The sequence below is a fragment of the Arachis stenosperma genome, chromosome 10 (assembly GCF_014773155.1).
Source record: "Arachis stenosperma cultivar V10309 chromosome 10, arast.V10309.gnm1.PFL2, whole genome shotgun sequence".
Taxonomy (NCBI): Eukaryota; Viridiplantae; Streptophyta; class Magnoliopsida; order Fabales; family Fabaceae; genus Arachis; species Arachis stenosperma.
Window position 1 is genome coordinate 56,070,556 of NC_080386.1, and position 72,089 is coordinate 56,142,644.

The 72,089-nt window shown below is 34.1% G+C and overlaps 2 protein-coding genes, 1 non-coding gene and 1 pseudogene across 4 annotated transcripts; 3 read left to right on the forward strand and 1 right to left on the reverse strand.

Annotated features, from left to right (window-relative positions):
- The first annotated feature begins 19,738 nt into the window (after nt 1-19,738).
- LOC130956338 (PHD finger-like domain-containing protein 5A) lies at nt 19,739-21,755 on the forward strand. 2 transcript variants are annotated; one of them, XM_057883375.1, is made up of 3 exons: nt 19,739-20,068; nt 20,316-20,367; nt 21,179-21,755. In XM_057883375.1, exon 3 carries the CDS (start codon nt 21,229-21,231, stop codon nt 21,559-21,561), a length of 333 nt encoding a protein of 110 aa, XP_057739358.1. In that variant the 5' UTR covers nt 19,739-20,068; nt 20,316-20,367; nt 21,179-21,228; the 3' UTR covers nt 21,562-21,755. The 2 variants fall into 2 exon arrangements, with proteins under 2 accessions (XP_057739358.1, XP_057739357.1); XM_057883374.1 differs by lacking the exon at nt 20,316-20,367.
- A 313-nt stretch (nt 21,756-22,068) lies between these two features.
- LOC130957116 (uncharacterized) lies at nt 22,069-29,701 on the reverse strand (annotated as a pseudogene).
- LOC130954437 (phosphatidylserine decarboxylase proenzyme 1, mitochondrial) lies at nt 29,591-34,361 on the forward strand. Its single transcript, XM_057881174.1, has 12 exons — nt 29,591-29,890; nt 29,987-30,075; nt 30,197-30,250; nt 30,370-30,435; nt 30,767-30,827; nt 30,993-31,102; nt 31,195-31,445; nt 32,074-32,180; nt 32,681-32,748; nt 33,172-33,249; nt 33,405-33,533; nt 33,744-34,361. The coding sequence occupies exons 1-12, from the start codon at nt 29,740-29,742 to the stop codon at nt 33,903-33,905; spliced, it is 1,326 nt and encodes a 441-aa protein (XP_057737157.1). The 5' UTR covers nt 29,591-29,739; the 3' UTR covers nt 33,906-34,361.
- A 25,983-nt stretch (nt 34,362-60,344) lies between these two features.
- LOC130959704 (small nucleolar RNA R71) lies at nt 60,345-60,452 on the forward strand. The gene has a single exon (XR_009078773.1). It is a non-coding gene; the product is annotated as a small nucleolar RNA R71 (small nucleolar RNA).
- Nucleotides 60,453-72,089: the final 11,637 nt, after the last annotated feature.

Here is a 72,089-nt window from a genome sequence, read left to right on the forward strand (position 1 = left end):
CCAGCACTACAAAGTCAGTAGGGAAGGCAAATGGCCCAACCTTGATAATCATATCCTCAATTATGCCTGATGGGTATTTAATGGAGCCATCAGCAAGTTGAAGACAGATCCTGATTGGTTTGACCTCTTCAGTTAAGCCAAGCTTTCTGATAGTGGATGCAGGGATTAGGTTGATACTTGTCCCAAGATCACATAGAGCTGTCTTGGTACAAGTACCCTCTAATGTGCATGGTATCATAAAGCTCCCAGGATCCTTAAGCTTTTCTGGTAAGCTCTTTAAAATGACTGCACTGCACTCTTCAATGAGGAAAACTTTTTCAGTTTCCCTCCAATCCTTCTTATGACTTAAGATCTCTTTCATGAACTTAGCATAAGAGGGTATTTGCTCAAGTGTCTCTGCAAACGAAATCTTGATTTCAAGAGTCCTGAGATAGTCTATAAAGTGGGCAAATTGTTTATCCTGTTCTGCTTGGCAGAGTTTCTGAGGATAAAGCATTTTGGCTTTATATTCTTCAACCTTAGTTGCTGCAGGTTTATTTCCTACAGAGGCAAGTTGAAAAGCTTTCTTGAGGGAGTTATTATCAACACTTACATGTGTCTGATCCCTCACTGGCGTTTGAACGCCAGAACTGGACATGGATTGGGCGTTTAACGCCAGTTTTTCACCCTTGTCTGGCGTTTGAACGCCAGACTTATTTCTCTCTGGGCTCTTACTATCCTCAGAGGGATTTTGGGTAGTAGGTTGCTCATCCTCTGTCAGCTATTCTTTTCTTGGCTTTCTACTGCTTTGAGTTGAGGTATTTAATATTTTTCCACTTCTTAATTGAACTGCTTGGCACTCCTCTGTTATCTGTTTTGATAACTGTTGTTTTGTCTGATTCAATTGTGATTTCATATCCTTGTTAGCATTTTTGGTTTCTTGTAGCATCTCCTTAAATTCTGCTAACTGCCTTGTTATAGAAGATAGTTACTGATTGAGTTCAGCAACTTGTTCCTGAGGACTAAAGTCAGTTGATACTGCCTTAGCTTCTTCTTTCATGGAGGACTCATTACTTATGTACAGATGCTGATTTCTAGCAACTATATCGATAAGCTCTTGAGCCTCTTCAATAGTCTTTCTTATGTGTATAGATCCACCAGCTGAGTGGTCTAAAGATACCTGAACTTTTTCTGTAAGCCCGTAGTAGAAGATGTCTAACTGCACCCACTCAGAAAATATTTCAGAGGGGTATTTCCTTAGCATCCCTCTGTACCTCTCCCAGGCGTTATAAAGGGATTCATCATCCTCTTGTTTAAAGCCTTGGATGTCCAACCTTAGCTGTGTCATCTTTTTTAGAGGGAAATATTGATTCAGAAATTTGTCTGATAACTGTTTTCATGTTCTTATGCTTGTTGTGGGTTGGTTATTTAACCACCTCTTAGCTTGATCTTTTACAGCAAATGAAAACAGTAATAATCTGTAGACATCCTGATCTACTTCCTTGTCACGTACTGTGTCAGCAATTTGCAAGAACTGTACCAGAAACTCAGTAGGTTCTTCCTGTGGAAGACCAGAATACTGGCAATTTGCTGCACCATGACAATAAGCTGAGAATTTAGCTCAAAACTGCTTGCTTTGATAGGAGGTATATAGATACTACTCATGTATGCAGTAGTAATGGGGTTAGCATATGACCCCAGAGTCCTTCTAGACTGTTCATTTCCACTTTTGTCCATGATGGAGAAAGGGAGATGATGTGGATTGTAAAATTTTTTTTTGAAACCGAAAATAAAATAAAATAAAATAAAATAAGTGAAAATTCGAATATAAGTTCAAAAATTAAAAGGAAATTGAAAACTAAAATAATTAATTAATTAAAAAGATTTGAAAAATCAAGGGTAAGGATTTTCGAAAAATAAAGAGAGAGAAAGTGGTTAGGAAGTTTTAAAATTTAAATTTAAATTTTGAAAATTAAATTTTAAATTTTAAATTTTTGAAATTTGAAATTTGAATTTTGAAATTTGAAATTTTGAATTTTGAATTTTGAATTTTGAAAAAGTCAACAATATAAGATAAGGATTTGAAAAAGATTTAAATTTTGAAAAGATTTGATTTTTTAAGTTTGAGAATTAAATTTTGAAATTTAAATTTTGAAATTTAAAATTTGAATTTTTGAATTTTGGAATTTAATTTGAAGTTTGAAATTTGAATTTGAAATAAGATAAGATGAGATTTTGAAAAAGATATGATTTTTGAAAAAAATTTAAATTTTGAAATTTTAAACTAAGACAAGATAAAATAAAAATTTTAAAATAAAATCTGAATTTTTAAAAGAAAAATTCGAAAAATCAATTAAAATAAAGGGAAAATATATTTTTGAATTTAATGAGGAAAGAGAAAAACAATAAACTGACACCAAACTTAGAATTTTTAGATCAAAATAAAGAAAACGAATAAAAAAAGTTTGAATGTCAAGATGAACACCAAGAACACTTTGAAGATCAAGATGAACACCAAGAACAATTTTTGAAAATTTTTAAGAAAATAAAAACACAAAGAATACCAAACTTCAAAAATTTTGATACTTTGAAAACTAATAATTCAAAAATATATAAGATAAACAGCAACAATTTGAAGATCAAGAAAGAACTAAGAACATGTAATGAAAAATATGAAGAAAAATAACAACATGCAATTAACACCAAACTTAAAACATGAAACTAAACTCAAACAAAGGACTAAATTATGAGGTTATTGGTTTTAAAAATTTTCAAAAATTAAAGAAAAATAACAAGAGAACACCAAACTTAAAAATTGACACAAGATTTAATCGAAGAAAAATTATTTTTGAAAAGTTTTGAAAGGAAGATACCAAAAAAGATTGAAAATTATTGTAATTAATAAACATTAAAACTCAAAGAAGCAATAGTTACCAAGAACATAAGCACAACGCTCTAACCAACTGAGTTATGAAAGAAAAAAAAATATTTTCTTGAAAAACCTTTTTGAAATTTTCGAAAAAATAGAGAGGGAAAATAAAGTTAAGAGACTCAAAGACTAATCACAGATTAATAAAGAAAAATAAAAAATTTTTGAAAGATTTTTGAAAAGAAAATAAAAGACTCAAATTTAGTGACTCTAAATCAACAAGACAAATTTTTCCTAATCTAAGCAACAAAATAAACCGTCAGTTGTCCAAACTTGAACAATTTCCAGCAACGGCGCCAAAAACTTGGTGCACGAAATTGTAAATCACACTTTTCACAACTCGTACCACTAACCAGCAAGTGCACTGGGTCGTCCAAGTAATACCTTACGTGAGTAAGGATCGATCCCACGGAGATTGTTGGCTTGAAGCAAGCTATGGTTATTTTGTAATTCCTAGTTAGGAAATTAGTAATAAAAATGATTGGGTTTATGAAGAGTAAATAGCATAAATTAAATAATACTTGTTATGCAGTAATGGAGAACAGATTGAGGATTTGGAGATGCTCTGTCTTCCGAATCTCTGCTTTCCTACTGTCTTCTTCTTCACGCACGCAAGGCTCCTTCCATGGCAAGCTGTATGTTGGTGGATCACCGTTGTCAATGGCTACCATCCGTCCTCTCAGTGAAAATGGTCCAAATGCGCTGTCACCGTACGGCTAATCATCTGTCGGTTCTCACTCATGTTGGAATAGGATCCATTGATCCTTTTGTGTCTGTCACTACGTCCAGCACTCGTGAGTTTGAAGCTCGTCACAGTCATCCCATCCCAGATCCTACTCGGAATACCACAAACAGGGTTTAGACTTTCCGAATCTCAGGAATGGTCACCAATAGTCCTAGCCTATACCACGAAGACTTTGATCATGAACCAAGAGGCTAAGAGATATACACTCAATCTAAGGTAGAATGGAAGTGGTTGTCAGGCACACATTCATAGGTTAAGAATGGTGATGAGTGTCACGGATCATCACATCCATAACGATTAAGTACGAGCAGGTATCTTAGAACAGAAACAGGCGTGATTGAATAAAAAACAGAAGTAATTGCATTAATTCATCGAGACACAGCAGAGCTCCTCACCCCCAACCATGGGGTTTAGAGACTCATGCTGTAGAGGACACAAAATTCAGATGTAAAATGTCATGAGATACAGAGCAAGTCTCTAAAAGTTATTTTTATACTAAACTAGTAGCTAGGGTTACAGAAAATAAGTAACTAAGTGCAGATAGTGTAGAAATCCACTTCCGGGGCCCACATCGTGTGTGCTTGGGCTGAGCATTGAGCTTTACACGTGTAGAGGCTTCTCTTGGAGTTAAACGCTAGGTTGTAGCCTGTTTCTGGCATTTAACTCTGGTTTGCAACCTGTTTCTGGCGTTTAACGCCAGAATGGGGTAAAGACTTGGCGTTAAACGCCGATTTGCGTCGTCAAAACTTGGGCAAAGTATGGACTATTATATATTGCTGAAAAGTCCTGGATGTCTACTTTTCAACGCAATTGAGAGCGCACCAATTGGGCTTCTGTAGCTCCAGAAAATTAATTTCGAGTGCAGGAAGGTCAGAATCCAACAGCATCTGCAGTCCTTTTTCAGCCTCTGAATTAGATTTTTGCTCAGGTCCCTCAATTTCAGCCAGAAAATATATGAAATCACAGAAAAACACACAAACTCATAGTAAAGTCCAGAAATGTGAATTTTCAATAAAAACTAATAAAAATATACTAAAAAGTAATTAAAACATGCTGAAAACTACTTAAAAACAATGCCAAAATGCGTATAAATTATCCGCTCATCACACTTCCAAAGATAGGTCAACTTTTACTTGTGGTTTTATCGCTTCTGCAATTATGTCTGAGTCTAGTTTGCAGTGGTCCTAAGAAATAGTAGATCTGGTGCAAGTGTGGCTACCGTTATAACGTTTTAATTCCCAACAATATTTCTTTTGAATCAAACTAGCCCTAATAAGCCAATCACAGTTATTTTCATATTGTATATATTAAAATGTTGTTGGCTCAGACTCGTATACCCGGTAGTCAACTTCTCTACGAATCGTATAGTCTTTGATGGCCGTGATCACAATCTCTCTATAACTTAATTCCATCCCAATAATAAATTTGTCGTCTGCAACAATAGGTGGGTCTGCAACAATACCACAAAAATCAATTATGCATTACAATTAGCAACCATGATAGAATCATCATCTTATAGTACAGCAAAATATAGATATACTCTACTAATATCATATTCAGATACCAGCATTCGCATACTGAGAAAACTCCGATGCATTCAAAGTCGCAAGGTCCAAAGTGCGCATAAAAGATGGCTCCCCAAACGGATGTTGACTTGCTAGTACATTTGCCGCTTTTTCTACATCTGTCTCATTAGTGCAATCAACATCGTTGTCATCTACATTTGAATCATCTATTTCATAGTTGCCTTCAAATTCATCTTTGCTTTCACTATTGTGGCCTTCCCAATCTATGTTTCCATCGGTGTCTTCAGCCCAATAAGCCAAGTGTTTGAACTCAACATATAGCTCAATGACAAAATCTTGTGACCGACTTTCGTGATATATTGAAAATATTTCTTACATCTCTACTTCATCAGTGACATACTTCGTCTCGAATTGTATGAATCCTCCAAATACTATTACAAGATACATGTACACAACACTAGTAACTCTTTTTAATATTTACGGATCTATCTTTTCACAAATTATACCTTTTAGTTCTTCAAATAATATGGTGAAAGGAAAAACAATATCACATAGATTCTCACACATAAATCTTACACATTTAGATGTATGAAATAAAATTTAATCATTATAATACACTCTAAAACTAACTTTATCACCCATTTTTTCATTAATTTTTTAAAATTAAATACAAGAACAACAAATATATCATAAAACAAAAATAGATAGGAGAAGAAGAGGAGTAAGGCGAAGAACAACAAAATGAATGCCAAGCCTCAACTGAGTCCTTATTTATAGTCGCTGCGATTCAAATTTTTTATTTTTCCCTGACAAATCGCCCCACTATATATCAATTCGTCTCCACCATACATCAAGTCGTGTCTACCATCTGACAAGTTGCCCCACCATTTTTTCCTTTTCGCAATTTTTTTCTTTACATCCCTGTAATAATCGCCCCCTTCATTTTTTGCCTTTTTCTTTTGTCTTCAACAAATTATAGGCAACGATTTCTGGTTTTTTCAATATGCAAATAAAACACCATTAGTATTACTATTAAACCAGCTGCCTATACATCGCTGGAAGTAACAAATATACCAGCTCAATTATTTATAGGCACCACAGTATACAACTTTGTAATTTAATCATTAGATTAATATCACAACATATGAAGTGCGAGGAGTCGAAACTAATGTCTCAGGCCTAGCAAGCTGAGAGCCTGAGAAGCATTAATACCAAAGCTTATGAACTACTTAGTTTTGTTTTACAATAAAATATTTATGCAAAACAATGGCTTATTATTAAACCATATATATAACACAGGTCAAATCCTACATGAAACAAAGGTAGAATCAGAATAATGATGGATACAGCATTAAGTAGTTCAATCTATGGTTTGAATTTGATATCATAATAGTAACTAGGGGTGGCAACATGCACCCTACCCGCGGGCACCCAACCCGACCGGGTAGGGTTGCCAACCTGATCCTCAGCGAGTAGGGTTCTCGTGCAAGTCGGGTAGAATGCGGGTTGAACCTCAACCCTATCCGACCAACCCGCAACCTATATATATATTAACAATCATAACAATAACAATGATTTTATTAAATCATCCTTATACTTTAATAACAATGATTTTATTAAATCATCCTTATACTTTAATAAAAATAAAAATAAATTTTATTTAATTTTTATAAAAAAATTTAAATATCTTTTTTTGTATTGGACAAAAACAATCCTAACTCTTTAATTTAATCAAAATTTAATTAACTTTAATTTTATAATTTTAAATCTAAATCAATTTAAAAATCAAAACTAAAATACATTTCATTATTCATATCCACTATAAAATTATTTTAAATCTAAATCAATTTAAAAATCAAAACCAAAATTTTGATTTTGATTTTTAAATTAATTTAGATTTAAAATTATAAAATTAAAGTTAATTGAATTTTGATTAAATTAAAGAATTAGGATTTTTTTGTCCAATACAAAAAAGATATTTAAGTTTTTTTATAAAAATTAAATAAAATTTATTTTTATTTTTATTTTTATTTTTAGTATAAGGGTGATTTAGTAAAATCATTGTTATGATATGTATTTAAAAAAAGAAAAATTAATTATTAACGTGGAAACATAATCCACATGTCATGTTTTAATTTGTCCATATTTTTATTGTACTGGTACGTATAAATTTATTGTCGTACCGAAACAAACACCAACAAATATATATACATATATAAAACTTTCATTTTATCTAGCTGACATCCCGAAAAAGTAAAGTGATAGGTCAAGTATCCATGACCATTGGTATTACTATTAAACGAGTTGCTTGTACATCGTTGGAAGTAACAAATATATCAGCTGAATTAGTTATAAGCACCACAGTATACAACTTTGCAACTTAATTATTAGATTAATATTACAATAACATATGAAGTGCGAGGAGTCATAACTAATGTCTCAGGCCTAGCAAGCTGAGAGCCTGAGAAGCATTAATACTAAAGCTTATGAACTATTTAATTTTGTTTCACAATAAAATATTTATGCAAAACAATGACTTATTATTAAACTATATATATAACACAGGTTAAATCATACATGAAACAAAGGTAGAATCAGAATAATGATGGATACAACATTAAATAGTTCAATTTATGGTTTGAATTTGACATCATAATAGTAATTAGGGGTGGCAACATGCACCTTACCCGCGGACACCCAACCCGACCGGGTAGGGTTGCCAAATCGATTCTCGGCGAGTAGGGTTCTCGTGTAGGTCAGGTAGAATGCGGGTTGAACCTCAAACCTACCCGACCAACCCACAACCTATATATGTTTTAAGTGTATGTTAAACCAAAGACCTCTCACTAAATGTAAAAGATCCTTAGTTACTGAGAAAAGATCATTAATTGATAATTTAATACTCTTTTTCTTTTTATAAAAGTCAGTTCTATTTTAAATTATCATCAAGTTATATAATAATATTACATCTTTTTGGTAACCCGCAGATAGGATCGAGTACCCACAGATTAAGAGCAAGTAGAATTAGGGTTGAGATATTCTTAACCTGCGGATAGAGTAGAGTTGAGTTTATACAAAAATCTCAAGTTATGAGTAGGGTTAGGGTTGGATCCAAACTCTATCATACCCTATCCATTACCACCCCTAATAATAACCCGAAGAGCGGTGGGGACTGGCCAGCTCCGAAAATGCTATATCAAAAAAGCAGATAGTAGGATGACCTCTATTTCAACAAATATAGATTAAATATTATCATTTTAGACACCGCATATACAAATTTTGGGAGAGAAAGAACATCATCCATGATCAAACACATTCAATTAAATTGAAAATAATGGACATAGTCTACACTCTGACCTTTACTGTCCAAAGGCTAAACATGTGTCACAATAAATTAAATTGATAAATAACATCATTAAAGTAAAAGTTAAAAAGCAATGCTATATGACCAACAAGATTTTATCATGTTTGCCTGATTGTTTGGTCACCATTCTAAATCCTAAGTCCTAAATTCTAAGCCTTAAACTCTAAATCTTAAATTTTAATAATATAAAAATAAAGTGTTGGCCAAATGCTAGCTAATATTAATAAAAAGTGTTGGTCCCTAACATTTCTCAAATTTAAATATCAACATAAAAAGATTAAGCAAAAATAAACAAAATCGCATTGAACTTATGTTCTCTACAACCCAAATCTAAAATATTCAAATTCATAAATCCGGATCATCATCTATCATTATTGTGATTGAAATGATGACGTCGCTATGGTTGATATTGTAAACTGAATAAATTCCCTAAGCAATGAGCCCATGACAAGAAAAAAAGAAAACCCAACCATATTTTCAAAAATAAGCCCTAATGTTATGGAAGATCTGGCTATTACTACTACAGTTGGTATGGATGGTATTCCGCTTGCCACTAGAGAGGCTGCAGTTGCCAGGATGCCATCAATGATTGAGAGGCAAGTGGTTGCAGCTGTTGAAGAATCATCTGTTATTATTTTCGTCGTTGATGGTTAGGTATTTTGATGCTTGCATAAAATATTTTATTTTTTTCACATTGAGTCTATTGTGAGTCATTACTGATAACATCTGGATTTTACTGATAACTCTATTTTGCAGTGGCTTTTAAGCCTCCTCCTAGGACACGAGTTGGTAAAAGAGGGCGTGTTTACTATTGTACACAGGTATGTCCATGTAATGATGCTTGTAATAGTTGCTATTGTATGCCTTTAGCTTAGATGTTTGTATGAATCCCTGTTTGTTGTCCTGTTGCCTTTATTTTTAATGCCGGAGTATTGCCCTTTGCATTTGTTAAGATGTTATGAATGATATATTTTACTGGTGAAAACTTTTACCAATGAGAACATGAATTATATGATTAATGCCAACTGGATCAATCGTGAGGTGGGTTGTTTCTGCTTGACATACTCACAAGTCATATGCAATTTAATTACTTGTTATCAAATAAACTCTTGCTGGGTGTTGTTCCCTTGCAGGCTGCTATACGGCCCCCTAAATTTGTGTTCTTTGTCAATGATGCAAAACTTTTTCCTCAGACTTACCGCCGCTATATGGAGAGGCAACTGCATGCTGATGCTGGTTTTTCTGGTACACCCATTCGGCTTTTGTGGCATAGCAGGAGAGTGGGAAAAGATGAAGGTCAGTGTTTGAGGATTTCATTGACATCTTGGTTATGGTATACTAAGTCGGTTTTTTTCGGTCATGATATACTAAGTTCTTTTATCTGGAGAAACGATATTTTCATTATTTTGTTTTTATAATCTGCGGGTGGTGCACAAATTTGTGATCCGCACAACTATCCAGCAAGTGCACTGGGTCGTCCAAGTAATACCTTACGTGAGTAAGGGTCGATCCCACGGAGATTATTGGTTTGAAGCAAGCTATGTTTATCTTATTATTCTTAGTCAGGATATTAATTAAAATTATCAGTTGGAATTATTAGATTGGAAAAATAAAAGAATAATAACGTTACTTGTTGTGCAGTAATGAGAAATATGTTGGAGTTTTGGAGATGCTTTGTCTCTGAACTTCAACTCTTCCTTAAAATCCTTCTCCACACGCATAGTCCCTTCCATGGCAAGCTCTATGTAGGGTGTCACCGTTGTCAATGGCTACTTCACATCCTCTCAGTGAAAACGTTCCTATGCTCTGTCACAGCACGGCTAATCATCTGTCGGTTCTCAATCAGGTTGGAATAGAATCCATTGATTCTTTTGCGTCTGTCACTAACGCCTAGCCTTCAGGAGTTTGAAGCTCGTCACAGTTATTCAATCCCAGAATCCTACTCGGAATACCACGGACAAGGTTTAGACTTTCCGGATTCTCATGAATGCCGCCATCAATCCGGCTTATACCACGAAGATTCTGATTAGGGAATCTAAGAGATACTCATTCAATCTGTTGTAGAATGGAGGTGGTTGTCAGGCACACGTTCATGGATTGAGGAAGGTGATGAGTGTCACGGATCATCACCTTCTCCATAATTAAGCGCGAATGAACATCTCAGAAAAGAACAAGCTTGTTTGAATGGAAAATAAAGGAATTGTATTAATTCATCGAGACGCTGCAGAGCTCCTCACCCCCAACAATGGAGTTTAGAGACTCATGCCGTCACAAAGTATGTAATTCAGATCTGAAAATGTCATGAGGTACAAAATAATTCTCTAAAAGTTGTTTAAATAATAAACTAGTAATCTAGGTTTACAGAATATGAGTAAACTAAGATAATTGGTACAGAAATCCACTTCTGGGGCCCACTTGGTGTGTGCTGGGGCTGAGACTAAAGCTATCCACGAGTAGAGGCTTTTCTTGGAGTTGAACTCCAAGTTATGACGTGTTTTGGGCGTTCAACTCCGGATCATGACGTGTTTCTGGCGTTTAACTCCAGACAGCAGCATGTACTTGGCTTTCAACGCCAAGTTACGTCATCTATCTTCGCGCAAAGTATGGACTATTATATATTGCTGGAAAGCCCTGGATGTCTACTTTCCAACGCCGTTGAGAGCGCGCCAATTGGACTTCTGTAGCTCCAGAAAATCCATTTCGAGTGCAGGGAGGTCAGGATCCAACAGCATCAGCAGTCCTTTTTCAGCCTAAGTCAGATTTTTGCTCAGCTTCCTCAATTTCAGCCAGAAAATACCTGAAATCACAGAAAAATACACACACTCATAGTAAAGTCCAGAAATATGATTTTTGCCTAAAAACTAATAATATTTAACTAAAAACTAATTAAAACATACTAAAATCTACATGAAATTACCCCCAAAAAGCGTATAAAATATCCGCTCATCAGCGGGCCTCAAACATATTTGTTAGCCAACATACTAAGAATAAAACTTGATTTAATACAACAAACCGAAACCTAAACCCAAAATATTTGACAATATCCATTTGGAGCTAACAAATTAATTAATAAACTACCATAAGCATTAAGTATAGTATGATTTTCTAATGTATCCAAGCACTTCTTCCTCTTTATAATCGATAACGACTATATTTTCATACACTTGTAGTTGTAGGAACTTCAATTTTGTTTACTTACTAGGCATTAAACTTATGTGAGGGAATCTTAGAACAACGTTTGAATAACTAGAGTTGATTCCGTATCACCCAAAACTACGGATTCAAATTGCGGAATTAGTGATATAATTCTCATGTTAGACTACCTATATTATACTCTAAGTTCGGCCTTTTTTCCCAATTCTGCAATAATGCGAAATACTTGAGATAAATTACCTTTTGATGCGCACTAAACTTATAATGCTAAACTTCCAATAAATTACCTTTAGGGTTCATAATAAACAAAGCAACTTTTTAGTGTATATGCATAATAAAATGTATTTTGGTTTGGATTTTTAAATTGATTTAAATTTAAAATTATAAAATTAAAGTTAATTAAATTTTGATTAAATTAAAGAAGAGTACTGCTAGGGAGCCAATGTCCTAAGCGTACAATATGTACAATGGGCTAAATCTTTGGTGCATGAATAAAATGAACATCACCCATACTATCCAGAATAACTTGACCTTTCGGATCTAGAACTCTAATACCATGTCATGAAACCACTCATCCCAAAAGCGTAACCTAATAGAACAATATAACACTAATGGTCATATCTCTGATACTTTCTAAACCTCCATTGTACACATTGTACGCTTAGGCCATTGGCTCCCTATACTTTCTCATTAAAGAATTAGTGTTGTTTTTGTACAATACAAAAAAAAAAGATATTTAAGTCTTTTTATAAAAATTAAATAAAATTTATTTTTATTTTTATTTTTATTTTTATTAAAGTATAAGGGTGATTTAGTAAAATCATTGTTATGATATGTATTTAAAAAAGAAAAATTAATTATTAACGTGGAAACATAATACACATGTCGTGTTTTAATTTGTCCATATTTTTATTGTACTGGTACGTATAAATTTATCATCGTACCGAAACAAACACCAACAAATATATATTCATATATAAAACTTCCATTTTATCTAGCTGACATCCCGGAAAAATAAAGTGACAGGTCAAGTATTCATGACCATTGGTATTACTATTAAACGAGTTGCCTGTACATCGCTGGAAGTAACAAATATACCAGCTCAATTATTTATAGGCACCACAGTATATAACTTTGCAACTTAATCATTAGATTAATATCACAAGAACATATGAAGTGCGAGGAGTCAGAACTAATGTCTCAGGCCAAGCAAGCTGAGAGCTTGAGAAGCATTAATACCAAAGCTTATGAACTACTTAGTTTTGTTTCACAATAAAACATTTATGCAAAACAATGGCTTATTATTAAACTATATATATAACAAAGGTTCCTACATAAAACAAAGGTAGAATCAAAATAATGATGGATACAACATTAAGTAGTTCAATCTATGGTTTGAATTTGACATCATAATAGTAATTAGGGGTGGCAACATGCACTCTATCTGTGGCAACCTAACCCGACTGGGTAGGGTTGCCAACTCGATCCTCAGCGAGTAGGGTTCTCGTGCAGGTCGGGTAGAATGCGGGTTGAACCTCATCCCTACCCGACCAACCCGCAACATATATATATATATATATATATATATATATATATATATATATATATATATATATATATATATATATATATATATATATGTTTTAAGTGTATATTAAACCAAAGATCTCTCACTAAATGTAAAAGATCCTTAGCCACTGAAAAAAGATCATTAATTGATAATTTAATACTCTTTTTCTTTTTATAAAAATCAGTTTTATTTTAAATTATCATCAAGTTATATAATAATGTTACATCTTTTTGGTAACCCGCGAATAGGATCGGGTACCCACAGATTAAGAGCAAGTAGGGTTAAGGTTGAGATAGTCTTAACCTGCGGATAGGGTACGGTTGAGTTTATACAAAAATCTCAACTTATGAGTAGGGTTAGGGTTGGATCCAAACTCTATCCTACCCTATTCATTGCCACCCCTAATAGTAACCCGAAGAGCGGTGGAGACTGGCCAGCCCCGAAAATGCTATATTAAGAAGCAGATAATAGGATGGCTTCTGTTTCAACAAATATTGATTAAATATTATCATTTTAGACACGACATATACAAATTATGGGAGAGAAAGAACATCATCCATAATCAAACACATTCAATTAAATTGAAAATAATGGACATAGTCTACACTCTAACCTCTACTGTCCAAAGGCTAAACATGTGTCACAATCAATTAAATTGATAAATAACATTATTAAAGTAAAAGTTAAAAAGCAATGCTATATGACCAACAAGATTTTATCATGTTTGCCTGATTGTTTGGTCACCATTTTAAATTCTAAATCCTAAATTCTAAGCCTTAAACTCTAAATCTTAAATTTTAATAATATAAAAATAAAGTGTTGGCCAAATACTAGCTAATATTAATAAAAAGTGTTGGTCCCTAACATTTCTCAAATTTAAATATCAACATAAGAGGATTAAGCAAAAATAAACAAAATCGCATTGAAGTTATGTTCTCTACAACCCAAATCTAAAACATTCAAATTCATAAATCTGGATCATCATCTATCATTATTGTGATTGAAATGATGATGTTGCCATGGTTGATATTGTAAACTAAATAAATTCCCTAAGCCATGAGCCCATGACAAGAAAAAAAGAAAACCCAACCATATTTTCAAAAATAAGCCCTAATTAAAGCCCCTTAATACTGAAAATCACCGTTAAACCAGTACACACCACTAACAGTTGCAACACCGAAAAAATCTGAATCTATACAATTTTCACTTTTGTTTCAATGATATCCATTCTGTAAAAGTATCAAATTCGAATTTTCTTTCTTTATTCATTTAAATTAATAAAAAAATTAAATAAAAAAAATGCTAACAACATACATGACGAACTGCGTAATCCATAATCATAGAGATCAAGCTTGAACAAAAATCACTATGCTAAAACAAATATAGTAAATGAACACGAACATGAAAAATTGAAAATTTTGCCGTGCAACACATAAGAATAAGCGGTGTTGAGCTAACCTGTGCTGAGAACTAAGAAGTGAAGGCTTGAAAACGGTGTCGCTTAACATGAATGGAGAAAAGAATTGTGTAACGAAAAAGAGAATGGTGAGAACAAAAATAGTGTGCGAAAAAAAAAGGGAAAATGCGAGAAAAATTGAGACCTGTCTATGAGATGGGCCACGCCTGAAAATGTTGAATTGGGCAAAGCCCACTATCTTTTAAATTTTTTTTATTATTATTTGAATGATTTTCTAACAATTACCTCGAAAGGACAACGAGGTCCTTGAAAAAAAATATTCAATCCGGTTCCTGATCTTTATTTTTTGAGACTGATTAGTCCTTGTGAAAAAAATCAACATTAACTTTTTTTTGGCACATAACCTAATCAATTCCATAAAAATAAAGCTCAAACACCGCCAGACTGGCTTGAGTATTTTTTTTTTGTCAAAGACCAAAGTAATTGTTAAGGACTAAATAATACAGAGCATGACAAAAAATAAACCTAAATAATACAGAGGGGCGTGGACGAACTTTCCAAACATGGGAAGCGGCGAGGAGAACTTGGAACCACCGTGGATTACGCCTAGGCCGGAGGTAGACTGCGCACCGGCTCAACAGAATTCGATACAACATAGAATCGGAGAGAGCAGAAGCAAATCGAAGCTCGAGATGGCCATGGAGAGGGGATGGTCTTGTCGGAGATGCGCGACAGAGCTTCAGTAGGAATATGAAAGACTTTCCGGCGGAGTTTGCACCGAACTGGAACGGGATTAAGTTGTATGTAGGCAATAGACGTGGGTGGCCAGGGTTCGAGCTTGAATCGGTAGCAAAGGAGGATCGGCGGGCTACTAGAACTAATTGCGAATGATATCCGGGTCGGGTGGCTTGTAATCAAAACGATAGATTGTTTTCTGAACACTACAATGAAAAAATTGATTGGACCTTTGCTGATACTGTGAAGATCAATTAATTATGAACAAATATTGGATATTAAATAGACGGTTAAAAAATGAAGAAAAATTGAAAATTAAGTAGATGGATATCCGAAAGAAAAACAATGAAATTTTTTATAATAAAAGAGATTAATACACGATTCCAATGGTGGGATTGAATAATTGGTGATAGATTATTCATCAATTTATAATGTTAATATTAAGGAAAAGATAAGATTAGAGTATCTAAATCAAAATAAAGCCTTAAAAATCGGACCACCCAGCACCCACCCGACCCGGATATCATTCGCAATTAGTTCCAGTAGCCCGCCGTTCATCCTTTGCTGCCGATTCAAGCTCGAACCCTGGCCACCCACGTCTATTGCCTACATACAACTTAATCCCGTTCCGGTTCGGTGCAAACTCCTCCGGAAAGTCTCTCCTATTCCTACTGAAGCTCTGCCGCGCATCTCTGACAAGACCGTCCCCTCTCCATGGCCATCTCGAGCTTCGGTTTGCTTCTGCTCTCTCCGATTCTATGTTGTATCGAATTCTGTTGAGCCGGTGCGCAGTCCACCTCCAGCATAGGCGTAATCCATGGTGGTTCCAGGTTCTCCTTGCCAAAGTAGAGAAAATCGAGATTTTACGTGAAATCGAAAAAGTAAATAAAAAATGTAAAACGTAAAATCTTAATAAGATTTAAATCGTAAAATTGTCAGACTTAGTACAAATTCGATAAAATCGATAAACTCATTTAAAATCGTAATATCGAAAGATTTTAAGAGTTAAATCGAGATTCTAGCTACTATGCTCCTTGCCGCTTCCCACGTTTGGAAAGTTTGTCCATGCCCTTCTGTATTATTTACGTTTTTTTTGTCATGCTCTGTATTATTTAGTCCTTAACAATTACCTTGGTCTTTGACAAAAAAAATACTCAACCCAGTCTTTAGGGATGTCCATGGATCGGATCGTATCCGCAGATCTGCGGTAAATATCCGCATCCGATTAGCAAATTGTGGATACGATCCGATCCGCAAATTGATCGGATCGGATCGGATTGGATCCGATCTGCACCATTTGCGGATCGGATTGCAGATATCTGGTCTACATCCGCAGATCCGCACCATAATAATTAATAAATAAATATATGTTTGGTATTATATTTAATTATTTGTATGTTTTAGTTAGTAATTATTATTCATATATTATATTATTTTATTTTTATTATTTAGAAAGAGTTTGATTAAAAATATTTTAGGAATAAATAAATTTAAAAGTATGAAAGAAATATTTTTATCGAATTTTTTTACATAGAAATATGATTAAAAAAAGGTTTAATTATGCGGATATATTCGATATCTGATCCGATCTGATCCGCAAATGTGCGGATCGGATCGGATCCGGCACTATAAAGCGCGGATATCATATCCGATCCGATCTGCGGACACCCCCTACCGGTGTTTGAGCTTTACTTTTATGGAACTGATTAGGTTATGTGCCAAAAAAAGTTAATGTTGATTTTTTTTCACAAGGACTAATCAGTCCCAAAAAATAAAGATCAAGAAATGGATTGAGTATTTTTTTTTGTCAAGGACCTCATTGTCCTTTCGAGGTAATTGTTAGAAAATCACTCAAATAATAATAAAAAAGTTTAAAAGATAGTGGGCTTAGCCCAATTCAACATTTTCAGGCCTAGCCCATCTCATGGACAGGTCTCGATTTTTCTCGCATTTTCCCTTTCTTTTTCGCACACTATTTTTGTTCTCACCATTCTCTTTTTTGCTACACAATTCTTTTCTCTATTCCTGTTAAGCGACACCGTTTTCAAGGCTTCACTTCTCAGTTCTCAGCATAGGTTAGCTCAACACCGCTTATTCTTATGTGTTGCACGGCAAAATTTTTAATTTTTCATGTTCGTGTTCATTTACTATATTTGTTTCAGCATAATGATTTTTGTTCAAGCTTGATCTCTATGATTCTGGATTAAGCAGTTCATCATGTATGTTGTTAGCATTTCTTTTATTTAATTTTTTTGTTTAATTTAAATAAATAAAGAAAGAAAATTCGGATTTGATGCTTTTACAGAATGGATATCGGTGAAACAAAAGTGAAAATTGTATAGGTTCGGATTTTTTCAGTATTGCAGCTGTTAGTGGTGTGTACTGGTTTAACGGTGATTTTCAGTATTAAGGGGGCTTTAGAGTAATTACGCTGTCTTAGGGCTTATTTTTGAAAATATGGTTGGATTTTCTTTTTTTTTTTTTTGTCATAGGCTCATGGCTTAGGAAATTTATTCAGTTTACAATATCAACCATGGCAACATCATCATTTCAATCACAATGATGATAGATGATGATCCGGATTTATCAATTTGAATGTTTTAGATTTGGGTTGTAGAGAACATAAGTTCAATGCGATTTTGTTTATTTTTGCTTAATCCTCTTATGTTGATATTTAAATTTAAGAAATGTTAGGGACCAACACTTTTTATTAATATTAGCTAGCATTTGGCCACTACTTTATTTTTATATTATTAAAATTTAAGATTTAGAATTTAAGGCTTAGAATTTAGGACTTAGGATTTAGAATGGTGACCAAACAATTAGGCAAACATGATAAAATCTTGTTGGTCATATAGCATTACTTTTTAACTTTTACTTTAATGATGTTATTTATCAATTTAATTGATTGTGACACATGTTTAGCCTTTGGACAGTAGAGGTTAGAGTGTAGACTAGTCCATTATTTTCAATTTAATTGAATGTGTTTGATCATGGATGATGTTCTTTCTCTCCCAGAATTTGTATGCGGTGTTTAAAATGATAATATTTAATCTATATTTGTTGAAATAGAGGCCATCCTACTATCTGCTTTCTTGATATAGCATTTTCGGGGCTGGCCAGTCCCCACCGCTCTTCGAGTTACTATTAGGGGTGACAATGGATAGGGTAAGATAGAGTTTGGATCTAACCCTAACCCTACTCATAAGTTAAAATTTTTGTATAAACTCAACCCTACCCTATTCGCAGGTTAAGAATATCTCAACCCTAACCCTACTTGCTCTTAATCTGCGGGTATCCGATCCTATTCGCGGGTTGCCAAAAAGATGTAAAATTATTATATAACTTGATGATAATTTAAAATAGAACTGACTTTTATGAAAAGAAAAAGAGTATTAAATTATCAATTAATGATCTTTTCTCAATGGCTAAAAATCTTTTACATTTAGTGAGAGGTCTTTGGTTTAACATACACTTAAAACATATATATATATATATATATATATATATATATATATATATATATATATATATATATATATATATATATATGTTGCGGGTTGGTCGGGTAGTGTAGAGGTTCAATCTGCATTCTACCCGCTCTGCACGAGAACCCTACTCACTGAGGATCGGGTTGGCAACCCTACCCGGTCGGATTGGGTGCCCGCGAGTAAGGTGCATGTTGCCACCCCTAATTACTATTATGATATTAAATTCAAACCATAGATTAAACTACTTAATGCTGTATCCATCATTATTCTGATTCTACCTTTGTTTCATGTAGGATTTGACCTGTGTTATATATATGGTTTAATAATAAGCCATAGTTTTGCATAAATATTTTATTGTAAAACAAAACTAAGTAGTTCATAAGCTTTGGTATTAATGCTTCTCAGGCTCTCAGCTTGCTAGGCCTGGGACATTAGTTCTGACTCCTCGCACTTCATATGTTCTTGTGATATTAATCTAATGATTAAGTTGCAAAGTTGTATACTGTGGTTCCTATAAATAATTGAGTTAGTATATTTGTTACTTTCAAGATGTATAAACAACTCGTTTAATAGTAATACTAATGGTAGGGGTGTTTAAAACGGATCCGGACCAAATAAAACCGATCAACCGAACCAACAAAACTGAGAACCGAAACAATCAAAAACAAAAAAACCGAAAAAATAATGTTTTACTGTTTTTATGCGGTTCAGTTCGATTTTCGGTTCTAACACTAAAAACCTTAACCGAATCAAACCGAACCGATAACTAAAAAATCATTAAAAAAACCATTAGTTAACCGAACCCATTAAGCAGCCCATTACCCCATGGCGCACGTCCCCACCCCCCATCAGATAACCTAGCGTCCCCATTACCCCACTCCCACATCCCCCGGCAGCCAAAACTCTCAAAGAAACCCCATTACCCTAACCTCCCAGCCTCGCCGAATAGCTCCTCCCAGCCTCGCCGAATAGAGCCTCCCAGCCCCGCCAAATAGCGCCTCCCATCCCCTCTCATCCCCGCCGAACAGCGCCTCCCAGCAGCCCTTCCCAGCCACACCGAACAGCGCCTCCCAGCCCCTCCCAGCAGCCCCTCTCAGCCCCGTCGAACCAGCGTCTCCCAACCCCTACCATCCCCGCCGAACTAGCGCCTCCCAGTCAGGTATTAATTTGAATAATTTCTATTCTACGTATTATGTATTTGTTGCTGATTGTTGTTGATTTTAATTGTTGTTGATTGTTCAGGTATTAATTGTTGTTGATGGTTCATTTATTTGTTGTTGATTTTTTTAAATTGTTAATAATTTTATTTTGTTTGAATTTTTGCTTCTATTTGAATAATTTTTGTTCTATGCTTAGTGTATTTTAAAATTGCTGGTTGTTGTTGATTGTGGTATTTGTTTATGCAGTTTGTTCACAGCTTCGCCACCGTCTCTGTCTCTGGCCTGCCTCTGTTTCGGCGTTGTCACAGATTTTAATATATGTTTTTATTATTTATTGATGAAATTGCTATGGTTTGAATTCTGTTAATGTGAAATTAGGATTAGGTTTAGGGTTTGAATTCTGTAATTGATAAATTTGGATTGAGTTATATTCTTACTCTGAAATTGAGGTTAGGGTTTGTGAAATTGGGACATTTTAGGGTTTGGTCTCTGTTAAATGTAAATTTTTTTTTTCATTTTTTTGTTTATTTAAATCATTTTGAATAATAAAAAATCGAACCAAATCAAATCGATATTAATGGGTTTGGTTTGGTTCGACAAAAAAATCGAACCAAATCGAACTGCAGTCTTAATAAACGATCAGATCGGATGACTTTTTTCTAATTAATCGAACCAAACCGCACCGTGAACACCCCTACTAATGGATACTTGACCTGTCACTTTATTTTTATACTTGACCTGTCACTTTATTTTTTCGGGATGTCAGCTAGATAAAATGGAAGTTTTATATATGTATATATATTCGTTTCTGGTAATTAGTTATCTATTGTGATTATTGACTATTCTCATTATGCATTTTCCACTTACAAGACCTTGTTGTATCCAATCTAAGGAAGAAACCATTTGAGCCTATGATTTGAATAGGTTCACGATTTTATTGCCTAATGCATTTTGCATACATTGTTGGCATTTGATCAGAAATTGCTAATTTACTCATCTCAACAATGAAGCTATCCCAATATTTTGCTTGTAGATTTGGTATTTTTACCTTGTTTTGCAAGTGATAATAGTATTTTACTGAGCTCCTTTTCATGTTATTCAAATTGCAGTTTGGTTAGAGGTTATCTATATACTCGCCATCTAGTAGGGTGTTGAGAATATGGCCAAGCATCATCCTGATTTGATTATGTGCCGAAAGCAGCCAGGAATTGCCATTGGACGACTTTGTGAGAAATGCGATGGCAAGTGTGTGATTTGCGACTCTTACGTGCGTCCTTGTACACTTGTCCGGGTTTGTGACGAATGCAACTATGGCTCATTTCAGGGCCGCTGCGTCATATGTGGAGGGGTGGGAATATCTGATGCTTACTACTGCAAGGAATGCACACAGCAGGAGAAAGATAGGGATGGCTGCCCCAAAATTGTTAATTTAGGGAGTGCCAAAACCGATTTATTCTATGAACGCAAGAAGTATGGTTTTAAGAAACGATGATGGTGTAAGAGTGAGATATTTTAATCTGTCTAAAACTGTTTTGTATGTACTTCCTGAGATATCATATTAGAACCGTTGGAGTTGAGACTTTGAGCAAAGAACCATATTTTCTTATGCAATTGTTGGTGATGTAAGTGCATAACTTGTTTACTTGGATCATGCAATTAATGGAATGATTTGAACAACTTCAGGTACTATGCGGTGAATTGTGTGCAATTTTGAGGGAAAGATGATTTGGTAAATGGATTAAGAAAAATAGTATTCATGCTGTTAAGAACACTATTTATTGCTTAATTTCTTAGTAATAGTAGTATGCTTTTTAATATTGCAGTGTTATTGTGTCATCATGTGATTGATACTCGAAGAAAGAAGGTCAAAATTAAGTACTCGCAATGAATCCTCAAGAAATTTTAAGAACAAATTCTTTGTTTTGAGATTTGAAAATTCTCGAGTTATGTTTTTACTAATTCTCGCATTAGTAGTATTAGTGTATGTTCCGTGCGGGATAATAAACATAAAATTATATAAAATTTTGTATTGATTAATTTGTTTTGTATTGATTAATTTGGATTGATTGAGTGGTCATCTCCTTCGTTTGAGTAAGTCACTTGGCTGTGTTGCACTCCCAAGTGCCAAAGTACGATGTAGCCTAGCTTATTATATGGCATAAAGGTAACAATTACTTGGTAACAATTTGCTTAACCATCACTAATTGCATGTTCAGCATTAAGAAGATTGAATACTTAGTAATTGAATAACATATTTGATGTAACAACTAACAACTTCTATACATAAATTTACATTGTATTTGTGACGATTGAATATGCTTAAGGATTACAGAAACATCCTGATCACTGTAAATAATAAGTTAGTATCATCCACATTTCAGGCGCATTTCCCATCATTTTGGAGCTTTCAATAGTCTTGATAGATTTCAGCTTGCACGTATTGGGCAATCTTGGTATTGCTGATTCTAAGACCCCTTCTTTTTTACCAACACAAACAGAACCAGAACCACTTTTTCCATGATAAAATGTCTGATCTTTATAGTGTACTTGATGCCAAATTTTAATCAACTGATGAAAGATTCATTTGGATTCTTGTGCTTTGCCTGTGAGAAAATCAATTAGCAAGTTCATATATTCATGTCCATAGCATTCTTAACGTCAACCATTTTAGGGGATGAGACAAAAGAAAATGAGAAAATGATCGAAAGCAGGAAAACAGAAAACAAATTAGAAGAAAATATATAATTGATATCACAAGCACCTCAAACACTGACCTTCATCTTTTCCCACTCTCCTGCTACGCCACAAAAGCCGAATGGGTGTACCAGAAAAACCAGCATCAGCACGCAGTTGCCTCTCCATATAGCGGCGGTAAGTCTGAGGAAAAAGTTTTGCATCATTGACAAAGAACACAAATTTAGGGGGCCGTATAGCAGCCTGCAAGGGAACAACACCCAGCAAGAGTTTATTTGATAACAAGTAATTAAATTGCATATGACTTGTGAGTATGTCAAGCAGAAACAACCCATCTCACGATTGATCCAGTTGGCATTAATCATATAATTCATGTTCTCATTGGTAAAAGTTTTCACCAGTAAAATATATCATTCATAACATCTTAACAAATGCAAAGGGCAATACTCCGGCATTAAAAATAAAGGCAACAGGACAACAAACAGGGATTCATACAAACATCTAAGCTAAAGGCATACAATAGCAACTATTTCAAGCATCATTACATGGACATACCTGTGTACAATAGTAAACACGCCCTCTTTTACCAACTCATGTCCTAGGAGGAGGCTTAAAAGCCACTGCTTCCAGCACTACTTGATTTAATATAGAAGTTCTGAGTCTTCTTGATCTCTCCTTTTCAACTTCACTAGCAGCATCAATAATCCTTTGTTCAAAAAAGCAATATGGAATCAGCAATTCTCTTAGAGGATCAACTCCAATAAAAGATTTCAATCCTGAGTAAGTCATAATATCATGACAAATATGGCACTAAATTATTGTCTACCTCCAAGAAACCTATCCACCATTATAATTGATCTAAAGCATTAAGTACACTCTATAGTAAGGGGGAGAAGAAAGCCTGTAAGGCTGTAACTGAAATAGAGAATTTGCTTGAAATAGCTGAGTCCATTTCCATGAGCATAACTCAAGCCCTATAAATAATTTATGAAATCGTTTTGGTAGCACTAGTCTAGTATAGACAAGTTATGCAATGGAGATGATGTAACTACCACCATCCCTATATAGCAAACCCTAAATTTCAACAAAATATAAAAAGTTGGGCTCATTCACAGTGTCAATTTCAAGCTGATATTTATTTATAAAGATGAACTCCGCAGAAGGGTGAACCTGTTTTTAAGGAAAAGATGGAGTAAGTCACAGAATGAATACAGCTCCTCTTTTCCTGATTTCGGCAGTATCAATAAGCTGGAATTTCTACAGAAAGAATACCAGAAGTCAATTATCATGTTGACCCAAAATTCAAAAAGCTCATACAAATATAATTATGGTCCAAGTAAATTAGCCATATGAACCAAGTGGGAAAACCTTATAACTAACAAATCCTTCCTAGTTTTCATTCTCACAGCATAAATTCATAAAACATGTTATTGAGTAGTCATTAGCTTCACAAAAATTGAATTACTGGATAGTCACCAAAAGAATCAAACCTGGCCATCTGGTCCAGTAAATTCAGTATCAATGGCATCACATGTAGCTATTATCAATGATATATACAGAAGAAAATTCAATCTTCATAGAAACCAACCTCAACTTTTTGTAACCCTGAACAAACAAGATCAAGAAGATCTCCAGTTCCAGTGCCTGATATAGCTGATAATGGAATTGGTTCAAACCTGATATAGTAGCAAGTAATATATGTCAGATTCAAAACTACTCATTTTCTCATAACCAGTGGCTTAAGCTTTTGGAAGAGATAGTTTTTAACACGGTATCAGAGTCTGCATTATTAAATGTTGGCAAAATTAATCAGTTCCATCTCAGACCTCAACTGGATCTTCAAACCAATCCACAAACAATTCATGCTCATTAAGGCAAATTCAAAACCACATTTAAAAAATGACATCAAAAGCAAACATAACATATTGTATATCTAGTCCACGATATCCATGCCAAGAGACCATAAAAATAAGAGTGTATCATGATCATGTTGAATTGTGTCTAATCATGCCTCAAGCATGTAACTTTCCCACCCAATGACTCACCCATGGAAGGGAATCCTCACAGATATAACTTACTCAAGGGACCAAAATTCATATGCCTGCAAAATTCCTTTGCGTGGAGATTCACACTTGTTAACTGCAGGAATGACACATTTATCTGAGTAGTTTCTACGAAGCCAATCCGCAATCTCCTCATCGGCAGCCAATGGACCTGCCTGTTTAGCATAATCAACTATGATCTTCGGGTGATGATCAGGAGTAGTTTAATAAAACAAGATCATATGACACACTTAATATACATAAAACCCAGATGTTATCAGTAATGACTCACAATAGACTCAATGTGAAAAAAAATAAAATATTTTATGCAAGCATCAAAATACCTGACCATTAACGACGAAAACAATAACAGATGATTCTTCAACAGCTGCAACCACTTGCCTCTCAATCATTGATGGCATCCTGGCAACTGCAGCCTCTCTAGTGGCAAGCGGAATACCATCCATACCAACTGTAGTAGTAATAGCCAGATCTTCCATAACATTAGCTTGTGATTTTGAAAGAGTAAGAACCCCGCCTGTGTCCACCACCATGAATTCACGGTCTCCCCAGTAGGACCTACCATACAAGCGATCCCTAGTCACCCCAGGTTCGTCCACCACAATTGCCCTGTTTCCCTAACAATGTAAGCAGCAAGAAGACAACTTTAAAAACACAGACGAACAGTAATTCCCAATTTAAAGCTTAAAGAAAGATCAAATACCCCAACAAGACGGTTGAACAAGGCTGATTTGCCAACATTTGGCCTCCCTACAATTGCAACTCTTGGAGAAGGTTGTCAGGGATCTGCCATTCAAATCAGTAACCTCTTTCAAAACCTATTTTATTTCAATGTCTTAAAGATATTGATCTCATAACTACATACAATCATGCAACTGCTCCTGTATTCTCAGATTCCTCCAGAATATAAAGAGTTCCATAATTCAGAAAACAAAGCTGAATGTTACCCTGACATTGTTAGCTCCCGTTTTACCCCTCTTGTGTCTTTTAGCTGTTTGCTTAATATCATTTTTCTCGTCATCTGAAATCACCAAACAAAAAAAAAAAAAAAACACAAAGAAAAATAAAAATAGAGTTACTGAGGAGTTTCGTGAATAAGAAAAATGAAAAGGAGAGTTTAAAAATGTAGAGTGACCAATGGTGAGAATGCGAGAGAGAGAGGTAGAGTAAGCTTCGACAGCGTCCTTGGCTTCTTGCTCTAGCGCGTTGACATCAAGCTCCTCGTTTTCATCTTCATTGTCAGTGTCGGAAAATTCGAGGTGGTCGAGTTTGTGGGACGGTTCGTGGCGATCGTGGGTGGTGCGTAGGGCGGAGCAGGGGAGTGTCCGACGGGAGATGGAAATAGTGGAAAGGAAGGGAGGGGAGAAAGGGAATGAGAAAATCGAGATCAGGGTTTTAGGGATGGAAGTGGGAGCTTGCGGTGGCTGCGGGGGGCTGGGGGTGGTAGAGCTCTTTGCTGGCAAGGGATTCGATGGTCCATAACTTTTGGATTATAAAAAAAAAAGATTTTATAATTTATTTTAGTCCCTGAGTATTCTTTAATTTAGTATATTTTGGATTATAAATTTTTATTATTTATGACTCTTTTGTTACTTATAATTACTATATAATAAAAATAAATAAAGTACAATAAAAATAAAAATAAAAACAAAAAAATCATACAAACATAATATATAATAATTACAACCAATAATATATATTATATGAACAAAAAAAATTATAATAAAATTTATATGAATATAATCAAATAAAAAAATAAAAAAATTTATACATAACAAAAAATAATAAAAATTAATAAAAATAAAATTTATATCAACAATAGTTGTCATATAAATAAAAAAATATAATAAAAATATAACAATAAAAAATTAAAAAAATAACATCAGAATACTAAAAAAATAATATGAAAAATATTTATCATATAAATAAAAAATACAATAAAAAATATAAAAATTAAAATATGAAAGAAAGAACTAAAAAAATGTTAAAAAGAAAATTAAAATCTTTACCTTGGCAGTAATGAAAACAAATCTAAAAGAGTTTGAAAAAAAAATTTTGTAACGAAAAATATAGAGAGAACTACTCTGTGAAGAGATGAAGAATATGGTTATGGCATCCTTTTTATAGAAGAGATGAAGGGTACAGTTGGTAGATATGAAATAAATTTTTCACCTAACTCCTCCAACGGTCATTAATCTTTCCAACGTGAACGCAGAAGCTTGAATTTTTAGCTTCACGTACGTACGTTCAAAGGTGAAAGCACTTCTGGGTTAGATATTCCAAAAAATTGCCAAACGTAACAATGTAGCGTTCAAGACGTTCAAACGAGCTTTTTTGTTCTCCAACGTGAACCCCAAACACACCCTTAGTAGTCCCATAACAAAATATGTTTTTTTAAATTTTTAATAATTGCTAAATAATTCTTTTTTAATTTTAATTATAAATTAATTTTATATATTTTAATTAATTATAAAAATTATTTTTTAATTTATAAATTATTATTTTATTATTCATCTATTAAGTTTATTAACAATCAAAAACAAAAATAATAACGAATTAGATCTTCCATTGATCATAATAAAATTTTTTGCCATTTTGACCGATTAAAGTTTATATTTGATCCGTGACATTCGTCAAGGGTTGTGAAATCGTGTTTTATTTCGAATCAATCGATTGGAATAACAAAATAATCAATTGAATTTCAGGTTTCCCATAACTTAGTCGATTGGACTACAAGTTGTTATCACAAAACAATCGATTGAATGATTTTAATAATTCAATCAATTGCTTATACACCCAATCGATTGAATGCTTGAGATATGGATTTGCCAAATTCAATCGATTGGTTGTGCTACCCAATCGAGTGAATTGTGTAATACGCCGTTTTAAATTTTCTTATCGTTAAAAAAATTATTATCTTATTATTCATCTATCTTATTTTTAAAATTCTATCTTCAATTTTTAAGGCTTTATTTTGATTTAGATACTCTAATCATATCTTTTCCTTAATATTAATATTATAAATTGATGAATAATCTATTACCAATTATTCAATCCCACCATTGAAATCCTGTATCAATCTCTTTGATTATAAAAATTTCATTGTTTTTTTTCGGATATCCATCTACTTAATTTCTAATTTTTCTTCATTTTTTATCCGTCTATTTAATATCCAATATTTGTTCATCATTAATTGATCTTCACAGAATCAGCAAAGGTCCAATCAATTTTTTCATTGTAGTGTTCAGAAAACAATCCATCGTTTTGATTACAAATTTTTTTTATTTTTTAAACACAAATCTTATATATAAGTATAATTTCTTAAAATTTTGGGGGGTCCAGGCCAGTACTCGCCCCCTCTGGATCCGTCTCTGATTGCTAGCTAATTAATATTAAAAAATATTAAAATTTATTTACTTTTTAGTATTTTTTCATGTTTGTGAATTAATAAAAGATAAAAAAATACTTTTTCATTACACAATCAATTTCACGAATAAAGTATCGAAACAAAGAATTGCAAAATTAGAGATTCTATTCATTGACCTCGATTTTGTAATCAAAACGATAGATTATTTTCTGAACACTACAATAAAAAAATTGATTGGACCTTTGCTGATACTGTGAAGATCAATTAATGATGAACAAATATTGGATATTAAATAGACAGATAAAAAATGAAGAAAAATTGGAAATTAAGTAGATGGATATCCGAAAGAAAAATAATGAAATTTTTTATAATAAAAGAGATTGATACACGATTCCAATGGTGGGATTGAATAATTGGTGATAGATTATTCATCAATTTATAATGTTAATATTAAGAAAAAGATAAGATTAGAGTATCTAAATCAAAATAAAGCCTTAAAAATTGAAGATAGAATTTTAAAGATAAAATAGATGAATAATAAGATAATAATTTTTTTTAACGATAAGAAACGGCGTAGTACACAATTCAATCGATTGGGTAGCACAACCAATCGATTGAATTTGGCAAATCCATATTGTTTTGATGACTAATAGATTGAATTGTGAGACCTCCGGTTGTTTTCAAGCATTCAATCGATTAGGTGTATATGCAATCAATTGAATTATTAAAAGCCCACATTTTAGTCGTCGTCCAATCGATTGGGTAATATGACCAATCGATTGATTTTTGCGAAAACCATGCTGCCTTGTGATAATAACCTATAGTCCAATCGATTGAGTTATGGGAAACCTGAAATTCAATCGATTGTTTTACTAATCCAATCGATTGATTTGGAAAGAAACACGATTTCACAACTTTGGACGAACGTCACGGATCAAATATAAATTTTAATCGATCGGAATGACCAAAAATTTTATTACGATCAGTAGAAGATCTAATTCGTTATTGTTTTTGTTTTTTATTGTTAATAAACATAATAGATAAATAATAAAATAATAATTTATAAATTAAAAAATAGTTTTTATAATTAAATAAAATATATGAATTTAATTTATAATTAAAATTAAAAAATGACTATTTAACAGTTGTTAAAAAAATTTAAAAAATATATTTTATTATGAGACCATTAAATAATTCAAACGTTGTAAAACTATCAAATTCAAATTCAAATCACATTAATTCAATTTAATAAAAACTAAATTAAGTTTTGATTTGAGACTGTCGTATAATATTAAAACACACTTGATTTATTAATGTTATTTACCCCTTAATTATCGTGGTTAATAGAAAAATTACACGCAATTCCAGTGTGAATATGGATAACCATCAAATTTTTGAGATAATGATGTCTCTTCTGTTCTGCCGCGGTATTGACTCTTAAAGAGCATTAGAGCAATGAGCGCCGCCAACTTAGCATTTCCCTCCTCTGCGTTCCGTCGTTGAAGCATAAACAGACCATCACAGCTCAGCTCAACTCACCGCAAATATGAAATATAGGGTTTCGCACAGGTTCCCTGTGCTTCCTCGCCATACTCGATTCCTTAACCACACTCGTTCGTCCTTCACTTCCTTCGCAAAAAGGTTTCAAACTACTCAAACTCGAGCTTCCATCAATGGGGGAAGTGGAAATTCTCAAGGTTAGTTATTGCTTCTTCAACTATCTGAATTTTATTGTGATTTGTTACGAAGTGTAAGCTCCTAAGCTTTGAGCTTATTGCTGTGAGAATGTGCAGGGGATTCTTATCTTGTACCTGGTGCAACAGTAGCTACCATTCTCATGCTTGGTGTTCTCCATGGCCGTAGAATGTATGATGACAAGAAGGTTCACACTTATTCACAAGTTTAGCTTCACTTTTGGATTCTACATTTGTGTTATCTTCTTGCTCGATTAAATACTCCTATTATCTGATTTGTGGATTATGGTTTTCATACCCTTGTGCCAGACTGAAGAGATGCGTGATAAAGGAATTGAGATTGAATTCCAACCTGATGTAAAGGTAAGGTAGAATTTTTCGCTTTCTGGCTGTTGTCCATCTTCCTAGAAAGGGAAAATAAATGTGTATCAAGGCATTTATTTAATTTTGGTTATTTTACATGTGCGCTATGTCATCAATAGGCGACATTTTTGAGATTATTGCCTCTGCGTTCAATTTCTAGATGTTGGGGATTCCTGACAAGCTTGGTAAGAACTCAACTTTTATGCCTTCGGTATCTTATTTCTTAATTATATATATTCAATGAGTTGTGAGCTGTATTTTTACAATTATGTGCACAATTTTGTTTCTGTGCTATTGCTTCTGCTAGTAAGGGTGGGAAGAAACAACTTTCTGAGTAATTACAAGTGTAATAAAATAAATCTTTAAAAAAAATACAAGAACATAAATTATGTTGCGTGTCTTTTCATAGCCTTTATTGAATTTAAATGATTTAAGTTCTGCATATTGTAGACAGTCTTGTATATACTGTGTATTATATCATTATATGATCTTTACATATTCAGCAAAATTTTCCAGGAAATCCCAGTGTGGTTAAGGCCACATGTCTATAGAGCTTGGGCTCGGGCATTCCATTCGGGTACAACCATTTTTTTTCTTTTTCCATTTGTCTGAATATTTTTGCTATTCTTGTTATAATATGCTGCTATAGCTATCATGCAATGAAACTGGCACAAATTGTTCTTGATAAACATTTATCTGATAATTAGTGTAAAGATGATCCTAATTCCTGTTGACATGTCAGATTTGGAAGAAGCTGCTTTGCCTCTAGACAAGTATGCCTCTTTAAGGGAATTTTTTGTCCGCACTTTGAAAGAAGGTTCCAGGCCTATTGATGATGATCCGTTATGTCTGGTAACTGGTAACAGCTATTTGAAATTAAAAGTTTTCATTTATACCATTTTGTATTGATACATAATCAATTAGGCCAAATCTATTTTCTTCAGGTTAGTCCTGTGGATGGTACAGTTTTAAGATTTGGGGAGTTAAAGGGATCTGGGGGAATGATTGAACAAGTTAAAGGGTTTTCATACTCGGTATTTTCTCTTCTTGGTGCAAGCCCTTCCCTTCCAACAAAGGCTGATAGTGAGGTGCAAGAGGAGCAGAGCGAATCAATGACAACAACTGAGAAAAGCAAGAAATCATGGTGGAGAATTTCATTCGCTTCTCCAAAGGTCTGGGACCCTACATCATCATGGTAATTTTTTCTTCTGCCTATATATCTCAGAATATATATATAACTTCACATGATTGTAAAATGTGTTTTAATTTTCGTTGAATTCAGTTGAACAAAACCACTGATTCATATATTTTTCTATACATCCCACTCAAATTGGATCCTAAATGTCCTTCATGTTTATACTCTTAATTCTCTATTCATGATATATATGCCTCGTTTTCATTAAAGGATTTCTTCAAGTAATAGAAACTTCTGATTTAGCAATATCTGCAACTGAAATCAGGTCCACTGGATGACATAAGACGAGGAGTGTGAGAGTGCTTAATACCTTTTTCAGGGAAAAAATTATTCTTTTTTCTTTTCTATAGTTTAATCTTTTCAAGATATTAATTGTGCTTCCTGTCTGTATGGTTCTTGTTATTATCATACAATCATAAAGGCCTGTGTTGCCTGCTCAGTTCAGAGGCCCGTATTTCATTTTGGGATATATTAGGTCTGTTACCAAAAATGCTACTATGTCAACCTCAAATGCATATGACTGTTCTGTATTGATGTTCTGTGGACCTCCAAAATCAATGTATCTGCTATTTATTTTACTACAATAGAGAAGGTAATGACTGACACAACAAAAAATTTTCTTTTGCAGCCCAAAGAGAGGTCTCTTTTACTGTGTGATTTACTTAAAGCCTGGTGATTACCATCGGATACATTCCCCAGCTGACTGGAAAATTCTTGTTCGCAGACATTTTTCTGGTAAACGATCTCAAGCATGTCATACATTCAAACAACTAGAGAATAACACCTAGTATTAATCTGTTTTAGCTTGGAATGGAGCAACCTTAGGATGGATCAATAGGAAAATGGCCACCTACACCCTGAGTGTCAAAGTGAAAGACCCTAAGGCTGCATTTGGTTTTGTGTGTCTGTGTCTATGTTTCAGTGTCCTGCCTTTATAAACAAACGCAGCCTAAGTGAACATCGAGAGGATTGTTGAGGCAGATGAGCCATTTCATTTCAATTTGTTCTTCCTTCTTTTTCATTTTACTTTCCCACCTTAATGTTTGATTAATGTTTCCATAAGCTCTGCAAATGAAATTATCTCTTCAATGTGTAAAATATTGAAACTAGTAAGCAAACATAATGTAGTAGTATTGTTGATTTTCAAGTTTTGCATTTGTTGGTTACGATGTGGTGCACTAATTTATTAATAATTAGTTTGTTATTAAATTATTTGTTTGTTACTTATTTTGCAGGCCGTCTTTATCCATTGAATGAAAGAGCTACAAGAACAATCAGAAACCTCTATATTGAGAATGAGAGGGTAATTTATATCTAATTTAAATTGAACTTGGAACTTTATACCTTAATCTCACCCCACATTTTCACCTACTTATTCGTGCCAATTAAGCACATTGACATATTAACTTTATGTGGAAAGACTTGCTCTTGAAAATGAACATATTCTTTATGGGGACAAAGAAGCTAGGAGCTGTTCCAGTTGGTCTGGGAGTGAGGCACTCTTTCTATAGCAGTAATCAAATTATTGTTTTGTTCTAGGGAGGTCCGATGTGATATTTATGTGTATTTCATTACTCCATATAAACTTTTGGAATTTTCCTAATTTTGTCATTTGCCCATTTTATTTACTATGCTCTTCTAACAATCTAACCATGAGTAACCACCTTCACTCTGAGTTACGGTATGATTGGTCACCAACTGTGTCTTTACTCTATAAAATGGTCAGGTTGTTCTTGAAGGTCTCTGGCAGGAAGGGTTTATGGCACTTGCTGCAATTGGTGCCACAAATATTGGATCAATTGAGGTGTGTCTATAGTTCCTTAAGGATGTAATAATAGTATAACATTCCATTACAATGAGCAACTTCCTGCAAGTTCATTACCAAGAATGTTAGAAAGTGTTTCGGTTTTCTGTTACTACTGTCCTGTTATTGACTGGATTTCTTCATTAAATTGGCAGCTTTTCATTGAGCCCGAACTTCATACTAACAAGCCAAAAAAGAAGTTGCTACCTTCAGAGCCTCCTGACGAACGGGTTTACATAAGTGAAAGTGAAAGTATTGGTAGGATGCTCAAGAAAGGTGACGAGGTTAGTAGTTGATCTAATTGTCTCTTAGAATTTATGCGCATGTGTCAAACTTAAATAGCATCGAACTGCAAATTTTATATAAGTAGACAGATTTTAGAGAGGTGCGTTTGAATTTTGATCCTTTTTATTTATGGCACTTGCACTCCTTGTGAATTGAGAGCTATTAGATAGATTTGGTATAATGTAGTTCATTGCTTTTTTTATTCTCAGTTTGCTGCTTTCAACATGGGATCGACAGTTGTTCTTGTTTTTCAAGCTCCGATTCCAAAACTTGTCCATGAGGATAATTCATCAGAGGAGTTCAAATTCTGTGTCAAACCTGGGGATAGAATTCGTGTTGGTGAGGCTCTAGGGAGGTGGCATACTTCATAACAAGCTAACTTTTGTGCATTTGATTATATTTATTAATCAACTCCATTTTGAAGAGAAGGATAATCGTGCCACGTTTGGATGTGTTCCATATCTAATCCGTGACACTGTTAATTTCCGCAATTGAGATTTGAGAGATCTCTATTTTGAAGAGAAGGTTAATCGAGCCTTTGCACGGATCCTTTGTAATTAAGTATAGCACAAGTTATATCAACAGTTTTGAGACATACGTGAAAAGAAATTGAAGTTTTTCATGGCTGAGGTTTTCACAGTTTCACGAAGCACATGAAAGTTTTTTCATATCTAGATGATGCCCAAAATATCTCAACTCTCAAAACTATGACAATATACACACATATATTTGGGTCTAAAATCAGTGTACAATCAATAACTTGTTTATCTGAGGGATTTGTGAAGCGCAAGTGGTGGTGTTAGATGGAGCTTAATTCCTACTGCCCTATCAAAATAAATAAATCATCCAAAAGCAAATCCAAATATTTTCCTTTTGTAACTGATATGAGTAAAATCCATCAAAATTTGGGCAAGAGACACAATGTCGAATTATAATAGTAAAAAGTAAAAACTGGACAAAGCCATCGAGTTCATGATCGGGTGACAAAACAAAACCCCTGGAAAATTTGGCATTAGCATTTAAAATTGAACTGATCCTATATGTAATGAAGCTCTCGTGAATCAAGAGTCACCTCAAAAGAAAACTTGTGATAAATCCAAAGTCCATTAAATTTTAATATTTCATCGTCATCATCCGTGCCTTTACATCAAAACTTTGTTCCTGGAACGGCAACACACCACATCAAGGTTAGCCACTAAGGCCTGAGCCAGCCACACACGACATACCTCATAATTCAATATTTAGTTATTTACCCAAGGGTTTTACTATCTGTATTTTAAAGACATTGATTAAGTATACTATAAAAAGAAATATTTTAATATTTTTGATATATTCAATACATTAAAAAGGTAAAAAAAAAATTTTTTTATAATAAATATCGTTAAAATATTTTCTTTTATGTTATGCTTAACCAATGCTCTTAGAATACAGAATAGCAAAATCTTTTTTCTAATTCCAATATTTTTAGATTTTAACCCAGTAATATGAGTTAATATTCATTTTAATTCTTAAACTTGCAAGCAATCATCAATTTAGTTCCTAAAATTTTAATTGGTTTTATTTAGTCTTTAAATTTTATAAATATAATTCACATTAGTTTCTGTGGAGTACTGACACTGTTACACTAAAACCTATAAAATGATGCAATTTTATAGAGTACAACATAACACTTGACTGTACATGTTCCGTAAACATTTGTGTCTAAAATTATTTCAAGACTAACATGAATTATTTTTGTAAAATTTGAAAAAACTAAATTAAAGTTGGAATGCAAGTTCAAGAACAAATTAAGTATTACGGAAACGTTGACCCTAAAGTAAAATATGACGAGTAAACGACAAAAATAAATAAATAAAATCAGAAGTGTTCATTGGAAACAACGTACGTCTATTTGGAGTATTAGGAAGATGGAGGGAGGCGCTTGTAACGGAACATGATGCAGGCGACGGGTAATACGACTCCGATCATCATTACGACAGCTCCGGCTAAGTATCTGAATTGGCTTGGAGGGGCCACTTCTATGAACCTCCTAATCTGCATTTCCAAATGCTTATTATATGATATGAATTGAACTGAAAACAAAATATTGATCTTTCTATTGTTAGATCCATAATAAAACCGTGACTTGCATGACTTGCAGTTGCAGGCATTGTCTGATATATGAAATCGCTCGTTCCCAGTGCCACTGCCGTGTTTCAATTAGCTTAATAGCTTTAGTTAAAGGCAAACGCCGCGTTTGAGATTCGTTAGTTCGGGTTAGTTATATATACAGAATTACAGATTCACCGTCCTTTTACAGATTTATTGCCACGCACCAGTGGCTTTTTTTTTTTTTGAAAAATACTATTTTAGTTTCAATATTTAAGTTAAATTTTAATTTTTGTTCCTAAGGTATCAATGTTTTATTTCTGTATTAAAAGTTTTAAATAAGTTTAATATTATTATACCCTTTAATTTGACATAAATGATGAATAATTAATAGAATGAGTCATGTCAACGTTAATAATATTACTAGTTAAGTTATATATTTTTTTATAAATTAAAAAAACTAATCAATTTTTTTATAATACTTCTTTTTTTTAATTTTATTTATACAAAATTTTAAATTCTAACAATTAATCATTAATATTCTAAAAAATCAGAATTCTATTTAAAAATTTGTCTCAATCAATCAGTCATTTCACTGTTATGATGCTTCCTCGAATAAAATTAAGAACAATATTTTTCAAATGCTCGAATGTGAAAATTAAAATGTACATAGCATTGTAGACTGGAATGTCAATTCATAGTTTCATTCACGTTTCGGTAGTTGAAAGTTTATTATATGAGTATATATTAACGTTTTTATCTTTTAGAAAATTTCATTATGTCGAGATTCTTAAATTTTGTAAAAATAAGACATATAAATTCTTATCTTAATTAATTACGTTATTTTTATTTAGACAAATAAATCTTAAAAAATGTAATAAAAAAATTTATATATCTTATTTTTATAAATTTCAAAGATCTTAACATAATAAAATTTTTTGAGAATAAAAATGTCTGATTCAAAATTTCTTAAAAACTTATTTAAATATATACTCTTACTATAATATATATTTTTATTGTGGCATAATTTTAATTATTTGTAAATTACTAATAATTTAATCTCATTCGTTGATACTAATATTTAATGGATGCATTAAATTAAAAAAATAAATATAGTTATTTAACACACCACATTTATAAAAAATTTTAAGTGACAAAAACACAAAAAAAAATCAATCTTAAAATTTAGCTCTATCATAATCAAAATTTATTATGACCATTAGTTCCAATATAAAAATTACAACTTTTAAAATATTATTTAATGTTTTTTCTTAAATTCATTTCTACAGCATTTGCTCTTATCGGTGCACCTTCAAATCCACAAAAAATACCTAAATTTGGTTGGCATATTGTCATGTTGCAGATTCAATCTGAAGTCGTAGTATGTTTTAAATTTGGAAAGAAAAAGAAAGGTGAATACTAAAAGGACGCCACTTAAATAAAGACGCCTAAAACATTTTTTTTAAAGATGTTTTCATGTTGTATTTTAATTGATTTTTGTATAATTTATTCGGTGTTTCTCACCACGTATTATTAAATTTCTCAAAATATTTTCTTTCCAAAAATAATAAAAAAAATATTTAATTTGGACTAAAACAAAAAAGGTAATAGATTAACTATTAGATTTTTTTAAAAAATTATTTACATAAAAAAATATATCACATTCATCATATATATATATATATATATATATATATATATATATATATATATATATATATATATATATAACAAGCACTTAAAATTTTTATAAATAAAAAAAAATTAATTTTTATTCGTATAATATATAAAATAATTACTATATTATTATTATATTATAGATTAAAATTTACTAATTTAAATTTATTTTTATTTTCAATATAAACATTAGAAATAAATAAATTTTTTATAACAATATATAATATAACAAAATATATATAATATTAATTAGTTTTTAAAAAATTCTGAAAAGATGATTTTTTCTAATAATTAAAGTGTTATTAAAAAATTAACATTATAAAAACTAATTTCAACCAATATGATATAATAGGTTATTAAATATATTTAATACAAAACACATTGAATATAAATTTTTATTGAGTTTAAATTTTAAATAATTTTTAATTGAATTTCAAAAAAATTTTATTTTAAAGAGTTAGAATATTTTAACATCACTTTTTTCGTATTTTTTTAATTGATTCTTTGATTTTTTTTAATTATAAACCTTATTTATAATTAAGAGTAATATTTTACACCATCAATTAGTCACACATATAAAAATACAAAAATAATTCTATTGTCATAATTATAATCTAACTTTATAAGCAATACAATACAATAAAACTATATATAAGTAATATAACTAAATTTTATCTACATCTATAGTCACATTTCATAAATAATATAATTAAATTATATTTATATTTATAATTAAAATATGAATAAAAATACAAAAATTATCAGGATGGTTAATTTTTTTCGTTCATAATTTTTTTATTATTTTTGTTGTGAAAAGTTTAATTATTTTAATAATTAATTATTTTTTAAAAAAGATAATTGAATAACACAAAAAAGTCTTATTAAGAGTAATTTATTTATATATGATTAAAAAATAATTGAATAATTATATACGGTAAAAAATTAATATTATTAAAAAATAAAAATAAAATTTATTTTAAAATTAAAAATAAATTTTATTTAAAAATAAAATTAAAAATCATGGTTTTTTTCTTTTTTCCAAAATTTATCTACGAGTAATTCTATAAATATTTTATGATGAATAAAAATATTAAACTCGTACTAAAATTTATTCTAATAAAATTTATTTTTATTCTACTAAATGTTAAATAAATTATTGAAAAGAATTTTGTTTCCTCCATTAGAGAAGAATGATAAACTTCCATACTTCTATTATGTTATGGCAATAATTTGGCCTGTTATTTAATAATAATAATAATAATAATAATGATAATAATAATAATAATAATAAACAAGTATATCACAGTAAAAAAGGAAGCACGTCACTAAATAATTTATCATCCGAATTATATATAAATCAAATTGATAATATGAAGGCTAACACTACAAAAATCGATAACAAGGTTAGGGACTTACAAAACCTTTCTTAAGATCATAGAAAAAAAGGTTTATATTTGTGTGATATATAAAACAATTATCATATTATTATTATTATTATTATTATTATTATTATATATGAGCAAAAAAAGTCCAACTGTTTTAAAGTAAAATTTTCTTTTAATATTTGATTAAATATTCTTGTATTTAGTACTCTTTTTTGGCACTTCCTCTTAGTTAAAAATATAATCATTATAATTTTTTAGTTATTATTGCTAGGGGTGTTTACATATGGGATATGGCTGAAATTTCGATCCAATCCACACTAAACTCATTAGATCAAATTCGATATTCGCACTTTTTATGTTTGGATCAGATATCAAATATATCCATAAAATAAAAAATATTAAAAAATTTAATTTTATAAAAAAAGTCAATAATTTTTTTTGTTTACTTTTTTAAATATATTTACTTCTATCTGATTAGAGTGTGGATTCGATTCGATCCAATCCGATCATCTTATAGATCAGATCATATCCTCAAATTACAGATCAGATACGGATAAATACTGTGGATTTATATGGATATGATCTAATCTATGAACACCCCTAACTACTACTATAGGTTCATTGTTGCAAAAGAATGCTTCTTTTATTATAAACTATTATTAGATCTTAATTACTATTAAAACAACTTAATTGTCAACAAAGAGATAATACTTATTGGTCTCTGAAATTATGTTCATATTTCAATCCATAATTGTAAAAATCGAACTGGATCGGCTGGTTTGACCAAAAAACTAGTGAACCGGACTAGAATCAGTTCGGTTTACTCTTTGGACTGTTTAAGGAATAAAACCAGTGTGAACCGGTAAGAACCGGTCTAACCGAACTGGTTTGCTTAAAAAAATTTTTATAATGTCTCCACAAGGTCTTGAACCAAAAACTTTAAAGCAAAAGCAACCTCTACTTGCCACTTAGCCATTGCACTTCTAAGTATTATATTTGACAAATACTAATTATATAGTATACATAAATATCTAATTTAATTTAATTTTTGTTCTTTCTATTTTTAAAATTAATTATATTTTAATTATATACCATTATTAATATAAATATAAATTTCACTAAAAATTTATTAATTTACTTGATCTATTTTATTGCTAGTATTGTGATTAAGGTTATTTGCTTTGATGTTAGTGTTAAAATCTACTGATATTATAGTTAAATGATAGGTTTTGTGAATTAATTATTTTTTATTGTGTCAAAATAAGATACTATTGTAGTATTAAAATTTTATGATTTTTTTTTATATTAGTTATTTTTAGAAGTTGAGACTTGATTCTTCATAAAATGTTAGTGAAGATATGTATTTCAAATTTTAATTTTAAGTTTTTAACTATTTTATATTTTATATTTACGTGAGACCGATTTTATCGGTTCAACCAATAATTTATCGATTAAACCAATAAATCAGTGAACCAGTAGCTTAACCGGTTCGATCACTGGTTCGGTTCTAACAACTATGTTTCAATCTAATTTCAAAAATTTCGATTTACTCAATTTAGTCTCCCAACTTAATAGTTATGACTCACATCGGTTCCTAATATTATTTTTGTTACTGTCTCACAAAATCGTTAACGACATGTTGAGATGGACTAATGACTGCTACATTATACATTCTAGCGACTATTTGATGTGACAATTGAAATTTTTTTACCTTATTTTTTTCAACTAAACACTTAAAACCCTAATATGAGTCATGGATACCTAAGTTAAAAAATCAAACTAAGTAAATTGAAACCTTAAAAATCAGATTAAAACTCGAATATAACTTTAAAACAAAACTTTAACTTATGTAGTGATTAATTTAAATGAGAATCAAATAAATCAAAATTCAACATAATTTTTATCAATGTTTTCAAATTCGAAATTTCTATACCAAAATTAACTAGGATTTTTCTTTAAATTAAAAATTTAATGAAATAGTGACTTTAATTATCTTAACCAATGTCCTAATTAATTACTTTTATGTCTTAAAAAAACTGTATATGAGAAGAAAATAATTAATTTGTCTACTTTAATAAATAGTTATTTTACTAAAATAAAAGTTTTTATTTTTTAAGAATTTTTTAAGAACTAATTAATATTATATATATTTTGTTACACTACATTTAGTTATAAAAATTTTATTTATTTTTAATGCTTATATTAAAAATAAAAAAAATTTAAAAATTAGTGAATCTTAATCTATAATATAATAATAATATAGTAATTATTTTATATATTGTACAAATATAAATTAATTATTTTTTTATTTATAAAAATTTTAAGATGCTTGAGCTATATATATATATATATATATATATATATATATATATATTGATGAATGTGATTTATTTTTTTATGTAAATAATCTTTTAAAAAATCTAATAGTTAATCTATTATTTTTTTTATTTTAGTCCAAATTAAATATTTTTTATTGTTTTTGGAAAGAAAATTTTTTGAGCAATTTAATAATATGTAATGAGGAACACCGAATAAATTATACAGAAACCAATTAAAACACAACATGAAAACATCTTTAAAAAAAGACGTTTTATGCGTCTTTATCTAAGTGGCCTCCATACTAAAAACGGATGACCAAAAAGAGATATATAAGAGATGTGGATGAGAACTCCAAATATTTTCACGCCATGCCCTTAATTAATAATAGGAAAAATAGTGTCAAGGAACCAAGGATTGGTAGTAGGGTAGTGAGAAACCCAAGTAGAATAAAAAAATAAAACTTGAAGCTTTTTCAAATATCTTTACTCTCAATAGGATAAGTAAGATATTTGGGTTCAAGATGGTTTCTGAATAAGATATCAACACAAGAAGCAAAAGATTTAGAAAGGCTACTAATGCATGAAGATGTGAAGGATGCGGTTTGGAGTTGTGGCTCATCAAAGACATCGAGACTAGATTATTTTAATATGTTCTTCATAAAGGAATATAATCATAAAGGAATTCAGTGAGTCTATAATTACGTTCTTCTAAACCAGTTTTCTTCCAAGCAAGTTGAATATGACATGGGTGACACTGGCTTTAAAGGTGAACATGCCAATAAAGAAAAATAATTTCTGACCGATTAGCATGATCGGATGTATCTACAAAGTAATCTTAAAAATCATGATGAAAAGATAAAGAATGTTATGCCAAACTTAATGGAAAAAGTCTAAACAGATTTTGTTTAAGACAAGCAGATTTTCGATCTCATAGCTTGTGAAACGATATTCTGGCTATAAAAGAACAGAAAAAAAGGAGCAATTGTGAAACTTGACTTTCTGCAATTAGATTTTTTCTGGGGTACCAAGAATGAGAAAAAAGATTACCAACTATAAGCTGGAGTACAATCCAAAAGTTTAAGGAGCATGGACGTCTTGCAGTAAGGGATATAACAATTAAAAATGTAGCTTTATTATTCAAATGGTGATGGAGGTTCACGAATAAAGATAAACCACTTTGGAAGAGGATTGTGACATCATGTAATGGTTAACAAATGAACAAACTGATTGGTGACATGTTAGTGCCAAAATCGGTTGGTCCATAGAGGGACATTATAGGAGTCATTAGAGGATGCTAGCCTGAAAGAGAAGACACTTAAAGGGCTAAAAATGTGTGTAGGAAATGGTGGAAATACTAGATTCTAGGAGGATATTGTTGGGAAACAACTAAAATTTAATAATTTTTTTTATAATATGTGCAATTAAATAGACAATACCAAAGATACTCCAAGTAGCAAATATATTGACATAAATTAAAATATTAGACAACAAGATTTTTATCGTGACAAAAAACTCACATAACCTAATCCAGTAAAATCTTTCACTATCAAAATAATTGGTATATAATCTATCCTTTTAGTAGAACTAGGAAATTTCAACAATCAACACAATACATCATCAAAACTGATATAATCAAAATAAACCTTCCACAAAGTGAGTATCTCAAATCAGACAAAAAAAAAGACAATACAACTAACAAGTTATATCATAATGTTCAACTCTACACTAAGAACAATATACTAAAATTTCATAAGAAATAGAATAAGTTTACCAATTCAATGTGTGTAAAATTGGACTGTCCTTTTCCCTTTTTTTTCCTTTTCGTTGCCAGTCCTTTTCTCTCTCTTCCTTCTGTTTTTTTTTATGTGTGTTAATGCGAACATACACACTCTCTCTTTTTCTTTTCACCTTTAATGTGGCAAGCCACTTTTTTTCTTTTTTTTTTTAATTTAGTTTGTGGGCCCTACTTGAGTTGGGGATTCACTACGATATCACCTACTCATGGAAAATTTTTTGAGACTGTTTGCTATATCCATACAAAAATCTGCAATGATCTCAGAATGTGATTTTTGGGATGCGTTGAATTGGAATTGGAATTGGAACTGAAACTTTAGATAGAAAACATGCTTTTTCGAGTGAAAGTGTAAATATTGCGAGGATCTTAACATTATTTTGCTATGTGTGTGTTGTTATATGTGCAGATACAAAAGATTATTCGGTGTAGATATTTTCTTAAGATCGAGGATATTCAGTAAAATCTTTTTTAAAGACAGTCGAAGGATGAAAGCTTAGAGTGATAGAGTAAAGACATTTTTTTTTACAATATTTGGAGAGGAGCGGTTCCATTGAAAGTGAAAATTATGGTCTGGTTTGCATTGCTTGGCAGATTGAACACCAAACAAAGGCTTGTAAGGCTTAGTATCATTGATGAACGTGAAGTGAAATGTATTCTTTGTAAGCAGGCGGAGGAAGACGAAAACCACTTATTCATTCATTGTAATTACATTAAAAATTTGTGGTGGAGTGCTATAAAATTAGGTGGTATATCTTGGGTAAATCCAAAAAGAGATGATGAAAAATCTTTTTTAAAATTGGTGCCATCAACAAGCCAAAAGAATGTTTGGAAAAAACTGGTTAAACCTATTCTTTTCTATAATATGGTCAACATGGAGAGATTGGAACCGATATTGTTTGAGAATAAGGTGATAGCATGGAAATAAGTTTAGGAGATCACATGCATTAAGCCACTGGAAGGAGTGGAATAGTTCTAAAAACTATTCTAACAAATGGAAAGAAACTAGACATCTAGAACTAAACAAGATCATCAATTGTAACATTGTTTCAAACTATAGGACATGGTAGTTATGTTCTAATTATATCCAGGAAAAACATATGTTTGGTGCCTATTTGTGGGAGATCCCATTAAGCCACTGGAAGGAGTGGAATAGTTCTAAAAACTATTCTAAGAAATGGAAAGAAACTAAACATTTAGAATTAAACAAGATCATCAGCCGTAACATTGTTTCAAACTATAGGATGTGGTGGTTGTGTTCTAATTATATCCAGAAAAAACATATGTTTAGGTGGCTATTTGTAGGGACGGATTTACTCATTGAGTAGTTGGGGCAAGTATCCCTAATGAGATTCTGAAAAGTCTTGAGTAGTTCTTAGTAATAATAGGGACCAAAGTGGATCGTTTTTATCTTGAAGGGTCGCGTTGTCATTCTAAAAAATAGATAGGGGCTGAATTGATAGTTCACTCTTCTTAGTAATAAATGTTAGTTGCCCTCACTACTGGATTACTTTTGACCCCACTTTTCTCAAACCCCTAACCCTTCTCCAGATCTCCTTTTCCCCATTTTCAATTTTCTTTTTTTCTCTAGGGCTCCAGGCACGACTCCACTTTCTCCACTCTCCAGAGTTACTGTCGCCACTCGCCAACCTGCCAGTGTTACTGCCATGGTGCTGCCTTCACCACTCCGTCTGTTCTACCTTTGCATTCTTATTTGCCGACCGGCCGACCGCAGACTTATCTCGCCTCTTCGTCTCTCAATTCTCGAGTCTCGAGTCTCGCCACTCCGACACTCCGTCATCGTCTCGAGTCTCTCTCAAGTTTTGGTACATAATACATTCACTGATTCATTGCTTTGCTTACTTAAGTTGCTTCATTGCTTGGATTTGCTTCACTACTCTGCTTCAATCGCTCAATTTTGACACAGGTTTTGTGAATTATGATTTTCGATATAATTGGCTCTAGTTTGTTAGTATTATCCTGTAATTGCTAATTTTATCTCATGATTGATTTTGATATAGTTGTTTGTTAATTGTGAAATGTGAATTATGATTGAATTGGGAATTTAGGTTATTGTTCTCATGATATAATTTCTAGTTTGGTTTCATTGGTTTGTTTGTTAATTGGTTGTGTAATTGTGTGTATTGAATTGTAATTGAATTAGGAAGGATATTGTTCTTTGTTCTTGCTAGAAATGAATTTGAATAGCTTATGTTTGTGTGTATTGAAGTACTATTGAATTAGGATATACACTTTGTTGCTGTTGGAAATTAATTTGAATCTTTTATAGTGGTTCTTCTTATTGGAATATTGAATTATTTTACAGAGGTGAATACTAAATTGATTCTTTGTATAGCTTGTCTGAATTCAAGAGACTTATTATTTGCATTTGATAAGGAGTTGATCTAATTAGTTCAATTCTATCTATTAGAATTTTCTCCAATTCAACTTTTGGCATTTGATAGTCAATTTGAGAACTTCATATTAGGTGTGTGTTCTGATGACTAATTCTCAAATTCAAATGGGATTGGTGCTCTTTCTCAGCAATTTGTTGAGACTCAAAAAAATATTGTTTATCCATTAGTATTTCTTCTTTTGAAGTTATCTTTAGTTTTACCTGTAGCAATCGCATCAGTTGAAAGAATTTTTTCTACTACGAACATCATAAAGAGTCGGCATTGTAACTATATGGGAGATAAATTTTTAAATGAATTTTTAGTGACGTATATAGAAAGAGAGATATTTGATTGTATTGATAATGAAAAGATTATTCAATCTTTTCAAAATATAAAATCTAGAAGAATGAAATTCTAAATTATTTATTATTATTCTGAATTATTATTTTATTATTTTAATTTTTTGGTTAGATAATTTGAAGATTAATCATATTTTATAATATAATAATACAATTATAAAAATTATTATCATATTACGTATTTTTTGTCCCCACTGTCAAAATTTTCTAGATCTCTCAGTGGGTATTTGCTTGATAGAAATTGATACGTCCGTTATACCTCATACCAACATCCCCTATAAATTGGCAATGTGCTAAATAAAAGCGGATAATACATAATCTTTTACCCATTCGGAGAAATTGTTATACCTGATCTCCGAGATTCACTAAACCACGATCGGGTCAAATAACCTATATGGTAAAAGAAAAAACAAACATAACAACTCTATAAATACAAAAATATAAACACGAAAAAGGTATGATATTCATTCTAAATATCATATATCTCATCTTATACTCATTCTGACTTGAGCATTGGAGTGCCCTTGCAGGTCCCACCGCCGCTATTCTTAAGAAGCCGACGTATACCTCACCCAGCCTAAGCAAAGGCGAGTTCAAGCATTGAGCAAGGCGAGCTATACCTTGAAGTCGACTATCTATACAGGAACATTTTGGCACCCATCGTGGGGCCGAAGTTTAAGCTAACCCCACCACTTCCTCTTCCATTTCGTTTTTACCTCTTTTTTGCAAATCACAGCATATGGCAGAGGAACGGAGCAACCCTCTTCCTCCCCCCACCCAAGCCAAACTAATGGCCATCAATGAATCTCTATAGGCAAAGAACCAACGAATGGCCGAACTATTGCATCAAAGGAAAAACAGTCTAAGCAAAGGGGAAGAACACAAGGATCTTGAAAACAAATATGAAGAAGGCGTTCATACGTCGGAAGCTAAGCCCATAGTGACAACCACTATGAAGCAAATAGTAAAAAGGACCAATCCATTTTCAAAAGACATTATGGACTTTTAGATGCTCAAGAATTTCACCCTACTAACAACGTTGAAACCTTATGACGGAATCAACGACGCCAACATACATGTCACCAAATTCGATACAATGATGTTTATGAACGGTGCATCTGACCCAATACTCTGTCGTACATTTTCTACCTTTTTAGATGGTGCTACCTTGATCTAGTTTTCTAACTTGGCTAAAGGATCTATATCAAGTTTTGATGAGCTTGCAAACCTTTTTCGTCAACAACTTCGCTGCCTCAAAGATCTATGTGTACGACTTAGACTACCTTATCACCATAAAGCAAGGACAACATGAAAGCCTCAAAGACTACATGACGAGGTTCACCAAAGCAACCATAGAGATACCTAACCTCAACCCAGAAGTCCACATCATGCACTAAAAAGAGAGCTCTACCCCAGGAAGTTCCAGGAAACTATAGTTGTGACAAAACCAAAGACATTGGCTGAGTTCCGAGAAAAAGTAACGAGCCAAATTGAAATAGAAGAACTCTGACAGATCCGAAAAGCAGAGAGGGGTAACCCTAGCAGAGAGGAAGATAGAAGGAACAAATATCCAAACAATAAGACGGACTAAAAATCCTTCAAACTCACACTAAAATTTGACACGGATACCCCTTTCATCACCAAATGGGAGGATATCATCAAAGACATCCTGTACTCCAAATTGATCAAACCACTAAACAAAGCCGGAACCTATCAAGACTAATGATATTTAGACAAATCCAAATATTGCGCTTTTCATTAGAAATACGGGCATAATACAAATGAATGCATAATAGCAAAAGACCTTCTTGAAAAACTAGCTCGCCAAGGCCTGCTAGACAAGTACATTGACAACCGAGGACAAAGAAGAAATACGGAAGACCTCATCACAGACCTTAAATCAAATGACAGTCATAGAGATAAAGGAAAAAAGGTAAACAAAAACCCTAACCAACCCCAAAGTGTCATTAATTGTATTTCTGGTGGCTACGCAAGTGGAGGATGTAGCAACTCAGCCGGAAAAAGGTCCTATAGGACCATGATGTCAGTGATTGGTTTCGAGCCGATCCTAACCACGAACGTGAATGTCCAAGACATCACATTCAATCACTCAGATTGCAAAGCAACGGACAAAAACCTGGACGAACCTGTGGTTATATCACTTCAAGTTGGTGAGCCATTGGTGGAAAAGTCCTTATGGACCTGGGCAGCAGCACAGATGTACTGTTCTATTCCATATATCAAAAAATGAAGCTAAGTGACAAAGCCCTATAAGCATCTACTGGTAGGTTTCTCAGGTGAGCGTATTCCAATTCGAGGCTATATATGGTTACAAACGACACTAGACAACTACCCCAATTACAAAACTCTAGATATTCAATATTTAGTTGTGGACTACAAAAGCTCATACAGTATCATTCTAGACAGACCCTCTTTAAATACTTTTGGTGCTATTGTCTCCACTATACATCTGTGTGTTAAGTTCTTTTTCATAGGATAATAGAATTGCCACTATTCATGCTGACCATAGAGAGGGCCAACAATTCCACAACACGAGCCCTAAGGCGAATCCTCCAAAACAAGCTGACCAATAGTATGTACAAGCAGTTTATAACTCGGAGAGTCTACCTGCTCTAGGAGACTTGGACCTTCAGACAAACCTACAAGACCAACCTATGCCTATAGACACCTTAACAAAAATAAGACTGGCAAACAATGAAGACAAGTATACCTACATCAGAGACGCATTAAAAGGATAAAAAAAGAACAAATCATCACGTTACTACAACAAAATATTGATCTATTCGCCTGGACTTCGGTAGACATGCCAGAAATTGATCCGTACGTCATTTGCCACAGACTTGCAATCAACCTGGCAATCCGACCTATAACCCAAAAGAAGCGACACCTCGGCATAGACAAAAGGAAAGCATCCTTAGAAGAAACACAAAAACTACTATACGCTGGATTCATAAAAGAAATCAGATTCACAAGCTGGTTAGCAAATATGGTCATGGGAAAAAAAAAACACAACGGTAACTGGAGGATACGTGTGGACTATACCAATCTCAACAAAGCATGTCCGAAGGACGCATATCCTCTACCTTGCATTGACAAATTGGTTGATAGCTCATCTGGTTTTCAATGTCTAAGTTTTATGGATGTTTATTCTGGTTATAACCAATACTTACGTATTCGGTTGATGATGAGCGGATAATTTGTACGCTTTTTGGCATTGTTTTTAGTATGTTTTTAGTATCTTTTAGTTAGTTTTTATTATATTTTTATTAGTTTTTAGTTAAAATTCACTTTTCTGGACTTTACTATGAGTTTGTGTATTTTTCTGTGATTTCAGGTATTTTCTGGCTGAAATTGAGGGATCTGAGCAAAAATCTGATCCAGAGACTAAAAAGGACTGCAGATGCTGTTGGATTCTGACCTCCCTGCACTCGAAGTGGATTTTCTAGAGCTAAAGAAGCCCAATTGGCGCGCTCTCAATGGCGTTGGAAAGTAGACATCCTGGGCTTTCCAGCAATATATGATAGTCCATACTTTGCCCAAGATTTGATGGCCCAAACCGGCGTTCAAAGTCACCTCAAGAAATCCCAGCGTTAAACGCTGGAACTGGCACCCAAATGGGAGTTAAACGCCCAAACTGGCATAAAAGCTGGCGTTTAACTCCAAGAAGAGTCTCTACACGAAATTGCTTCATTGCTCAGCCCAAGCACACACCAAGTGGGCCCGGAAGTGGATTTTTATGTCATTTACTCATCTCTGTACACCCTAGGCTACTAGTTTTCTATAAGTAGGACCTTTTTCTATTGTATTAGCACGCAGATCTTGGTAGCTATCCTTGTTTTATGCTATCTTAGATCATTGGGAGGCTGGCCATTCGGCCATGCCTAGACCTTATGCTTATGTATTTTCAACGGTGGAGTTTCTACACACCATAGATTAAGGTGTGGAGCTCTGCTGTACCTCGAGTATTAATGCAATTACTATTGTTCTTCCATTCAATTTCGCTTGTTCTTTGTCCAAGATATCACTTGTTCTTCAACTTGATGAAGGTGATGATTGACACTCATCATCATGCTCACTCATGAACAAGGTGACTGACAACCATTCTTGTTCTACAAGCATCTGAGGCTTAGTGAATATCTCTTGGATTCCTGATAACACGATGCATGGTTGATCGCCTGACAACCGAGTGCTCGCCTGACAAACGAGCCAACCATTCCGTGAGATCAGAGTCTTCGTGGTATAGGCGAGAACTGATGGCGGCATTCAAGAGAATCCGGAAGGTCTAACCTTGTCTGTGGTATTCTGAGTAGGATTCAATGACTGAATGACTGTGACGTGCTTCAAACTCCTGAGGGCGGGGCGTTAGTGACAGACGCAAAAGAATCACTGGATTCTATTCCGGCCTGATTGAGAACCGACAGATGGATAGCCGATGCTGTGACAGAGCATCAGGAACGTATTTCCAATGAGAGGATGGGAGGTAGCCACTGACAACGGTGAAACCCTTGCATAAGCTTGCCATGGAAAGGAGTAAGAAGGATTGGATGAAGACAGTAGGAAAGCAGAGAGACGGAAGGGAAGGCATCTTCATGCGCTTATCTGAAGTTCCTACCAATGAATTACATAAGTATCACTATCTTTACCTTTTATGTTATTTTCGTTCATCACCATCATACATTTGAGTCTGCCTGACTAAGATTTACAAGATGACCATAGCTTGCTTCATAGCAACAATCTCCGTGGGATCGACCCTTACTCACGTAAGGTATTACTTGGACGACCCAGTGCACTTGCTGGTTAGTTGTGCGAAGTTGTGTAATGCCATGGAATTGGACTACCAAGTTTTTGGAGTTCATGACCAGGGATTATGAGAGTTGTGAAAAGTATTGTTCACAATTTCGCGCACCAGTTGACCAGGAAAAGACAGCTTTTATTATTGACTATGGTAACTATTATTATAGGATTATGCTATTTGGACTAAAAAATGTAGATGCAACTTACGAAAGGCTAATGGATAAAATTTCTGCTAACCAAATTGGACGAAATATAGAGGTATATATACACGATATGGTAGCAAAAACCACATCCGGAAGCAATCATACAAATAATTTACAAGAAATATTTCAACAACTAAAACTATATAACATGAAGCTAAACCTAGAAAAATGTGCTTTTAGAGTACATGGAAGAAGATTTTTGGATGTTAACTTACTGAGGTATATAAGCCAATCCAGAGAAATGCCAAACAATACTAGACATGAGGAGCCCTAAAACAATCAAAGAAGTACAGCAGCTCACCGGTCGTTTAGCAACACTGTCACGTTTTTTTACCTCGGATTGCACATCGTGCATACCATTTTTTCAAAGCACTAAGAAATAAAAAAATTCATATGGTCAGAAGCATGCGAACAGGCATTCATCAAGTTACAGGCCATACTATCCTCACTGTAAGACTCAAAACTTTTGAAAAGTCATAGATATTTATTTACAGTTTTAATTTCAGAAATTTTTTTATTAAAGACAGTTTTGATTAATTGAATTTGAAATAAATTAAGCTTTTTATCTAAACTCTATAATTATGGATTATTTTCCTATCTACAATTTAAAGTTTTAGAAATTTGGAAATAATGAGGCCTGGCTATTTAAATTAGAATTTTAATTTTACAATTACTGAGATATTTTCTATATTAAAAATATAAAGTTGGTAGTTATGAATTAATAAGAATTTTATATGATTTGATTTAAATAATTTATATTTATATAATTTAAAACTTACGTCTTGGAAATAAATAAAATTAATTATATTATCGTATATTTTCAATTAGAGTATTTTATTGAGAGTCAAATTAGTATTTTGATACAATAAATAGTATTTTAAAGTAATTTTTAGAGATTAAATTAGATTTCAAATTAATATACTCTATGCTCCAATTTTATTAAAATTACCTTACTCTAATTAAACCTAAAATTTTCAAATTGAAACCCTAACCCTACCACAACACAACACTCTCTCACACACACTCCCCAATCCAAACCCTAGCCACCTTTACCCCTTACCCAACGACAGAAAGAAAGAAAGGGAAAGAAGAAAAGGGGACCACGGGAAAGGGAGAAGGAGGGAGATAAGGGAGGCGGGCAGTAGGTGTCACTGCCACCGTCGCCGCTGCTGTTGACAGAGGAAAAGAGGAGATCCGAGAGAGGAGAGCACCGGTGGAGGAGGGAGGAGCTCGCGCCATCCTCGCGAACGACCGCTGCCTCGCGTCCGTCACCATTCCTCGCCATTTCTGTTGCCGCCACCAGTGCCTTTTTGTCGCCACCGTCGTCCTCAACATGAAGCCCATGGCCGTTGCTGCAGTTGTCCGCTGTCGTCGTCACCAAAGGGAGCTAGCATAGCCATCGTCCATGGGTGAAGCAGAGGAGAGATATCCACGAGGAAGGGAGGGATGTGACTAGTCTAACCTCTGCGCCCCGTCACCGTTTGTGTCGCCAATGCCGTCTTCGTCCAAACCGCCGCTAGATCTGCCACTGCCAAAGCTTCTGCCGAGCCTTTGCCGTCGGAAATGCCACTACCGCCACTGATATCCACTGCCGATAAGGGTTTTAAGTTAGTTTTTCTTTTGGTTGAGTTTCTAGGAACTTCATCATCGCTGCATATTGTTCAGGTCGCCGCTGTCGCTTGGGATGGTTGTCGGGGCTGCCTCCAGATCAGTTCAGAGACCACTGCTGTTTCATTTTTCTTATTACAGTAAGTATTTCTGTTCCAAAAATCCTGCGTTAGTATTCTGTTATGTTTGGTTATAAACTTTGATGTTCCGATAACATAAGGTAGTTGTCTGAGCGTTGCATGCCGCTTTTAAGTTACTGTGATTGTTGCAAAAGTGATCAGGGGCTGAGGTGTCGGTTGCTGTTGTTTTGAGCTGAGAGAAAAGAGTTTCGTTGATGTGTTTGGTTTATGATTTTGTATTGTCGAGGTAGGGCCTTTTCTAAAAACTAATTTATTTAAAATTTGAATTGTTATAAATAGATATGATATGAGAAATGCCTTTCTGATGATTATGTAAGTCTTATGAATTGTCTGGTTTGTCTTGGATGAATATGCTTGTCTGTTCGATTTCACTATTGACTGATTTTGTTAAATTGGAGATTTTTGGATTAGTTGATTTGAAATGATTTTGATAATCTGAAAGTCTGAATTTTGTTTTATTGGAAACTGATTTGGTCTTGAATCCGTTAGAAGGGTTGAGGATTGGTTTGATTGGGATCCGAAAAGGGTGGTAAAGTCCAAGTTTTAGGGGAGATGCTACTGAAATTTATATAAAATTCGAAGCTTTGTTGGAAACGTTATTTTAAAAATAATGAATCATACTTTGAATTGAATTATTAATAAAGAAATTAGGTTTTAAAGTTGATTTAGAGATGAAAATTCTTATGTTTTGAAATTTGATTTAAGTAAACAGATTTGGAGGAGTTTTAGTAGATTTAAAAGAAACTTGAATTTTGAGTAACTAATTCACTTGACGATGTTTTAAGAAAAAGTTTGAAATATTCTCTAAAACTTTGATTTAGACAATCTAAAACAACTTCCGAGCTTTTGAAAACGTTTCAGATTTAAGAAAGAAATTGAAATTGGTTTTCGGTTTAAATGATTTGGTTTTGGTTTAAGTAAGTTTGTTTTGAAATTGGTTCGGAATATTTGGATACATGACTTGGTTTTGGTTTAAACTATTTTATGTATTCAAATTAAGAAGTTAAGATTTTAGAGGTTTTCAATGAATTTAAGGAAATGAGTTAGGTTATTCTCCCCTAAAGTCTTGAGACTTTGCTGAGGAATTTTATCACTAAATCCTGATTTAGAATGAATGATTTTGATGAATTTTGGAAGAAAATTACATTGATATGATTTTGAAATGTTTTGGAATTATCGGAAAATGTTACCAAAGAAATGGGTTTTGTTTTTAAAGGAAACTGATGATGAGTTTTGGAAATTGGAGAAGAATGAGGGACTTGTTGGTTATTGAAAGAGTGTGCCCGACATTATATCCGTGGGTAAGAATGATTCTTTTTGAAATAAGTTTTTGAGCCTGATTGATTGTGGATAGTGCGCCCGGCACTATATCCGTAGGAAGTGTGCCCAGCACTATATCCATGGGTTATGTGAGGACAGAGATAGATAATCCCACTCACATCCTTTCGGATCACAAGAGTGTGCTCGATACTATATCCGTGGGTAGTGTGCCTGGCACTATATCCGTGGGGGGGGGAGGGGATCTGGTGCACGAAATTGTGATCTCAATGGCGCCAACAACTTGGTACGCACAATTGTAATATCACTCTTCTTCACAACTTCGCACAACTAACCAGCAAGTGCACTAGGTCGTCCAAGTAATAAACCTTATGTAAGTAAGGGTCGATCCCACGGAGATTGTTGGCATGAAACAAGCTATGGTCATCTTGTAAATCTCAGTTAGGCGGATTCTAATGGTTATAATTGTTTTCGAATATAAAGATAAATAAAGCATAAAATAAAGATAAAGATACTTATGTAATTCATTGGTAGGAATTTCAGATAAGCGTATGAAGATACTGTGTTCCTTCTGAATCTCTACTTTCCTACTGCTTTCATCCAATCATTCTTACTCCTTTCCATGGCAAGCTGTATGTAGGGCGTCACCGTTGTCAATGGCTACTTCCCATCCTCTCAGTGAAAATGGTCCAAATGCGCTGTCACAGCACGGCTAATCATCTGTCGGTTCTCGATCATGTTGGAATAGGATCCATTGATCCTTTTGCGTCTGTCACTACGTCCAATCACGAGTTTGAAGCTCGTCACAGTCATCCCTTTTCAGATCCTACTCGGAATACCACAGACAAGGTTTAGACTTTCTGGATCTCAGAAATGGCCACCAATAATTCTAGCTTATACCACAAAGACTCCGATCTTTCGAAATGGAGGCTAAGAGATACACGCTCGATCTAAGGTAGAACGGAAGTGGTTGTCAGTCACGCGTTCATAGGTGAGAATGATGATGAGTGTCACGGATCATTAATTCATCATGTTGAAGTTCAGCGAATATCTTAGAACAAGAATAAGCATGAATTGAATAGAAGAACAATAGTACTTTGCATTAATACTCGAGGAACAGCAAAGCTCCACACCTTAATCTATGGTGTGTAGAAACTCCACCGTTGAAAATACATAAGTAAAATTAAGGTAGGCATGGCCGTGAGGCCAGCCCCCAATGTCTAAGGACTAACAATAATCAAAGATGTTCTAAGGATATTCCAAAGATGTCTAATATAATAGTAAAAAGTTCTATTTATACTAGACTAGTTACTAGGGTTTACAGAAATAAGTCTTAGTGCAGAAATCCACTTCTAGGGCCCACTTTGGTGTGTGCTTGGGCTGAGCTTGAGCTTTACACATGCAGAGGCTTCTCTTGGGGTTTAACGCCAAGTTGTAACGTATTTTTGGTGTTTAACTCTGGTTTGTGACGTGTTTCTGGCGTTTTACTCCAGAATGTAGCATGGAGCTGGCGTTGAACGCCAATTTGCGTAGTCTATACTCGAATAAAGTATGGACTATTATATATTGCTGGAAAGCCCTGGATGTCTACTTTCCAACGCAATTCAGAGCGCGCCATTTGGAGTTTGTAGCTTCAGAGAATCCATTTCGAGTGCAGGGAGGTCAGAATCTAACAACATCAGCAGTCCTTTTTCATCCTGAATCATATTTTTGCTCAGGTCCCTCAATTCAGCAAGAAAATACCTGAAATCACAGAAAAACACACAAACTCATAGTAAAGTCCAGAAATGTGAATTTTGCATAAAAACTAATAAAAACATCCCTAAAAGTAGCTAGATCCTACTAAAAACTACCTAAAAATAATGCCAAAAAGCGTATAAATTATTCGCTAATCACAATACCAAACTTAAATTGTTGCTTGTCCCCAAGCAACTAAAAATCAAATAGGATAAAAAGAAGAGAATATACTATAAATCCCAAAATATCAATGAATATTAGTTCTAATTAGATGAGCGAGACTTGTAGCTTTTTGCTTCTGAACAGTTTTGGCATCTCACTTTATCCTTAGAAGTTTAGAATGATTGGCATCCATAGGAACTCAGAGTTCAGATAGTGTTATTGATTCTCCTAGTTAAGTATGTTGATTCTTGAACACAGCTACTTTTATGAGTCTTGGCCGTGGCCCTAAGTATTTTGTTTTCCAGTATTACCACCGGATACATAAATGCCACAGACACATGACTGGGTGAACCTTTTCAGATTGTGGCTCAGCTTTGCTAAAGTCCCCAGTTAGAGGTGTCCAGAGCTCTTAAGCACACTCTTTTTGCTTTGGATCACGACTTTAACCACTCAGTCTCAAGCTTTTCACTTGGACCTTCATGCCACAAGCACATGGTTAGGGACAGCTTGATTTAGCCGCTTAGGCCTGGATTTATTTCCTTGGGCCCTCCTATCCATTGATGCTCAAAGCCTTGGATCCTTTTTACTCTTGCCTTTTGGTTTTTAAGGGCTATTGGCTTTTTCTGCTTGCTTTTTCTTTTTCTTTTATATTTATTTATTTTTTTATTTTGCCATTTTTTTCACAAGCTTTTGTTATTCACTGCTTTTTCCTGCTTCAAGAATTAATTTTATGATTTTTCAGATTATCAATAACATTTCTCTTGTTCATCATTCTTTCAAGAGCCAACAATGTTAACATTCATAAACAACAAGATAAAAAATATGCACTGTTTAAACATTCATTCAGAAAACAAAAAGTATTGTCACCACATCAATATAATTAAACTAATTTCAAGGATGAATTTGAAACTCATGTACTTCTTGTTCTTTTGTATTAAAAACAATTTTCATTTAAGAAAGGTGAAGGATTCATGGAATTATTCATAGCCTTAAGACATAGTTACTAAATACTAATGATCATGTAGTAAAGACTCAAAACATATACAAACATATATCATAAAACCGAAAAACAGAGAGATAAGAACAAGGAAGTTAAGAAATGAGTCCACCTTAGTGAGGGTGGCGTCTTCTTCTTGAAGGACCAATGGTGTCTTTGAGCTCCTCTATGTCTCTTCATTGCCTTTGTTGCTCCTCCCTCATAGCTCTTTGATCTTTTCTAATCTCATTGAGAATGATGGAGTGCTCTTGGTATTCCACCCTTAATTGGTTCATGTTATGACTCAATCCTTCTAGAGAAGTGTTGAGTTATTCCCAATAGTTGTTTAGAGGAAAATGCATCCCTTGAGGTATCTCAGGGATTTCTTGATGATGAGCTTCCTCATGCGTCTCTTGAGATCCATGAATGGGCTCTCTTGTTTGCTCCATCCTCTTCTTAGTGATGGGCTTGTCCTCTTCAATGGGGATGTCTCCTTCTATGACAACTCCAGCTAAGTTGCATAGATGACAAATGAGATGAGGAAAAGCTAGCCTTGCCAAGGTGGAGGACTTTTCGGCTACTTTGTAGAGTTCTAGAGGGATGACTTCATGAACTTCTACTTCCTCTCTAATCATGATGATATGGATCATGATGGCCCGATCCACAGTTGCTTTGGATCGGTTGCTAGTGAGGATGATGGAGCGTTGGATGAACTCCAACCATCCTCTAGCCACAGGCTTAAGGTCCAGTCTTCTCAATTGAACCGGCTTACCTTTTGAGTCTCTTTTCCATTGAGCTCATTCCACACATATGTCCATGAGGACTTGGTCCAACCTTTGATCAAAGTTGACCCTTCTAGTGTAGGGGCATGCGTCTTTTTGCATCATAGGCAAGTTGAATGCCAACCTTACGTTCTCTGGACTGAAATCTAAGTATTTCCCCCGAACCATTGTAAGCCAATTCTTTGGGTTTGGGTTCATGCTTTGATCATGGTTCCTAGTGATCCATGCGTTTGCATAGAACTCTTGAACCATTAAGATTTCGACTTGTTGAATGGGATTGGAGAGAACTTCCTATCCTATTCTTATAATCTCTTTTCGGATCTCCTTTTATTCGCCCTTTTTGAGCTTAAAAGGGACCTCAGGGATCACCTTTTTCTTGGCCACAACTTCATAGAAGTGGTCTTGATGGGCTTTTGAGATGAATCTCTCCATCTCCCATGACTCAGAGGTGGAAGCAATTGCCTTCTCTTTCCTCTTTCTTGAGGTTTCTCTGGCCTTAGGTGCCATCAATGGTTATGGAAAAACAAAAAAAGCTATGCTTTTACCACACCAAACTTAGAATGTTGCTCGCCCTCGAGCAAAAGAAGAAAGAATAGAAGAAGAAGAAGAAGATATGGAGGAGAAGGAGAGAGGTTTGGGTTTCGGCCAAGGGGGAGAAGAGAGGGTAGTATTGTGTGAAAATGAAGAAGGATGGAGGGGTTTATATAGTGGAGGGAGAAAGGTTGGGGTTTGGTCATTTAGGGTGGGTTTGGGTGGGAAAGAGATTTTGAATTTGAAGGTAGGTGGGGTTTATGGGGAATAGTAGATGGATGTGATTGGTGAAGGGGTAATGGGGAAGAGAGATTGAGGTGATTGGTGAAGGGTATAGTGTTATTGGATTGTGTGAAGAAGAGAGAAGTGGGGTAGGTGGGGATCCTGTGAGGTCCACAGATCCTGAGGTGATCTTGTGGGGTCCACAGATCTTGAGGTGTCAAGGATTTCTCATCCCTGCACCTTTTAGGCATTTAAAATGCCCTTTGTATGCAATCCTGGCGTTTAACGCCAGACTGCAGCTTGTTTCTGGCGTTAAATGCCCAAATGTAGCCTGTTTCTGGCGTTTAACGCCAGCCTGATGCTTGTTTATGGCGTTAAACGCCAGCTTGGTGCTTGTTTCTGGCGTTAAACGCCAGACAGATGCTTGTTTCTGGCGTTTAAACGCCAGACATCTCTTCCTCCAGGGTGTGCTTTTTCTTCTACTATTTTTGATTCTGTTTTTAATTTTTGCAATTGTTTTGTGACTCCACATGATCATAAACCTAATAAAACATAAAAGAACAATAGAAATATAGATAAATAAAAATTGGGTTGCCTCCCAATAAGCACTTCTTTAATGTCAATAGCTTGACAGTGAGCTCTCATGGAGCTTCACAGATGTTCAGAGCATTGTTGGGACCTCCCAACACCAAACTTAGAGTTTGAATGTGGGGGTTCAACACCAAACTTAGAGTTTAGTTGTGGCCTCCCAACACCAAACTTAGAGTTTGATTGTGGGGGCTTTGTTTGACTCTGTATTGAGAGAAGCTTTTCATGCTTCCTCTCCATGGTTGCAGAGGAAGATCATTGAGCTTTAAACACAAGGTAGTCCCCATTCAATTGAAGGACTAGCTCTCCTCTGTCAACATCAATCACAGCTCATGTTGTGGCTAGGAAGGGTCTTCCAAGGATGATGCATTCATCCTCATCCTTCCCAGTGTCTAGGATTATGAAATCAGCAGGGATATAAAGGCCTTTAACCTTCACTAACACGTCCTCTACCAATCCATAAGCTTATTTTATTGACTTGTCTGCCATCTCTAATGAGATTCTTGCAGCTTGTACCTCAAAGATCCCTAGTTTCTCCATTACAGAGAGTGGCATAAGATTTATACCTGATCCCAGGTCACATAGAGCCTTCTCAAAGGTCATGGTGTCTATGGTACAGGGTATTAAGAATTTACCAGGATCTTGTTTCTTTTGAGGTAAAGTTTGCTGAACCCATGTATTTAGTTCACTAATGAGCAAGGGAGGTTCATCTTCCCAAGTCTCATTACCAAACAACTTGGCATTCAGCTTCATGATGACTCCTAGATATTGAGCAACTTGCTCTTCAGTTACATCTTCATCCTCTTCAGAGGAAGAATAGTTCTCAGAGCTCATGAATGGTAGAAGGAAGTTTAATGGAATCTCTACGGTCTCTATATGAGCCTCAGATTCCTTTAGGTCCTCAATAGGGAACTCTTTTCTGTCTGGGGGATGTCCCATGAGGTCTTCCTCATTGAGATTCACGTCCTCCCCTTCCTCTTTGGATTCGGCCATTTTGATAATATCAATGGCCTTGCACTCTCTTTTTGGATTCTCTTCTGTATTGCTTGGGAGAGCACTAGGAGTTTCAGTAATTTTCTTACTCAGCTGACCCACTTGTGCCTCCAAGTTTCTAATGGAGGACCTTGTTTCATTCATGAAACTTAAAGTGGCCTTAGATAGATCAGAGACTATGTTTGCTAAGCTAGAGGGGCTCTGCTCAGAATTCTCTATCTGTTGATGAGAAGATGATGGAAAAGACTTGCTATTGCTAAACCTGTTTCTTCCACCATTATTAAAGCCTTGTTGAGGCTTTTGTTGATCCTTCCATGAGAAATTTGGATGATTTCTCCATGAGAAATTATAGGTGTTTCTATAGGGTTCACCCATGTAATTCACCTCTGCCATTGCAAGGTTCTCAGGATCATAAGCTTCTTCTTCAGAAGATGCCGCTTTAGTACTGTTGGATGCATTTTTGCCATCCATTTAGACTCTGAGAAATCATGTTGACTTGCTGGGTCAACATTTAGTTCTGAGCCAATATGGCATTCAGAGTATCAATTTCAAGAACTCCCTTCCTCTGAGGCTTCCCATTACTCACAGGATTCCTCTCAGAGGTGTACATGAATTGGTTATTTGCAACTATGTCAATGAGTTCTTGAGCTTCTGCAGGCGTTTTCTTTAGGTGAATGGATCCACCTGCAGAATGGTCCAGTGACATCTTAGAGAACTCAGATAGACCATCATAGAATATATCTAAAATGGTCCACTCTGAAAGCATGTCCGAAGGACACTTTTTGGTCAACTGCTTGTATCTTTCCCAAGCTTCATAGAGGGATTCACCATCTTTTTGCTTGAAGGTCTGAATATCCACTCTAAGCTTGCTCAGCTTTTGAGGAGGAAAGAACTTGACCAAGAAGGCCGTGACCAGCTTATCCCAAGAGTCCAGGCTATCTTTAGGTTGTGAGTCCAACCATGTTCTAGCCCTGTCTCTTACAGCAAAAGGGAAAAGCATGAGCCTGTAGACTTCAGAATCTACTCCATTAGTCTTAACAGTATCACAGATCTGCAAGAATTCAGTTAAAAATTGATAGGGATCTTTTGATGGAAGTCCATAAAACTTGCAGTTCTGTTGCATTATAGCAACTAGTTGAGGCTTCGGCTCAAAATTGTTTGCTCCAATGGCAGGGATTGAGATGCTTCTTCCATAAAAATTGGAAGTAAGTGTAGTATAATCACCAAGCATCCTCCTTGCATTATTGTTAGGTTCGGCCATGTCTCCTTCTTTTTCGAGATTCTCTGTAAGGTTTTCTCTGGATTGTTGTGCTTTAGCTTCTCTTAGCTTCTTCTTCAGAGTCCTTTCAGGTCAGGATCTGCTTCAACAAGAATATTCTTGTCCTTGCTCCTACTCATATGAAAAAGAAGAGAACAAAAAAAGGAAGAGGAATCCTCTATGTCACAGTATAGAGATTCCTTTATGTGAGTAGAAGAAGAAAAGAATAAAAGAATGATGAGAAAAATTCGAACACAGAGGAGAAGAGAGGGTTCGAATTTTTAGATGAAGAGAAGAATTTAGTCAATAAATAAATAAATAGAAGGAGATGAGAAGGAGAGAATTTCGAAAATTGTTTTTTTGAAAAAAGTTAGTGATTTTCGAAAATTAAGAGAAGAAATAAAATTGAAATTAAAATTTAAAACAATTAGTTAATTAAAAAGAATTTTGAAAAAGAGGGAAGTGATTTTCGAAAATTAGGGAGAGAAAAGTAGTTGGGTGGTTTTGAAAAAGATAAGAAATAAACAAAAAGTTAATTAGTTAGTTGAAAAAGATTTGAAAATCAATTTTGAAAAGATAAGGAGTTAGAAAAGATTTTTGAAATTGATTTTGAAAAAGATATGATTTGAAAAAGATATGATTTAAAAAGATATGATTGAAAAGATATTTTGAAAAAGATATGAAAAGAAAATTAAAAATATTTTATTTTTAAAATTAAAATTGATTACTTGACTAACAAGAAACTAAAAGATATGATTCTAGAATTTAAAGATTGAACCTTTCTTAACAGGAAAGTAACAAACTTCAAATTTTTGAATCAATCATATTAATTGTTAGTAAAGTTTTTGAAATTTTGAAATAAAGATAAGAAAAAGATTTTGAAAATTTTCGAAAATATAAAAGAAAAATGAAAAAAGATGTGATTTTTGAAAAAGATTTTGAAAAGATAGGATTTTTAAAATTGAAATCTTGACTTGACTAACAAGAAACAACTTATTTTAAAATTTTTTGACTAAGGGAACCCAAAGATTTCGAAATTTATGAGAGAAATAAGGGAAAGATATATTTTTTTATTTTTGAATTTTTAATGAGGAGAGAGAAAAACACAAAAATTTTGGATCAAAACCAATGATGCATGCAAGAACACTATGAATGTCAAGATGAACACCAAGAATACTTTGAAGATCATGATGAACATCAAGAACTTATTTTTGAAAAATTTTCAAGAAAAGAAAAACATGCAAGACACCAAACTTAGAAATTTTCAATGCTTAGACACTATGAATGCAAAAATGCATATGAAAAACAACAAAAAAAACACAAAACAAGAAAATATGAAGATCAAACAAGAAGACGTATCAAGAACAACTTGAAGATCATGAAGAACACCATGCATGAGTTTTTCGAAAAAAATGCATAAATTTTAAAAACATGCAATTGACACCAAACTTAAAAATTGACACTAGACTCAAACAAGAAACACAAAATATTTTTGGTTTTTATGATTTTATAATTTTTTTGGATTTTTTCGAAAACTATTTTTAGAAAAACGAAAAAGAAGAAAAATTTTGAAAAGATTTTTGAAAACTTTTTGAAAATAAAATAATGGTTAAAACAAAAAGAGAATTACCTAATCTGAGCAACAAGATGAACCGTCAGTTGTCCAAACTCAAACAATCCCCGGCAACGGCGCCAAAAACTTGGTGCACGAAATTGTGATCTCAATGGCGCCAACAACTTGTTACGCACAATTGTAATATCACTCTTCTTCACAACTTCACACAACTAACCAGCAAGTGCACTGGGTCGTCCAAGTAATAAACCTTACGTGAGTAAGGGTCGACCCCACGGAGATTGTTGGTATGAAGCAAGCTATGGTCATCTTGTAAATCTCAGTCATGCGGATTCTAATGGTTATAATGGTTTTCGAATATAAAGATAAATAAAGCATAAAATAAAGATAGAGATACTTATGTAATTCATTGGTGGGAATTTCAGATAAGCGCATGAAGATATTGTGTTCCTTCTGAATCTCTGCTTTCTTACTGCTTTCATCCAATCATTCTTACTCCTTTCCATGGCAAGCTGTATGTAGGGCGTCACCGTTGTCAATGGCTACTTCCCATCCTCTCAGTGAAAATGGTCCAAATGCGCTGTCACAGCACGGCTAATCATCTGTCGGTTCTCGACCATGTTGGAATAGGATCCATTGATCCTTTTGCGTCTGTCACTACACCCAACACTCGCGAGTTTGAAGCTCGTCATAGTCATCCCTTTACAGATCCTACTCGGAATACCATAGACAAGGTTTAGACTTTCTGGATCTCAGGAATGGCCACCAATAATTCTAGCTTATACCACGAAGACTCCGATCTTTCGGAATGGAGGCTAAGAGATACACGCTCGATCTAAGGTAGAACGGAAGTGGTTATCAGTCACGCGTTCATAGGTGAGAATGATGATGAGTGTCATGGATCATCACATTCATCATGTTGAAGTGCAGCGAATATCTTAGAACAAGAATAAGCATGAATTGAATAGAAGAACAATAATACTTTGCATTAATACTCGAGGAACAGCAGAGCTCCACACCTTAGTCTATGGTGTGTAGAAACTCCACCGTTGAAAATACATAAGTAAAATTAAGGTAGGCATGGCCGTGAGGCCAGCCCCCAATGTCTAAGGAATAACAATAATCAAAGATGTTCTAAAGATATTCCAAAGATGTTTAATATAATAGTAAAAAGTTCTATTTATACTAGACTCGTTACTAGGGTTTACAGAAATAAGTCTTAGTGCAGAAATCCACTTCCGGGGCCCACTTTGGTGTGTGCTTGGGCTGAGCTTGAGCTTTACACGTGCAGAGGCTTCTCTTGGGGTTAAACGCCAAGTTGTAACGTGTTTTTGGCGTTTAACTCTGGTTTGTGACGTGTTTCTGGCGTTTTACTCCAGAATGCATCATAGAGCTGGCGTTGAACGCCAGTTTGCGTCATCTAAACTCGAATAAAGTATGAACTATTATATATTTCTGGAAAGTCTTGAATGTCTACTTTCCAACTCAATTAAGAGCGCGCCATTTGGAGTTCTGTAGTTCCAGAAAATTCATTTTGAGTGCAGGGAGGTCAAAATCCAACAGCATCAGCAGTCCTTTTTCAGCCTGAATCATATTTTTGCTCAAGTCCCTCAATTTCAGCCAGAAAATACCTGAAATCATAGAAAAATACACAAACTCATAGTAAAGTCTAGAAATATGAATTTTGCATAAAAACTAATAAAAACATCCCTAAAAGTAGCTAGATCCTACTAAAAACTACCTAAAAACAATGCCAAAAAGCGTATAAATTATCCGCTCATCAGGATCCCATTTATTTATTTGTGACCGAAAGGCGACATTTCCATGGGAATGTGTCGGGTTGGCAATTGAACCGACAATGTGATATCACATTCAGTAGGACAAACATTCATCATTTGCATCTATATGACCTTGTTTGGGTGTGCATATTGTAATTGGTTTGCCTATGTGAATACTTATGTTAACTGCTAACTGTTATACTTGTTGTAATTGCTCTTGATTGTGCTTGAACTACATTAATTGTGATTGTGTTTGATTGTTTGGATTGTGGTGAATGGATGTTGATTGAGTTGTTTGGGCCTGAGGCCGTGACTAGTATGTTTGAGGTCTAGTTCTGTATAATGTATCTGACTGGTTTAGCTTAGAATTAATGAACTTATGCTTGGAACAGAATGATCATTTATACCGCGTAGGTAACTTCTTTATGTTTTTGGTCTAGTAAAGTATGAAAAATCAAACTCTTACAACATAGACTTAATTAAACCTATGATTGGAACATGTTGGTCATTCATTCTATCTAGGAAAACTTTTAAGATTTTACAAGAATGGAAAAAGGATTTCGGGATTTTGAATGTGAACTCTTGGTTTTTGGAAAAGCACATAAGACAAGCAGTGATCACTGTACTTAAAAAAAAGTTTTATTTTACATATCTTATTATAGCAATTCTGTAACCCTATAGTGAGAACCAGCGAGGACAATGTTCTCACTCCCCTACAGGTTTTTCCTTTTCAGGATATGGACGACGAAGTTTCAGAAGAGTTTATTTCATTTTCTATTTATTCGATATCTTTGTATTATCTTAGTTACTATTTTTCCCTCGCCTTTATCTTTATCAATTTTGTAAGAGGGATAAAAATTTGTGATATGTATGTTTGTAAGTTGTTGTTATGTATATATAATTTTTTTTAAAGTATTGTATTTGGTCTGTATACGTATGTATGTATATATATATATATATATATATATATATATATATATATATATATGTATATGTTTTCAACGAAAAAGTGTTTCTGAAAGGTTATGCAATTTTAAGCTTTAAATATGCTCCTATTTTATTATTAAATATGTTTAGAGTCGTCGTAATATCCAATCTATCAGAGTGGCGCAGCCAGAAGCGTGACATTCTGATAGTGAGGGTGTTACACTCACCACCAATACTTCAAACACCGGAGCATGGTAAACCTTTGTATTTATATTTATCTATCACTAACCATGCTATTAGTTTTGTTTTAGTGACAGGAACAAGCAAACAACAACAACTAGTATATTTCATCAGCAAATCCCTCCAGAATGTTGAATTATAATACCAAAAGCTAGAGAAGCTAGCTCTAGCTCTTGTAACAATAGCAAGACATCTGAGACACTATTTTCAAAGCCACACCATCATTGTCCGAATAGAACACCCCTTGAGACAAATCCTAACGCGACCCGAATTAGCTGGTAGATTAATGAAATGGTCTATAGAGCTCTCGGAGTATGATATCTAGTACCAAGCACGAGGGGCCATCAAATCTCAATCATTAGCCGACTTCATAGCAAAATTCACCCCCAATGAGCCTTCCTGATATAACGAGCTATGGACATTATATGTCGATGGGGCTTCCAAAACGTAAGGCTCCAGAGCTGGCATATTACTCGAAAACAGCATGGGAACAGCTATAAAACAATCTCTACAATTTAGTTTTCACACCAGCAATAACCAAGCAGAATATGAAGCACTTATAGCTGGTCTAAGATTAGCTCATACCCTTGGAATAACACATCTCAATGTCAAGTGTGACTCCTTACTGGTCGTACAACAAGTAACAGGTATACTTTCCAAGTAAGGGATATGCTACTCCAAAAATACAATTAAATTATCAACAACCTTATCTCCTATTTTTTAAATTTTGAAATTTCTCATATACCTCAGGAATAAAATTGCCGAGCTGATATTCTATCAAGACTTGCAACTACTAGAAGTCTAACCCATCAATCAAGTTTATCACAATTAACATTGGATGCGCCCAGTGTCACATTAACATATGTCTTAAGTATTTTATAGGAAGAAGACTAGGGAGAACCATTCATCCAATACTTACAAATAGAAACAATACCCGAATATATTAAGGACAAACGAAAATTCAAAAGGCAATCAAACTTCTTCACAATAATAGGAACCAAGTTATACAAGCGAGGATTTTCAAGACCCCTGCTAAAGTGCCAAAACAACGATAATGCTAAGCTCTCCATAGATGAAGTCTATGAAGGGGTATGCGGCACACAGATAGGGGGTAGAAGCTTAGCATCCAAAATACTAAGACCAAGGTACTATTGGCCTACACTACAAAAAGATTGCATGAACAATGACAAGTATTGCAACCATTGCCAGCGCCATGCCCCAATCATTCACAACCCAGCTGAACAATTACATACATCAAAGATGAGCTAGCGCTTTAATAAGTGGAGGCTAGACATCCTCGGTCCTCTCCCACAAGCACCAAGCCAGGTTAAATTCTTAATTGTTGCTATAGATTACTTCACAAAATAGATAGAGCCTATACCTTTGGCAAAAATCAATTCTGAAAAAATGATATCTTTTGTTTGGAAAAATATAATATGTAGATTCGGTATACCTCACTCCATTATAACTGATAACGGCAGACACTTCATAGACCAAAAATTCACAATTTTTTTACAAAACTTTAGAGTTATTTATCAATTTTTATCTGTAGAGCATCCTCAAACTAATGGTCTAGCTGAGACTGCCAATAAGGTTATATTGCAGGCACTTCGGAAAAAACTAGACGATTCTAAAGGACAATGGGCCGAGCTCATTCCAGAAATCATATGGAGCTATAATACAACAGAACAATCATCAACCAAAGAGACTCCTTTCAGACTAGTATATGGTTATGATGTTATGATACCGGTTGAAGTATCACACCAATCCAGCCGAACACACAACTTTACCTACGATGCAAACGCCGAACTACGAGCCACCGACCTGGACTTAGTAGATGAAATTTGAAATCAAGCACTAATCCAAAAATACGCAACTCAACTTTCTATAGGTCGTAAGTACAATAAGAGAATCAAGCCGAGATCATTCCATGAAGGAGACTTCATCCTCAAAAAAACAAAAGAAGCACACAAACTATAAGGTCACAGAAAATTAAGTGCCAACTAGGAAAGCCTTGTTCTGAGTATCAAAGGTCATCGAACGAGGAGCATATAAACTACAAACATTATCAGGCAATGATCTTCCAAGTACATAGAACATTTCATCTTTAAAATTTCATTATAGTTAGGTTTATAAGACGGGACAATGTGATGTACTCTTTCTTCTACTACCAGATTTTATCCCTAAGTTGGATTTTCCTAGAGAGATTTTAATGAGGCACACCTCCTGCACCTTCAACTCATGAAGGTTTCTTCATTATCAAAAAGCAAAACTATATACCTCACTACAATTTTCTTACTATTCCTCATTTCCAAACCTCCCTATAAGTCATACAACAACAATGATAATTGTCCATTCTTTTCAACAAACCTATTTATTCAAATAAATCCGAAAACTCCATATGATGATCATATTCGCATTTACAAATCTTACAATATCCCTCAAAACTAACCAAGAAAATCCAAACAAACTAAGTATGAATAATAAAATCATACAAGCAATCACCAAAAAGATATTAGCATTACGATCGTTCAAAATATCAAACCAACATCTGAAACAATACTTTACTACAAACAAAAGCTATATCCCGCTTCTACATATCCAAACCAAATATTTGTCAACACTCAAACATACCAAAAACCAAAAGAAAATAGTACTTGATTGAGTTACACTCAAGCCATCAGTTCTTCAAAATACCAAAACACAACAATTACAAACAAAATAATAAACTTCTAAGTCAATTGTCTCACAAACTAATTGCATGGTGCACTAGGATTCTCACCCTCCCCTTCTTGGTCCTGGTCCTCATCATCTATCAACTCTCCACCCACCACGACCTGGCATGGGTCCATCGCAGCCAAGTGCATGTCCGGAGCCAAGAACCTCACATTTTCCACAGCTCTCTTGAACCCAACAGCAAACATCTCCAGGCCATGATCTTCTTTACTGCTTTCCAAATTTTTCTTTTCAAGGCTTAACACCACAATCCTAAACTCCAAACTTAACTTATTTTTTCTAATATTTTACCAGCATCTTCAACAAGCTTCAACTTTTCTTCCAATGACGTAATATGATCCAATGCCTCCCGAAGCTTATCACTTTTTTCTGCATTCTCACGCAAAACCTAGTCCATGCTAGCCTTATCAAACGAATCCCTCGCATGTTTCAACTCTTGAGTTCAGCCAATAGACATCAGCCGAGCTCCCATCACCTACACAATCAATAGCACATAAAAAAAGACAAACACAATCAACAAACATTCTTACATACCTGTAAGTACTGCAAAACTCCAACATCGCCAATATCATGAACGAGCTTTACATCTGTGGGACACTAGTCGTACGCATCAGACACCAACATAAAGAAAAAATCCCCACTCCACATAGAAGTGAGATCCTCATTTTCCCTATATCCATGAAGTATCCTTTGATTCTCGGTGAACTTCTCTACTTCCTTTAAGTCCACCTCCTTGTCAGCAAATTTAGCCTCGGTCATATCCATTATATCCTCTTCCTCAACATTCACTTTCTTTCTTTTAAACCCAACCTTCTTCCGAGGAGACTCTTGATTCACCTTGGCATCTCCTTCATCCTTCACATTGTTAGTCGACCTTTCCTTATCCACATTTTTTTCTTTGAAAAAAGCCCATAAACTGTTCGATGTAACCTTTGGCATTTTCTCACCTACAAAACATATATTCCAAAACTCAATACCTAACCAATACAACAATAACACAATAGAAAATTTTCTCTATTACCTAAATGCTCGGTCACAGATTCCCTATCAGTCTCCTACTCAAGAAATTTACTAATAGACAATAATTTCTATGATGATTTATTATTTACTAGAAACTCTACTATCATCTCATCCCTATACTCCATCTAATCCATCCTGAGTATTTGTCACGGTGAAGCATGCCAGAACAAAGGAAACCTCTCCATAAAAAATTCATCAACATAAAATGGATATTCTTCTTCAGTCACCCTCACTTTCACATACATCATCTTAAATCCTTTGAATGAAGACTTTTACAGACTAAAAATCGCTCAGTTAGGAACACTATCCAAATTCAACCATAACCCCATCCTCACCTCTTTTACCTGAAATGAAGCAAAAATACCTCTAACGAGGGTTCAATCTCAAGAAAATCCATCAATATCTCGAAACCTTTTACAAAAGCCCAAGAGTTTGGGTGCAACTGATAAGGAGCACATTTCAATTGTGTTAAAATACCGCACTCAAATGAAGTAAAAGGAAATTTTATCCCCAATTCCACAAACAAACATACATAAAAAAATATTCATGACCCTCCCCTTTATGACAGATATGATCAGACGAATTATAAGGTAAAAACTCAACCTTTATATTCTCCCCTTCCTTCACCTTTCTTAAGTCACCAAGCTGTTGAATACTTTCAACATCACAAAAAAATGACACATACTCCTTCACAACCGGTGACACCCAACCATACGGGTTATCCGTATCCACTCTAACCTCTTCTTCAACCAAATTAGATTCTTCTTTTTTCTCCTTTCCTTTTTCTTTCCTCTTACTTTTCTTTTTCTTATTTTCCCTTTTTCCTACTACTTCCCCCATGTTTTTAACTAACAAACTACAAATCAAAACAAATCAATAAGAAAGCAACACGACAAAAATACATAAAATTTACTAACTTTTCTTAGTCATTTTCCCACCAAATACTTCACAATTTAAACACATAATATGACAAGTAGGAAAAGTCCTAAGCGGTCAAATATCTATGAAAAAGAACACTTCTAATTTCATCCTTTTGGTTACCAAATACCCCTAGCTGTTGATCTCCGTAACGTCCCATCACACCACCCACGCACAATTACTAGTCATAATGATATTGGTAATCTTGCAAAAACATGTGCCTTAATTACCACAGTAGTTTCCTAGGTTATAAATTTTAGTATCTCTCCATTCATTTTTAAATTTTGTCTATTTTTAACCTTTCAAATTCTATTTTACTACATTTTGTTGTAAGACATATAAATGAAGCATGTTAATCTTGGGGGGTTCCTTACCTACCTCTAAAACATTGCCAACTTATAGGTAATTTAAAGTTTAACCTGTCCATTTCACAAACTCACAGACCAAGTTTGAGGGGCTGTAATCCGTCCATTATACCTCATACCAACATCCCTTATAAATCGACAACATGCTAAATAAAAATGGATAATACAGAATCTTTTACCCATCTGGAAAAACTGTCATACCTGATCTCTGAGATTCACTAAACCACGATCATGTCAAATAACCTAACCAAGACTATATGGTAAAAGGAAAACAAACATAACAACTCTATAATTACAAAACTCTAAACACAAAAAAGGTACGCTATTCATTTTGAATATCATATATTTCATCTTATACTCATTCTGACTTGAGAGTTGGAGTGTCCTTGGAGTGCTCTTGAAGGTGCCTATTGCCCCCGTTCTTAAGAAGCCGACATATACTTCACCCAACTCAAGGAAAGGTGGTGCGCGAAATTGTGAACAATACTTTTCACAACTCTCATAATCCCCGGTAATGAACCCCAAAAACTTGGTGTTCAATACCATGGCATAAACACAACTTCGCACAACTAACCAGCAAGTGCACTGGGTCGTCCAAGTAATAAACCTTACGCGAGTAAGGGTCGATCCCACGGAGATTGTTGGTATGAAGCAAGCTATGGTCACCTTGTAAATCTTAGTCAGGCAGACACAAATGGTATAGATGATGAATAAAATATAAAGATAAAGATAGAGATATTTATGTAATTCATTGGTAGGAATTTCAGATAAGCGAATGGAGATGCTTGGTCCCTTCCGTCTCTCTGCTTTCCTACTGTCTTCATTCAATCCTTCTTACTCCTTTCCATGGCAAGCTTATGCAAGGGTTTCACCGTTGTCAGTGGCTACCTCCCATCCTCTCAGTGGAAATGTTCAACGCACCCTGTCACGGCACGGCTATCCATCTGTCGGTTCTCGATCAGGCCGGAATAGAATCCAGTGATTCTTTTGCGTTTGTCACTAACGCCCCGCCCTCAGGAGTTTGAAGCACGTCACAGTCATTCAATCATTGAATCCTACTCAGAATACCACAGACAAGGTTAGACCTTCCGGATTCTCTTGAATGCCGCCATCAGTTCTTGCCTATACCACGAAGACTCTGATCTCACAGAATTGAATAGAAGAACAATAGTAATTGCATTAATACTCGAGGTACAGCAGAGCTCCACACCTTAATCTATGGTGTGTAGAAACTCCACCGTTGAAAATACATAAGAACAAGGTCTAGGCATAGCCGTGAGGCCAGCCCCCAGATGATCTAAGAACTAGATGTCCGAAGATCAGAAGCTCAAAATACAATAGTAAAAGGTCCTACTTATAGGAAACTAGTAGCCTAAGGGTTACAAAGATGAGTAAATGACATAAAAATCCACTTCCGGGCCCACTTGGTGTGTGCTTGGGCTGAGCAATGAAGCATTTTTCGTGTAGAGACTCTTCTTGGAGTTAAACGCCAGCTTTGGTGCCAGTTTGGGCGTTTAACGCTGGGAATTCTGAGGGTGACTTTGAACGCCAATTTGGGCCATCAAATCTTGGGCAAAGTATGGACTATCGTATATTGCTGGAAAGCCCAGGATGTCTACTTTCCAACGCCGTTGAGAGCGCGCCAATTGGGCTTCTGTAGCTCCAGAAAATCCACTTCGAGTGCAGGGAG

Excerpts from the sequence above, each read along its gene's own strand:
- LOC130954437 (XM_057881174.1), top strand. The coding sequence starts at position 29,740 with ATGAAATATAGGGTTTCGCACAGGTTCCCTGTGCTTCCTCGCCATACT. Across the intron at positions 31,446-32,073 it reads TGGGACCCTACATCATCATG|CCCAAAGAGAGGTCTCTTTT; the intron begins GTAATTTTTTCT and ends TTTCTTTTGCAG. Across the intron at positions 32,749-33,171 it reads TCTATATTGAGAATGAGAGG|GTTGTTCTTGAAGGTCTCTG; the intron begins GTAATTTATATC and ends TAAAATGGTCAG.
- LOC130956338 (XM_057883375.1), top strand. The coding sequence starts at position 21,229 with ATGGCCAAGCATCATCCTGATTTGATTATGTGCCGAAAGCAGCCAGGA.